The sequence below is a fragment of the Salmo salar genome, chromosome 15, assembly GCF_965601325.2.
Source record: "Salmo salar chromosome 15, fSalSal1, whole genome shotgun sequence".
NCBI lineage: Eukaryota > Metazoa > Chordata > Actinopteri > Salmoniformes > Salmonidae > Salmo > Salmo salar.
Window position 1 is genome coordinate 67445664 of NC_138305.1, and position 72089 is coordinate 67517752.

At 43.3% G+C, this 72089-nt stretch overlaps 1 protein-coding gene and 1 long non-coding RNA gene across 5 annotated transcripts; both read right to left on the minus strand.

The window, feature by feature from the left end:
* Positions 1–8388: 8388 nt before the first annotated feature.
* LOC106571843 (protein TASOR) lies at positions 8389–36746 on the minus strand. Of its 4 annotated transcripts, none has more exons than XM_082961990.1 (20): positions 36327–36746; positions 29080–29225; positions 28739–28831; positions 28456–28528; positions 27606–27697; positions 26034–26328; positions 25392–25497; positions 25155–25258; positions 24568–24677; positions 23996–24068; positions 23806–23880; positions 23113–23655; positions 22192–22505; positions 20747–22075; positions 19915–20037; positions 19353–19512; positions 18019–18127; positions 10755–10933; positions 10456–10590; positions 8389–10265 (listed from the first exon to the last, which is right to left on the minus strand). In XM_082961990.1, exons 1-20 carry the CDS (start codon positions 36634–36636, stop codon positions 8854–8856), a joined length of 5781 nt encoding a protein of 1926 aa, XP_082818116.1. In that variant the 5' UTR covers positions 36637–36746; the 3' UTR covers positions 8389–8853. The 4 variants fall into 4 exon arrangements, with proteins under 4 accessions (XP_082818116.1, XP_014000790.3, XP_014000791.3 ...); XM_014145315.3 differs by having other exon boundaries at positions 22192–22502; positions 22891–23655; XM_014145316.3 differs by having other exon boundaries at positions 8389–10262; positions 22891–23655.
* A 2814-nt stretch (positions 36747–39560) lies between these two features.
* On the minus strand, positions 39561–55802 carry LOC106571841 (uncharacterized). The gene is made up of 3 exons (XR_014380658.1): positions 53966–55802; positions 44156–44287; positions 39561–44066 (listed from the first exon to the last, which is right to left on the minus strand). It is a non-coding gene; the product is annotated as an uncharacterized LOC106571841 (long non-coding RNA).
* Positions 55803–72089: the final 16287 nt, after the last annotated feature.

Consider the following 72089-nt stretch of genomic DNA (forward strand, 5'->3'; position numbering starts at 1 on the left):
GCTGTTTAAAGATAAGGGCCATATGTTTCGAAAGCCGTATCGCAAACTATGATTATTGACATTTCTAAACGTTAATTCGTAAGGATTGGCGTCCCTTCAACGGGACAGTTGTAAATCATGCAGCGCCTTGTGTCACGATCGTAGATTTTAGAGAAACAACAAATGTCGGTACATATAAGTGTCTTATATCAGCTGAAAGCTTAAATTCTTGTTAATATAACTGCACTGACAAATTTACAGTAGCTATTACTGCGAAAAAATGTCATGCTGTTGTTTGAGGAGAGCTCCTAACAACAAAACACTTTTTTCACCGCGATAGGTTTGATAAATTCACCTCTGAAGGTGAAATGTGTACTTACATTCTGAAATCTTGCTCTGATTTATCATCCAAAGGGTCCCAGAGATAACATGAAGTGTCGTTTTCATATCCTGAAAAAGGTCCATATAGCATGCAAGATTGATTTTGTATTTCCACTCGTTCAATTTGCAAAGAAAGGAATCTGTGAAAATCTAACCCTAAACGTTGTTTCAACCAGTAAAATCACATTTGTATATATTCCTCAGAGATCCTAGAACGTAACCAGACTTCACTATATCATTAGGGGTGGAGTATATCCTATAGGACACCAAATTTGTTCAGAGAGCGACGCCTTCATGGCACGCCAATGATGCGAGTGGTCTTCACTTGATCGACTCTAACTTTGTCAAATAAGCACCAATCGGGGTCAAACAAAGCTACCTAGATAGCCAATGAGGTGGGCTTTACGGGCCTGAGCTAAAGGCAGTTAGATTTGGGTATGTCATTTTAGGCAACAATTGATAAAAAGGGGGCTAGGATTGTAGTTCACATGAGGCAGTCGTGGGCAAAGATAATGGCTGAGAACTGTAGAGAGAAGCCACCTAGAGTTTGAGAGCTAGGGTAGCAGTTACCCTTATGCACAGATCTAGGATAAGTTTACCCTTTACTTTATGGGAGAAGATTGACATTTGACCTGAGAAACATGGGCAACTTCATCCTAAGCTCGCAAAAAATGCCTGCTGATCCATTGCGATCTTACCTCTCTGATGTAAATCAAAGTTTAAATAAAATAAATCATTTTTTTCCATTTCATCTGAATGGCAAGAGACAGGTAATTGAATAACAACTTGGATGCTGTATCAAAATCTTACCTGGCTGAACATCAGCAACCTGTAGATGTGTTGGTATGTCACAGCTCCATATTATCGATATTTGTGACCAAAATAATTATATGTACAACAAGGTAAATACAAAAGGCCCAAACAAAAGCATACACAAACAAACGCTGCCGAGCCTCAAGGCCGAGAGGCTACTATAGCCTGCAGTCACTAAGAGAGCAATGAGAGCAATCACTTTCTTATCAGGTTTGGCAGAGAACAGCACCTGGCCTGGTTGCTGCTTCCACCTAGGAATGGAGTGTGGAAGTGGAGAATTGACAGTATAACAATGGACCATATATCCTAACAACAAGATAAATCCAAAAATATGTCATATGTGACCAATTAGAGGATCTGAGTTGTTTCACGCTAGTTCCTAATTCACAGTAACACTTTTCTTAAGGAATTTATAAACTTGTGTGTTCACCATTTATTAATCATTACTCCCACATTTACAAAACATTTACTAATCATTAGAAAAGTATTTTTGCAGTCCCAAATCTAAAGTGAGAGGTATTTATACTTTAGAAATACTTAATAGATGTTCTGAGAGACCAGAGTAAATCTGAAGAAATAGGCATGCCAATGGCAGACATTCCTGCAGTACCTGGTAAAACCCTAATCACACAACACAGGATGTTTAAGGAAATATATATGTACACACTAACGGTCAAAAGTTTTAGAACACCCACTCATTCAAGGGTTTTTCTTTATTTTCACTATTTTCTACATTGTAGAATAATAGTGAATACATCAAAACTATGAAATAACACATATTTGTATTTGTATTTATTATGGATCCCCATTAGCTGCTGCGAAGGCAGAAGCTACTCTTCCTGGGGTCCAACAAAATGAAAGCAGTTTATACAATTTTAAAAACATTACAATACATTCACAGACTGTGTGCCCTCAGGCCGCTACTAGATATATGCAGTACAAAATCTATGTGTACGTGTGTGTATAGTGTGTCATGACGTTGCCCTCTTTGAGTACAGGGAGGACAATTGACCCCCTCCCCCTTGCACCATCCCCCAACCTACCTCCCCCCACCCAGGCCCTGTGTGAAGGGGTGGTAAAATTCTAGAGGAGAATCTCCTACCACATGGCCCAGTTGAGACACAGAGGGGTTTCATAGAGAGACACAGGAAATTCTTCCAACTCACAGAATTGGGGAACCGAACGACATTTATGTTCTGGAGAAGATATAAAAGATTGGTGAAGAATCCAGCTACGAACTGGTCCGCGTGGTACAATTTTGTGATGCTCAGAAGAGACAATATAGCCATATTACCATAATACTGTTTATATAATAGCCTCAGATATGGGACTTGCATCTAAATGGTTGTATAAAATGTATTAATAAGGATAAAGCTATTTGGAATATGTTGAGATGCTATGTACTGATGTTAATGTGATAGAATTGTATTTCTGTACCAAGCTTAACTCAGTCATCGGCACGCCCCCCCCCCAGGGACATGGACAGGACAAGGCGTCATGTGACAAGCCTGTTCTATGTTCACGTATAAAACCCCCACCTAGAAGTTATTTCTTCAGACCAGCTTACCTCAGAAGAGATAGCCAAGGTTTGACCACCCAATTCCTCTACTGAAAGTTACCTATACCACATACCCTAGAGAGGTTAACAAGACACCAGCCATGCCTGTTTAGCCCACTAGGGCACATTACTGTGACGATAATTACTGTTTGTATGCTTTCTGTGAATTACTTAGTTTAGTAAATAAATGATTTTAAGACAATTGATGTATGGATGACTTTAGTAAAGGCTGGATTCGTGCAGATACAACAATTTACGATGTTTGGAATGAGACTGGACGTGAGGTAAAATACACCATTTAAACCAGAAGATAATCGGCCTATACTATACTATAATATAATATATAATGTTATAATATAGGAAAGTTATATTAGGAAAATTATAACTTTGTAATCTGAATATTTTCCTTGGTGCCCCGATCTCCTAGTTAATTACAATGAAACGATTAAACAGTTTAATCGCGTGATAATAATTACAGGGAGTTAATTGATAAACATGTCTTCAGTTTAATGGTGCCCCAAAGACACGACAAGTGCGTATGCTATCGTGTGTGTGTGTGTGTATGCATGTGTCTGTGCCTGTTTGTGTTGCTTCAAAGTCCCCGCTGTTTCATAAGGTGTTTTTTCAATCAAATTGTACTGCTTGCATGAGTTACTTGATGTGGAATAGAGTTCCATGTAGTCATGGCTCTATTTAGTACTGTGCGCCTTCCATAGTCTGTTCTGGACTTGGGGACTGTGAAGAGACCTCTTGTGGCATGTCTTGTGGGGTATGCATAGGTGTCCGAGCTGTGCGGCAGTAGTTCAAACAGACAGCTCGGTGCATTCAACATGTCAATACCTCTCATAAATACAAGCAGTGATGAAGTCAATCTCTCCTCCACTTTGAGCCAGGAGAGTGACATGCATATTATTATTATTATCTCTCTGTGTACATCCAAGGGACAGCAGTGCTGCCCTGTTCTGAACCAATTGCAATTTTGGCACCCGACCACACGACTGAACAGTAGTCCAGGTGCGACAAAACTAGGGCCTGTAGGACCTGCCTTGTTGACAGTGCTGTCAAGAAGGCAGAGCAGCGCCTTATCATGGACTTACTTCTCCCCATCTTAGCTACTGTTGTATCAACATGTTTTAACCATGACAGTTTACAATCCAGGGTAACTCCAAGCAGTTTAGTCACCTCAACTTGCTCAATTTCCACATTATTTATTACAAGAATTGAATTGAGGTTTAGGGTTTAGTGAATGATTTGACCCAAATACAATGCTTTTAGTTGTATAAATATTTAGGACTAATCTATTCCTTGCCACTCACTCTGAAACTAACTGCAACTCTTTGTTGAGTGTTGCAGTCATTTCAGTCGCTGAAGTAGTTGAGATGTATAGTGTTGAGCCATCCGCATTCATAGACACTCTGGCTTTCCTCAAAGCCAGTGGCAATCAATTAGTAAAGATTGAAAAAGTAATGGGCCTAGACAGCTGCCTTGGGGAGTTTCTGATTCTACCTGGATTATGTTGGAGAGGCTACCATTAAAGAACACCCTCTGTGTTCTGTTAGACAGGTAACTCTTTATCCACAATACAGCAGGGGATGTAAAGCCATAACATATACGTTTTGGCAGCAGCAGACTATGATCGATAATGTCAAAAGCCGCACTGAAGTCTAACAAAACCCACAATATTTTTATCACCAATTTCTCTCAGCCAATCATCAGTCATTTGTCTAAGTGTTATGCTTGTTGAATGTCATTCTCTATAAGCATGCTGAAAGATTGTTGTCAGTTTGTTTACTGTAAAATAGCATTGTATCTGGTCAAACATTTTTTTTCAAAAGTTGACTATGGGTTGGTAAAAGGCTGATGCTGCATAGAAGGCTGCCTAGAAGGCCAGCATCCCGGAGTTGTCTCTTCACTGTTGACGTTAAGACTGGTGTTTTGCGGGTACTACTTTATGAAGATGCCAGTTGAGGACTTGTGAGGCGTCTGTTTCTCAAACTAGACACTCTAATGTACTTGTCCTCTTGCTCAGTTGTGCACCAGGGGCCTCCCACTCCTCTTTCTATTCTGGTTAGAGACAGTTTGCGCTGTTCTGTGAAGGGAGTAGTACACAGCATTGTACGAGATTTTCAGTTTCTTGACAATTTCTTGCATGGAATGGCCTTAATTTCTCAGAACAAGAATAGACTGACGAGTTTCAGAAGAAAGTGCTTTGTTTCTAGCCATTTTGAGACTGTAATCGAACCCACAAATGCTGATGCTCCAGATACTTAACTAGTCTAGCCAGTTTTATTGCTTCTTTAATCAGAACAACAGTTTCCAGCTGTGCTAACATAATTGCAAAAGGGTTTTTTAATGATCAATTAGCCTTTTAAAATGATAAACTTGGATTAGCTAACACAACGTGCCATTGGAACACAGTGATGATTGCTGATAAAGGACCTCTGTACACCTATGTAGATATTCCATAAAAAATCTGCCGTTTTCAGCTCCAATAGTCATTTACAACATTAGCAATGTCTATACTTGTATTTCTGATCAAATTGATATCTTAATGGACAAAAAAATTTGCTTTTCTTTCAAAAACAAGGACATTTCTAAGTGACCACAAAATTTCGAACGTAGTATATATTGAAGAAAGCATAGAGAATAATTTATATATATAAATTATTCTCTATGATTGACCCAGGTTTATACGCTAAAAGAAAAGAACATTTTGGCTATATGGGGACACACCTGCAAACCGATATTTAATTTAAATATTTAAGGTTAGATTTAGGGTTTAAGTGCGACTGCAATTCCTGAAGAAGACCCTTGCTCTTCTTCTATGGTATAATTGCGGTCCGCAACCAAACGTGTAAGGTACTACTGTGCTGGAGTGTGTGATCAATTTTAGTTTGCCTAATTTTGTACTGCTAAGAAAAAGAGAAAAAAAAAATCCCTACTAACTTTTACCAAATCCTCCCCAAAATCTCGAAACCCATCAAATCTCTTCCCTCTATCATGCTGAGACAATCCATCTTTAGGATTATTCAGCATTTCAAAAATCATGTCGATAGTAACATCTGTTACCCCTAATAACTCTGTTTGTCGTATCCACAATAATCTTCAACCTGCCATTTCTGCATTCGTCAATCCAAGTCGTGTTGATAACCTTTCCAATGAAAGCTACAGTGCATTCGGAAATTATTCAGACCTCTTGACTCTTTCCATATTTTGTTATTTAACAGGATTATTCTAAAATTGATTAAATAGTTTATTCCCTTCATCAATCTATACACAACACCCCACAATGACAAAGCAAAAGGTTTTTTCTAAATGTTTCCTAATAAATAACTGAAATATCACATTTACATAAGTATTCAGACCCTTTACTCAGTAGTTTGTTTAAGCACCTTTGCCAGCGATTACAGCCTCGAGTCTTCTTGGGATTGACACTAAAAGCTTAGCACACCTGTATTTAGGGTGTTTCTTCTCTGCAGATCCTCTCAAGCTCTGTTAGGTTGGATAGGGAGCAATGCTACACAGCTATTTTCAGGTCTCTCCAGAGATGTTAGATCAGGTTCAAGTCCTGGCTCTGGCTGGGCAACTCAAGGACATTCAGAGACTTGTCCCAAAGCCTCTCCTGCGGTGTCTTGGCTGTGTGCGTAGGGCCGTTGTCCTGTTGGAAGGTGAACCTTCACCCCCAGTCTGAGGTCCTAGCGCTCTGGAGCAGGTTTTCATCAAGGATCTCTTTGTACTTTGCTCCGTTCATCTTTGCCTCGATACTGACTCGTCTCCCAGTCCCTGCATCTGAAAAACATCCCCACAGCATGATTCTGTCACCACCATGCTTCACCGTAGGGATGGTGCCAGGTTTCCTCCAGACGTGACGCTTGGCATTCAGGCCAAAGAGTTCAATCTTGATTTCATCAGACCAGAGAATCTTGTTTCTCATAGTCAGAGTCCTTTAGGTGCCTTTCGGCAAACTCCAAGTGGGCTGTCATGTGACTTTTACAGATGAGTGGCTTCCGTCTGGCCACTCTACCTTAAAGGCCTGATTGGTGGAGTGCTGCAGAGATGGTTGTCCTTCTGGAAGGTTCTCCCATCTCCACAGAGGAACTCTAGAGCTCTATCAGAGTGACCATCGGGTTCTTGGTCACCTACCTGACTAAGGCCCTTCTCCCCTGATTACTCAGTTTGGCCAGCTCTAGGAAGAGTCTTGGTGGTTCCAAACTTCTTGATGGAGACCACTGTGTTCTTGGGGACCTTCAATGATCAATGGAAACAGCTCAATTTCGAGTCTCATAGTGAAGGGCAAATAAGGTATCTGTTTATGTTTAATAAAAATCAAATTTCTAAAAACCTGTTTTCGCATTGTCATTATGGGGTATTGTGTGTAGAATGCTGAGATTTTATTTTATCCATTTTAGAATAAGACTAATGTATAAAAAAAAAATCGGAAAAAGTCAAGGGGTCTGAATACTTTCAGAAGGCACTGTATGAAGCCAATTTTATTTACAATAAAAGTGTCCTTTGACAAAGTACATTTATGGGAGCAGGATTTATGAACAGGCCTCGAAACCATGTCAGGACTAGTAGAAGCACCAGTTCTGACAGTAGGTCCACTTACTAAGGAAGCAGTCATAGTAGCGCCATAAATCCGGATTGCAGTTCCACCAATGTCTTTGGGTCTCTCTAGCCTCTTTCTGCACCTGGAAGACACTCATTCTACAAAACCTTGCAACAAAAATAGCGTGCAACTTAGTTTCAACACGTCATGTACAGTGCCTTCAGAAGGTATTCATACCCCTTGACTTATCCACATGTGTTATAACCTGAATTCAACATTTATTTAAAAATTCTCATCTACACACAAAAAAATCATGTTAATCAATACTATTGCACACAGAGTCCATGCAACTTATTATGGTGACTTGCTAAGCAAATCTTTACTCCTGAACTTATTTAGGCTTGCCATAGAAAAGAGATTGAATATTGTTTTATCGACACAAGACAGTTCAATGGAAACGCACCGTAGAAGGCAATTGTCACATCTTTTTTCTATGCAAACTTTCTAAATGTCGACAACAAGAAACAGGTTATTTCAGTTCCTCTGATATCGTCTAAAAAAATGAACCCTAGTGCCGACCTAAGCTATGTTGTTTGCAGGATGTTGGTCAAGCCCAGCACTTACACAATTTACACAATATCACGGTATTGATGAATTTGGTGTGTTAGTCCTGAACTGGAGCAAAAACTCAATTGTTTTTGGACCATGTTCTATTTTATTCTCTCCTATGACATGGCTCTCAACCTTATCAAAGTTCAATTTATTTTGATGGGCCTACTATTGCTATACTTCTGAACCCGGTGGTTGCTAGACTCCATTAGACCAATAAGAGATGTCATTCAGATTATTGGAGGTTCTTAGCACTACATACCAAATTGTTAGTATAGATATGTAGCTCCCATCGATTGGCTTATAACACCTCCATGACAGACTAACCCTCATATGTCCAAAAAGCTGCCAGGACAATTAGCTCATCATGAACCTTAAGGTTTGATCTCCAGGTGTGCAGAAACAAAAAGAGAACTCAATAACAGGTGGTGACAGCTGTGGTGCATGCTTTTAGATTGCTAGTCATCATGATTATGCTAATAGTTATCAAAGCGACATATTATTTGAAACATGTTTATTTTAATAGATATTTTTCTTTGAACAACCAAGGATGTAAAAAAGAAAACCAACAGTGAAAAGTGAGTGCCTTTCACTTACGTTTTTTTTCGTAAAAAAAAAATAGCCTGTCTCTTCCCCCTTGTTCAGAAACCGTTCTAAAACCAAAAAGAACAAAAAATAAAACAAAACCGAAAAGCGTGGAAGGCCATTACATTTCTTGGCAATTATAAATATAGTGGTTGGAACAGGGGTCTGAAAAGGCTCACATGTAAAGAGCGTACGTTTATACATGACAGTAACGACACTCGGCACTGCCTGTATCAAGTTTATTTGTAAAAAAAAACAGGATCCTTCTGTCCAGTATCAATTCAATGTGTTTATGACAAGTAAATATGTACATTCAACTGTACCAGTGTGGTGTGCCCATTACCCCCCCCCCCCCCCCTCTTTAATTATGATCGTCTGTTCAGGGGGAGTAGTTGTGTGAGTATGTGTAATCTGAGTAGTAATCTTGTCCACCTGGCCTGGGCCAGGGGCGTCCCGGTGGGGCTCCTCTACCTCGGCACTCCCCTAACGATCCGGGACCCATTCCCCTGGGAACTATGCTCCCGCGTTCCATACCCCCATCCATCTGTCCAGGCATGGCACCTATACAGCTGAAGCCACCATCGCTGAGTGGAAGTACACTGGCCACGCCGCCACGACTACCTCCAGTACCTTCAAGGATTGGCAGCATTGGCCTAGCTATTGAGCACCCCCTGGTGGCTACAGAGGCAATAGCCATGCCCGCTCCAAGGCTTTCTACACTGTTCACTGGAGTCCGGCCCCCCTGACTTCCAGGGGTACTGCCACCAGGAGTGCCTGTCCTCTCCCTCTCCCCGCTTTGGGTGAGACCGCTGTGTGAAACAGAGCCAGGCGTGGCCCCTCCTTGGCTGTTAGGGGTTCCACCTCCTACCCCCCATAGGCTCTCCCCGGGCCCACTGAGTGTCCTGTCCCCCTGCTGGGTGGTGGTCCCATTAGTGCTGGAGCCTACCCCTTCCGGGTAGCCGAGCTGGGCCATTTCGTTCTGAGAATAGCCCAGGCCTAAGGAGGCAACAGCAGGGTCTGAGTATGTAACTGCAGTGGATGGAGAAAAGGAAGAGACCTCTATGGTTGTGCTTGACAGAATGCTAGTACTGCTGGCTATAGAGAAGGATGCTCCAACACCAACCCCTGCTGCTCCAGTATCAGAGCCAGGCAGCCTAAATGACTGAGACAGAGCCCCACCCAACATGAGATGTGGTGGAAGGGGAGGCTGGGGGATGTCTGATAGGGTGAGGGGGGCCTGGCTGGTCAGAGGCCCTGTGGTGAGAGTGGAGCCTGGGGCTGTAGTAGGTGCTGTGGCTGGGTGTCTGTAGTCCTGTTCTTGGTTGCTGCTGCAGGGTGAGGCGGGGTAGGCCGGGGAGGCCGTGTAGCCGGAGGAGCCAGAGTAGGATGCCCACTGGGTGGAGGGACACAGGAAGCTCTGGTGGGGGTTGACAGCAAACGCTCCTGGCGAAGTGCTGCCTACGTCCGCCAAGCCTGCCCTCCCAACCTGGTTAGAGGCTTTGAACTGGGAGATGGCTGATTTGAGAGCAGCGAAGTCGGACAGGTTGGCGGTGCCGCTGGAGTAAGAGAGGGAGGAGGGTGTGTGTCGGCCGGGGGTGTTGAGCTGGTCGGGAAGAGGGGGGCGGAAATCGTCTGACTCAGGTAAGGGGGGCTGCTGGGTTGCGTCCCCCATGCCCCCTCCTGTTCCCCCCTCCTGGCTTTGGGCAGGGGGCTTGGCGATAACCTGGTTTTGGGTGTCGTCATCAGAGTCCAGCGACATATCTTCCTCTTCTACACACTCGTCATGCACTACTGAGAGAGGAGTAGAGGGGGAGAAAAAGTGAGAGTGGAGACGAGGGGAAGAGAAAGAAAAGGTTATAGATACATTCAAGTAAAATATTTCACATTTGGCCACACGTTTTTGAACATTTTGTTCACAAATATCTTGCCATCACAAAGAATTATGCATTTGAATTGTGAATTCATTGTTCATGATACCCACCAGTAGAGGGCGGTGTGGGCAGCTCGTTCAGATCGCTGCAGCCAATTAGGCTGTGAAAACTTGTCATGATGTCATCGATGTTCGCGATCACTATGCCGTTCCTGGAGTACTGCAGGAACATCTCAAACCGCCTCTCTTTAGGGGCAAACAACAAAAGAGGGGTGCTCAACTGAAAAAGTAAATATTCTGATTTACAAACAAAAACTGAAAAATGCCTTACAGAGAGATATTCTCAAAGCAGTGAGTGAGGAAGAGGATGATAAATGATAATGTTGTGAAAATGATGATGGTGGTGATACCTGTGAGGAAGATGATGTGGCGGTGCTGGGTGTGGTTAGCCTGGAGCTTGACCAGGCAGTCTAGATCAGGGGCCTGACGTGATTGGGCGTCACACTCGTGGTAAGGCAGGAACTCCACCAGGTGCTTCTTCTGATAGGCTGTCAGCAGGTTCAGAAGATCCATGGCATCACTGTTCAACCTATGAGAGGAGAGAGGGGGTGGGGATGTCTGTCTGTCGTAATCGCTCCTCTTTCACCCCAGCTGCCAAACTAACCCTGATTCAGATGACCATCCTACCCATGCTAGATTATGGAGACGTAATTTATAGATCGGCAGGTAAGGGTGCTCTCGAGCAGCTAGATGATGTTTACCATTCGGCCATCAGATTTGCCACCAATGCTCCTTATAGGACACATCACTGCACTCTATACTCCTCTGTAAACTGGTCATCTCTATATTTCCCTATCGCAAGACCCACTGGTAGATGCTTATTTATAAAACCCTCTTAGGCCTCACTCCCCTCATCTGAGATATCTACTGCAGCCCTCATTTTTTTTATTTCACCTTTATTTAACCAGATAGGCCAGTTGAGAACAAGTTCTCATTTACAACTGCGACCTGGCCAAGATAAAGCAAAGCAGTGCGACAAAATCAAACAACACAGAGTTACACATAAACAAACGTACAGTCAATAACACAATAGAAAAAAATCTATGTACAGTGTGTGCAAATGTAAAAGAGTAGAGAGGTAGGCAATAAATAGGCCAGAGGAGAAATAATTACAATTTAGCATTAACACTGGAGTGATGATGTGAGAGTAGAGATACTTGGGTGCAAAAGAGCAAGAGAGTAAGTAATAATATGGGGATGAGGTAGTTGGGTGTGCTATTTACAGATTGGCTGTGTACAGGTACAGTGATCGTTAAGCTGCTCTGACAGCTGATGCTTAAAGTTAGAGACTCCAGCTTCAGTGATTTTTGCAGTTCGTTCCAGTCATTGGCAGCAGAGAACTGGAAGGAAAGGCGGCCAAAGGAAGTGTTGGCTTTGGGGATGACCAGTGAAATATACCTGCTGGAGCACGTGCTACGGGTGGGTGTTGCTATGGTGACCAGTGAGCTGAGATATGGCGGGGGCAATACCTAGCATAGACTTATAGATGACCTGGAGCCAGTGGGTTTGGCGACCGATATGTAGCGAGGGCCAGCCAACGAGAGCGTACAGATCGGAGTTGTGGGTAGTATATGGGGCTTTAGTAACAAAACCGATGGCACTGTGATAGACTACATCCAGTTTGCTAAGTGGAGTGTTGGAGGCTATGTTGTAAATGACATCGCCAAAGTCAAGGATCGGTAGGATAGTCAGTTTTACAAGGGTATGTTTGGCAGCATGAGTGAAGGAGGCGTTGTTGCGAAATAGGAAGCCGATTCTAGATTTCATTTTGGATTGGAGATGCTTAATGTGAGTCTGGAAGGACAGTTTACAGTCTAACCAGACACCTAGGTATGTGTAGTTGTCCACATATTCTAAGTCAGAACCGTCCAGAGTAGTGATGCTAGTCGGGCTGGACGGTGCGGGCAGCAATCGGTTGAAGAGCATGCACTTAGTTTTACTTGCATTTAAAAGCAGTTGGAGGCCTCGGAAGGAGTGTTGTATGGCATTGAAGCTCGTTTGGAGGTTTGTTAGCACAGTATCAAAAGAAGGGCCAGATGTATACAGAATGGTGTCGTCTGCGTAGAGGTGGATCAGAGAATCACCAGCAGCAAGAGCGACATCATTGATATATACAGAGAAAAGAGTCGGCCCGAGAATTGAACCCTGTGGCACCCCCATAGAGACTGCCAGAGGTCCGGATAACTGGCCCTCCGATTTGACACACTGAAATCTATCTGAGCCAGTCATTTGAGAAGCCAAGGCTATTGAGTCTGCCGATAAGAGTGCGGTGATTGACAGAGTCGAAAGTCTTGGCCAGGTCGATGAAGACGGCTGCACAGTACTGTCTTTAATCGATGGCGGTTATGATATCGTTTAGGATCTTGAGCGTGGCTGAGGTGCACCCATGATCAGATCGGAAACCACATTGCATAGTGGAAAAGGTACGATGGGATTCGAAATGGTCGGTGATCTGTTTGTTAACCTGTTAGGGCTAGGGGGCAGCATTTGCACGTCTGGATAAAAAAAATGTACCCGATTTAATCTGGTTACTAATCCTACCCAGTAACTAGAATATGCATATACTTATTATATATGGATAGAAAACACTCTAAAGTTTCTAAAACTGTTTGAATGGTGTCTGTGAGTATAACAGAACTCATTTGGCAGGCAAAACCCTGAGACATTTTCTGACAGGAAGTGGATACCTGATGTGTTGTATTACCTTTAAACCTATCCCATTGAAAAACACAGGGGCTGAGGAATATTTTGGCACTTCCTATTGCTTCCACTAGATGTCACCAGCCTTTACAAAGTGTTTTGAGTCTTCTGGAGGGAGATCTGACCGAACAAGAGCCATGGAACGATGATGTCCCATTAGACACCTGGCGCGCGAGTTCATGTTGGGTACCCTCGTTCCAATACGTTATAAAAGAGTATGCATTCGTCCACCTTGAATATTATTCATGTTCTGGTTAAAAAAGGCCCTAATGATTTATGCTATACAACGTTTGACATGTTTGAACGAACGTAAATATATTTTTTCCCCTCGTTCATGACGAGAAGTCCGGCTGGCTTAGATCATGTGCTAACAAGACGGAGATTTTTGGACATAAATGATGAGCTTTTTTGAACAAAACTACATTCGTTATGGACCTGTGATACCTGGAAGTGACATCTGATGAAGAGAATCAAAGGTAATGGATTATTTACATAGTATTTTCGATTTTAGATCTCCCCAACATGACGTCTAGTCTGTATCGCAACGCGTATTTTTCTGGGCGCAGTGCTCAGATTATTGCAAAGTGTGATTTCCCAGTAAGGTTATTTTTAAATCTGGCAAGTTGATTGCGTTCAAGAGATGTAAATCTATAATTCTTTAAATGACAATATAATATTTTACCAATGTTTTCTAATTTTAATTATTTAATTTGTGATGCTGACTTGACTGCCGGTTATTGGAGGGAAACGATTTCCTCAACATCAATGCCATAGTAAAACGCTGTTTTTGGATATAAATATGAACTTGATAGAACTAAAAATGCATGCATTGTCTAACATAATGTCCTAGGAGTGTCATCTGATGGAGATTGTAAAAGGTTAGTGCATCATTTTAGCTGGTTTTATGGTTTTGGTGACCCTGTCTTTGACTTGACAAAACATTACACACAACTCTTGTAAATGTACTGTCCTAACATACTCTAAATTTATGCTTTCGCCGTAAAACCTTTTTGAAATCGTAAAACGTGGTTAGATTAAGGAGATGTTTATCTTTCAAAGGGTGTAAAATAGTTGTATGTTTGAAAAATTTGAATTTTGACATTTATTTGGATTCAAATTTGCCGCTCTTGAAATGCACCTGCTGTTGATGGAGTGCACCACGGGTGGCACGCTAGCGTCCCACCTAGCCCATAGAGGTTAACTTGACTTTCGAAGATTTTAGAAAGGCAGGGCAGGATGGATATAGGTCTATAACAGCTTGGGTCTAGAGTGTCTCCCCCTTTTAAGAGGGGGATGACCACAGCTGCTTTCCAATCTTTGTGAATCTCAGACGATACGAAAGAGAGATTGAACAGGCTAGTAATAGGGGTTGCAACAATTTCGAGAAACAAGAAAACAATAAAAATAAACATGAAACATAGGACATGATATCCTGCTCTCATCAATAACTTTTTCATTTTTTTTGTCTTATGTATTTCGATTTTTTTAGTATTTATTTAATCTTTTTTTAATCTAGACAAGTCAGTTAAGAACAAATTCTTATTTACAATGACGGCCTACACCGGCTAAACCCGGACAACGCTGTGTCAATTGTGCGCCACTCTATGGGCATTGCCAATCACGGCTGGGTGGGATACAGCCTGGAATTGAACCAGGGTGTCTGTAGTGACGCCTCAAGCACTGAGATGCAGTGGCTTAGACCGTTGCGCCACTCGGGAGCCCCTGTTAAAGGTCCCCAAAGCACACATCCCTGGGTCGCTTGTATTTTCAGTTCGCTGCAGCTGCAGCACACACTCAAACTGGAAAGTTTTATCTCAAGCACTTCATTCAAAGACTCATTCATGGACACTCTTACTGACAGTTGTGGCTGTATTGCGTGATGTATTGTTGTCTCTACCTTCTTGCCCTTTGTGCTGTTGTCTGTGCCCAATAATGTTTGTACCATGTTTCGTACTGCTGCCATGTTGTGTTGCTAACATTTTTTGTCATGTGTTGCTGCCTTGCTGTTATCTTAGGTCTCTCTTTATGTAGTGTTTTCTCTCTTGTCGTGGTGACTTTTGTCCTATATAAAAAAAATATATAATTATTTTTTAAATCCCAGCACCCGTCCCCGCAGGAGGCCTTTTGATAGGCCGTCATTGTAAATAAGAATTTGTTCTTAACCTGTTATGGCTAGGGGGCAGTATTTTCACGGCTGGATAAAAAACGTACCCGATTTAATCTGATTATTACTCCTGCCCAGAAACTAGAATATGCATATAATTATTAGCTTTGGATAGAAAACACTCCAAAGTTTCTAAAACTGTTTGAATGGTGTCTGTGAGTATAACAGAACTCATTTGGCAGGCCAAAACCTGAGAAGATTCTGTACAGGAAGTACCCTGTCTGACCATTTCTTGGCCTTCTTTGTCATCTCTATCCATTACAAAGGATCTCTGCTGTTACGTGACACTTCCTACGGCTTCCATGGGCGCTCAGAGCCCGGGAAAAAGCTGAATGACGTAATTCAAAGCCCTGGCTGAAACACACGAGCGCTTTTGCTAAGTGGTCTATCAGAGGACAAAGGGCTTAGGCGCGTGCACTGGCTGCCCCCGTCTTTCTTTTTTTCCCTCTATTTACCGAAAAGCAGATTCCCGGTCGGAATATTATCGCTTTTTTACGAGATAAATTGCATAAAAATTGATTTTAAACAGCGGTTGACATGCTTCGAAGTACGGTAATGGAATATTTAGAATTTTTTTGTCACGAAATGCGCCATGCGCACGACCCTGATTTACCATTTCGGATAGTGTCTAGAACGCACGAACAAAACGCCGCTATTTGGATATAACGATGGATTATTTGGGACCAAACCAACATTTGTTATTGAAGTAGAAGTCCTGGGAGTGCATTCTGACGAAGAACAGGAAAGGTAATAATTTTTTTTTTATAGTAAATCTGATTTTGGTGAAGGCTAAACTTGCCGGGTGTCTAAATAGCTAGCCCGTGATGGCTGGGCTATGTACTTAGAATATTGCAAAATGTGCTTTCACCAAAAAGCTATTTTAAAATCGGACATATCGAGTGCATAGAGGAGTTCTGTATCTATAATTCTTAAAATAATTGTTATGCTTTTTGTGAACGTTTATTGTGAGTAATTTAGTAAATTGTTAGTAAATTCCCCGGAAGTTTGCGGGGGGTATGCTAGTTCTGAATGTCACATGCTAATGTAAAAAGCTGTTTTTTGATATAAATATGAACTTGATTGAACAAAACATGCATGTATTGTATAACATAATGTCCTAGGTGTGTCATCTGATGAAGATCATCAAAGGTTAGTGCTGCATTTAGCTGTCTTCTGGGTTTTTGTGACATTATATGCTAGCTTGAAAAATGGGTGTCTGATTATTTCTGGCTGGGTACTCTGCTGACATAATCTAATGTTTTGCTTTCGCTGTAAAGCCTTTTTGAAATCGGACAGTGTGGTTAGATTAACGAGAGTCTTGTCTTTAAAATGCTGTAAAATAGTCATATGTTTGAAAAATGGAAGTTTTCGGATTTCAGAGGAATTTGTATTTCGCGCCACGCCCTTCATTGGATATTGGAGCAGGTGTTCCGCTAGCGGAACGTCTAGATGTAAGAGGTTAACTGACTTGTCTAGTTAACCTGTTAGGGCTAGGGGGCAGTATTGACACGGCTGGATAAAAAACGTACCCGATTTAATCTGGTTACTACTCCTGCCCAGTAACTAGAATATGCATATAATTATTGGCTTTGGATAGAAAACACCCTAAAGTTTCTAAAACTGTTTGAATGGTGTCTGTGAGTATAACAGAACTCATATGGCAGGCAAAAACCTGAGAAGATTTCATGCAGGAAGTGGCCTGTCTGACAAGGTGTCGTTCTTCTTGTCTCTGTTTATTGAAGAGTGAGGATCTTAGCTGTCCCGTGACACTTCCTACGGCTGCCATAGGCTCTCAGAAGGCGGTAAAATGCTGAATCGTGGCTTTGCAGGCTCTGGCTGAAAAAAAGTAGCGCGTTTGGGTAGTGGCTGGTTACAGTACTGTGAGACTCAGGCTCGTGCCAGCGTCGACCGACATTCCCGGTCGGAATATTATCGCTTTTTCACGAGAAAAATGGCATAAAAATGGATTTTAAACAGCGGTTGACATGCTTCGAAGTACGGTAATGGAATATTTAGATTTTTTTTGTCATGAATTGCGCCATGCGCACGACCCTTATTTACCATTTAGGATAGTGTCTGGGACGCACGAACAAAACGCCGCTATTCGGATATAACGATGGATTATTTTGGACCAAACCAACATTTGTTATTGAAGTAGCAGTCCTGGGATTGCATTCTGACGAAGACAACAAAAGGTAATCAAACTTTTGTAATAGTAAATCTGATATTGGTGAGTGATAAACTTGCCGGGTGTCTAAATAGCTAGCCCGTGATGGCGGACAGTGTGGTTAGATTAACGAGAGTCTTGTCTTTAAATAGCTGTAAAATAGTCATATGTTTGAGAAATTGAAGTAATAGGATTTTTAAGGTATTTGAAAATCGCGCCACTGGATTAGACTGGCTGTTGCGTAGGTGGGACGAATTCGTCCCGCCTCGCCCAGAGAGGCTAAAAAAAGGTTAACTAAATAAAATAAATACTAAAAAAATCTAAATACATAAGACAAAAAAAAAGAAAAATGATTGATGAGAGCATGATATCATGTCCTATGTTTTATAATGTTTTTTTTATTGTTTCTCAGCCTTATAAACGTCACCACTATTACTACTTTGAACCTCCCAGAGACGTTCCTTATTGGTTGATAGACTTTCTTACCAGTCTTTGTATGAGCTGGACGATGTTACTGAATGGCTTGTCATAGGTCTATGTAGACGGCCATGCTGAATGGTAATAGTGGAGGGTAATTACTGACCTGCCCAGCTCTTTGAGTTTCTTCTGGGACTTACAGTGGATCTTCCACTGCCAGGGGTTCTCTGGAGAGCTCTGTTCCTCTAGGAACCCCAGGAATGCCTGCAACCGGTCTGCACAGGAAACACAATAATACACAACGTATTACTGATCTGCACAGGAAACACAATAACACATTACAGATCTGCACGGGGAACACATTAACACACAACACTTTATACTCGTACTGACCCCCCCCCCCCCCACATAAATGACCTGTCATGAGAGTTCAGTCTTTCCCCTCCAAAAAAAACACATGGCTTATGCCCTTCTGCTATGTAGACAATCTATGAACACTTTACTAACCAGAATGTAATGACAGCTGCATGGTACATAAAGCAACAATGGAATTATAACGGGAAAAAAAATGACCAAATACTGTTTCTAATGAGTAAACTCAGCAACAACAAAAAAGAAACGTCCTCTCACTGTCAACTGAGACAAAACCGCGACTCGTCAGTGAAGAGCACTTTTTGCCAGTCCTGTCTGGTCCAGCAACGGTGGGTTTGTGCCCATAGGTGACGTTGTTGCCGGTGATGTCTGGTGAGGACCTGCCTTACAACAGGCCTACAAGCCCTCAGTCCAGCCTCTCTCAGCCTATTGCTGACAGTCTGAGCACTGATGGAGGGATTGTGCGTTCCTGGTGTAACTTGGACAGTTGTTGTTGCCACCCTGTACCTGTCCCGCAGGTGTGATGTTCGGATGTACCGATCCTGTGCAGGTGTTGTTACACGTGGTCTGCCATTGCGAGGATGATCAGCTGTCCATCCTGTCTCCCTGTAGCTCTGTCTTAGGCGTCTCACAGTACGGACATTGCAACTTATTGCCCTGGCCACATCTGCAGTCCTCATGCCTCCTTGCAGCATGCCTAAGGCACTTTCACGCAGATGAGCAGAGACCCTTGGCATCTTTCTTTTGGTGTTTTTCAGAGTCAGTAGAAAGGCCTCTTTAGTGTCCTAAGTTTTCATAACTGTGACCTTAATTGCCTACCGTCTGTAAGCTGTAAGTGTCTTAAGGACCGTTCCACAGGTGCAGGTTCATTTACAATGAAGATCTGTGAAGTAATTTGGATTTTTACAAATTATCTTTGAAAGACAGGGTCCTGAAAAAGAGACGTTTATTTTTTTGCTGAGTTTATATAGTATAGCTGCATGTTATTTCAAAATCATCTGTAACGATGGCATTTATCCAACTTCATGGAAAGGACCGGTGACCGAAAACTCAAGATATTCACACGTGGATCCCACACATCACAATGACTGTTGAGGAGATTTGCGGAGACCAATTTAGGCGGCTCACCGTGCGTTATGAAGTCTGGGTTGAGGACAAACTCGTCAGATACGATGAATCCTCCAGAGACAAAGAGCTCGTTGTAGGTGTGGTTCTTCACATCGTCTAGACTGTCCACTCCAGCAAAGCTCACCATGGACAGCTTCTTCAACGACACCAGGGCTGGGATCTGACAGGGGGAATGGTTCAGAATAAATCATTAATTAAGACACACATACATACAGCTTTAAATTCATCCTCAACACTTAACATTGAAATGTACATTTGTGTGAAACAGAGGTAATGACCATGGTCAGACTAGTTGCCGAGAGGAGTATGTCTTCCATCTCTGTCTACATATTCAATTAATGACACTATGTTTATCTCTGTGCTGCATCCATGTTTTTTGTTGGATTTAAAAATCTATTCCACAGGTCCAATTAGAATTTCATTATTTCAGATCTTTTCTGGGGGGCTAATGAGAATTCTCTCTGGTGCCGTGGCGATGATGACTCATCCTAGCAGCCAGCCAGTCAATCAGTAAGTCAGTCCGCGGGTCAGGCAGTCAGCCAGCCGATAATGATGATGTTACCCTGTTAACGTGGGCAGAGATGTCCTCGTTCTGAATGATGATGAGCAGTTTATCCAGATTGCTGTTTTTCTCCAGGAATGTCTGGGGGTTACACTCTGTGTTACCCAGGCTCATCAAATACTCCTGTCACGGTGAGAGAGACAGAAAGAAGGGGTTTAGAACAGGATCAAAGACATCGACACACATCACAAAACCAAATTGACATGGTGAAGATAAGGGAATGAGGAGTCGTGCAATATTGTAAACAGTTTTTTTAATGGCAGTAGTGTTCTGCAGTTAAACAAGGAGAATACAATGAAGTGTGACTCTGCTCGTCTTCCAGAGGAGAAAGTTATTTTAATGATGTTTGTAGATCAACAACATGAGGGAACTGTGAAAAGTAAGCCACTGAGTGACCATTCACAATGCAGATAATGATGCAGGTTGACATTTATTGGGACGAGTCTTGTCCTGAAGGCAGAACTGAGCGATTTCCGCTCGATGGGCCATCTGCAGTCTAAATTGGCTATATTGTAAAAATTCACTTTTTGGTCTTAATTTAAGGTTAGGGTTAGGCATTAGGGTTAGCGGTGTAGTTAAGGTTAGGTTTAAAAGTTGATTTTATGACTAGCTGTGCCAGCAAGTAGCCACTCTGCAGAGCTGCCCCCAGAACAACATTCATGATGAAAAATGCTAATCTGCGATATTTACAGCGGACAATTCAGCGCCTGTGACAGAGAAACTTTGGATAAAGGTATTGGTGAAGCGTTAGCTCAATCATTGGTGAGAAGGAGTTAATCTGTGGGCAAACATTGACAACATGGGTGCTAATCATAAGTGAGGCCTACAGTACCTTGATCTCCACACAGATGTCACTCTCCTCCTCCTTATCTCCAGAGTGGATGTAGAACTTGACCGTGTTCTTCTGCACATCCTTGAAGATCTCCACCAGGCTGCTGAACACCTCAGGCTTCAGCTGGCCTATCAGTAGTCCAGCGGCTGAGGCCGGGGTCAGGGGAGAGGGGGCTGTGAGAGGGGCTTGTTTAGGCCGGGTGGGGGTGCATTCTGGGGAGCCCATGGTGGCCTGGGAAGGGGAGTAGATCTCACACTCTGAGGCAGATGGCTCAAACTTCCTCTTCGTGGAGGGCTTCTGTGCTGCGGAGAGGTTCTTGTGTGGCTGTTTGACCGTGCCAAGTTTCCGCCGGCTCTGAGAGGAAGAGGCGCTCTTATCCTGAGGGGGCTGTGCTATGGTTTTGGGGACATGCTTGGGGGTGGGGGACGTGATGGGTACAGGGTCAGGGAGGTGGACGAGGGCAGTTGGGGGTGGAAGGTGAGGGATGGGGGGAAGGGAAGTGAGGGAATGGGGTGGGGAAGGGAGAGTGAGAATAGGAGGGTTAGGGGTGAGGTGGATGTGATGAGGAGGTGGAGGGAGAGAGGGCATGGGAGGGGCAGGAGCGAGAGCATGTGGAGGGGGTGGCACAGTTGTGGGGGGAGCACAGAGGGTAGAACGAGCCCCATGTGCGTTAGCGGAGTCAGTGTGGCGGGGTTGGGGCACCAGTTGGCCCATCCTTTCACACAGGGTGTTGACGTGGCCCTGGACAGGGACAGACACGACATAGGGTGCCACAAAGTCTGAGAAAGAGCTGTTGGGCTGCCAGGCGAGGTGCTGGGGCAGCCGTGGGGACAGCTGGGAGTTGTAGTAGATCCTCTGGGTCTCCATGAGGCCCTGGATGGAGTTGGAGAGGCAGTGGAGCTCCTGGCTAATGATGGTGTCCAGAGTGCTGGATGGCCTGGCTGGCCTCTCCGCCCTGCTGTTCCTCTCTAGGGAGGTGCCCCTTGCTACCCTCTCACTTTCCAGAGAGGCTCCTCTAAGAACCTTGTCCCTTTCCAGAGAGGCTCCCCTCAGAGCCCTCTCCAAGGAAGCCCCCCTGGCTACCTTCTCTATAGAGGCTTCCCTCGTAACAGTCTCCCACTCAAGGGAGTCACCACTCTGACCTCTCTCACCCCCCTCCAGACCTCTCCTCTGCTCCAGGTGGCCGTCAGTCAGAGCATCAAGGAAGGGGAAAGGTTTGTCTGTGTGAGAGGCCAGCTCCATGGTGAGTGGTGGGTTTTCTGAGGTGTGGTGTTGTTCTCCTGGAGAGCTGGGGCTGAAGAGGCTCGCCAGACTGCACACCGTCTGCTCCTAAACAAACAACACCACCACCACGGTTAGTCACAATACTCCATCACAACACCAGAGGATTCAGTACATTCATATTGTCTGAGTCCGTACTTCATTTTTTCTCACAAACATCTCACCTCCAGGTAGTCCTGTTGGGCCTGCTCCACTCGCCCTGCGTACGGCGCTCCAGCCAGGGGCTTCTCCATGCTGGCCGTGCCCGTGGTGGGCTCCCCGTGGTCGGGCAGGTCGGTGGCGGCAGCACCCTGGGCCATGGCCTTGTTGAGGGTGGAGAGCAGGATCTTGAGCAGGCGCTGGGTCTCGTTGGCCGAGGAGGCCTGAGAGGAGTTGACCCTGTCCCTCAGGTCGGTGTTGTAGATCCCCATACTCTCCATTACTGCTGCCAGGTTGTAGTTCCCACCCTCCCCCTCCTGCTCCTCCTCCCCCTGGGCTACTGGGAGGATGGAGACAGTTTGGTTAGGATGGATGTAGCCTCACTTACCAGGCTTATAAGGTAGGCTTCTACAGTGCACACACGGAAAGGTTAGAAAGGATATTATTGACTATATAGGCCTAGACTTAAGTGTTAAAACAGACCCTGAAATCAATATTTTCTCTTTGGTTGGCATATAAATGTTAAAACACTATTATAACTTGCCCTACCAAACTTATGTCTCCCTCCCACACTTGTTCTTTCCCTTATTCTTCAGTCTTGCATACACCGACACCCACCTATCACTCTCTCCCACACCAACTCACTCATTCATTCTCTCATACAATATTTTGCAACCCTCCAACACCATCTCGCTCTCTCACACAAACACACGTCACAGGCTCACCTCTACTGGGCTCTCCGTTGCTGAAGTGGGCTCCCCGTAAATATTTATACATGGCTCCTGATTCGTCCTCCTCTAGTTTTCTCTTCAGGACATGGGGGCCCTCCCAGGACCCATCATCACCCCCCTCGGCCCTCTCCTTCCCCCCTGGCTCCGTCACAAGAGCCTTCTTATGCAGCTGGATCAGCTTCAGAAGCTGTTTCATCTTTTCCTTATCATACTCACTCTGGGCTAGCCTGGACCTCTGGGGAGGGGCCCCTGTCCCTGCTGCAGCCCCGTTAGAATGGGCCTGGGTCTGGGAAGGCCCCCCTCTCCTCCTACTGCTCTCTGGTCTCTCTGGTCTGTCCGACCCTCCTGAGCCCCCCCAGTCTGACACAGGGCTGTAGTCCGTGGTGGTGGGTGCCGGGGCAGACGGGGGCTGGTTGATCCTGTCCATCATGTCCCTGGCCTTGACCATGGGGAGGACGTAAGCCGAGGAGGGGCCATGCAGGTAGGAGCGTAGCAGACCCTCCATGTTGGATTTGGGACGGGGCGCGGGGTGCATGCTGCCCCTCTCGTCCAGGTTCTGTTGGTACTCTGGGACAAGGAAGGCCCTGACACTGTCCCTCCTGGTCAGGTAGTCTAGGGCCTGGCGCTCCACCCCGGTGCTGAGGTGCTTGATGTCGGGGGTGGAGCGCATCTTGAGCAGGGCGTAGTGCAGGGCTGGGATGAATGGTTCCATGGAGACCAAGAGGGGGGGCTGAGGCTCAGATGACAGGGGCTCCTGCTCTGGGGGAAGAATGACAGCAGGGACATGGTCAATGGAGGTAGTGGTTAAAAGTGCATAAGGTGCACATAAAAGGCTCTTACTAGAAATCACATATCAAGGAAAAATAAGCTGCAACTGTGGTTTGAAGAAGGATCTTTTAGAATACTTACTGTACTTAATGACTCCCCTGGACTCCTGAAAGATAAACAGTGCCTGCAGGCTCTTTTCAAACCGACCCTGTCGTTCTAGAATACACAAAACAACCTCCTCAGTAATAACCCACACAAACAACATGTCAGATAAGTTGAGAAATGAGAGGTGAGAACGAAAGAGACGTGATAAGAGATAGACAAGACGTACCCTTGGGATTGACCATCTGAGTAGATGACAAGAGGAAGAGAAAGCCTTTATCAAATAAAGGCTTCACTAGCACCTACACAGGGGAGGAAAGGAGACGTTAACATTCACTACATCTAAACAAACACTATTCTTGACTTAACATTACGGCATTGGAATGACCTGATTCTCATTAGCTCTATCAATTAAAAACATATGGGGAACAAATGACAGCGCCCCTTCTAGGGAATTTAACAATTTAGCTGCTCCACATTTCAAACGTCATGGGGGACCAAATGAAAGACTGTGAGGATGTACTGTATGACAATATGATCCACCCCGCATTCCCCTCCCCACTCCTTTTCTAGTCTTGATGTGTAACCATTAAACTGTGACGTGCTGTTTTTTAATCACTTGTAGTCCCCTGCACAGTCCCCAATCCTTATATGTGTTTGTCACATTGTTATTTTTATTTTTATGTCCTGGTAAGGATTTTTGCTGATGCAAGGTACATTTCAGAGAATTTTAAATATACAATTTTGTATTATCTATCTTGATTAAACATCCTCCAGCGGGACAGTCAGGGAGTGACTCACCATCCTTTCTCTCTCCAGTTTGTGTATTAGTCCTGATAAAGTGCTGGTGCTTGCTTTTCCCTTCCCATCCACCACCTCAAACAGGCTGCAGTACATTCCACACTTTAGCACTGAAACACACACACACTTTGGTAAAAAACAAAACAAAAAAACACCTACACAGTGATTTCAAGATTCCGGGTGACAGTTCCTACATTGCTGTTAGTCAGATTCAGTGTTGTTGTTGCCATTCTATAGCAGGGGTGTCAAACAATGACTCAAACCAAATCGAAACTGTGCAGATATGATAATGGTCCACCTTTTCTTGACTGTGTCCAGCTCGCTAATAATCACCGAAATGAAAGCTAGACATTCAGGGAGCATCAGAAATTCCAAAAACAATGGACAGAGGACATTTTGTTTATGTTGATGGCAAGTAAATGTATATTTTCAGTGTGGCCTCTCTGAACCTCGTTGAAGACCAAATGAGGCCCCAGGGGCAAAATTTGTTTGACACCCCTGTTCTATGCCTATGTACTGCTGTCTTCGTCAGAGAATAGATGAGCCAGACTAGGAGTAAGGCTATAGCGGTGGGGAGTGTTTCTGACCTTCTCGTGTTCTGCTGTAGGTGTCCCAGGAAAACAGAACAGAGGGAATCTTCCTCTTCACCTGGTCCAGCTGCATCCCCATACTCATCTCCAACTTCTCCGCTCTGCAAATGGAACACACACACCCGTTAATCTACTTATTATATAACTTCATGTTTATTAACTATGAATTACAACTGACAGCCATGTTTTAGTTATAGAAATAAATATGTGTATAGATAATAAAGGGGTACTCACAGTTTGAAAGGGAGGAAATGGCGTGTAGAGGAGCGCAGACACACCTGGCACAACTCCTGTCCCTTGTTCACCAGCGACCCACTCCACACAGTGTAGCTACTCCACCCTAACAGGCAAATCAAACTTTATTTAAAGTGCATTCAAAACACTTTACATTTGCAATAGAAACAATGGCCCCAGTCACAGGTTAAATATGGACATAGTCAGCCAACATACAAGCTAGCTATCAAACTACATGCTACAATACCTACTTCAACACAAACATTGGCACAGACACAGCTTTTAATTTTTTATTTAACTAGGCAAGTCAGTTAAGAACAAATTCCTATTTTCAATGATGGCCTAGGAACAGTGGGTTAACTGCCTTGTTCAGGGGCAGAACAACAGATTTTCACCTTGTCAGCTCAGGGATTCGATCTTGCAACCTTTCGGTTACTAGTCCAACGCTCAAACCACTAGGCTACCTGCCGCCCCACACATGCATACACACACACAATAACATACGCACTATACATACACATGGATTTAGTACTGTAGATATGTGGTAGTGGTACAATACTTTCACCTCTACAATTACTAAATCCTTCAGTACAAACACAATAAAGCAGAGAGATAATGTAAAAAAAGGAAATGGGAGCGTACTTCTGCTTCCTCCTTCACAGACAGTGCTGTTGAACCTGCGTGCAGCCATAGGTGCAGCAGCAGACTCCTTGCCTTTGTACTGGAAGGACACCACAGCGTATGGACACACATGCCTGGGCCGAGACTTGATCTCATCAAAAGCAAACTCATAGAAATACTGCTGCGTGAGCTCAAAGGCCCTGTATGACAGCAAGGAAGTGACCCGTGTGGCGTTCTTAGAGACATGACAGTCAAACTTGGGCGTGGGGTCCAGGACACTCTTAGGCATGTTCTCAAAGATGCTCTTCAGCCGGCCCTGAGGGACAAACACACTTACTGGGTTACAGATAATTTAAACTGGTGTGGTATACAGGCTGGTATATGTTGCAGGGATGCAAACTGGTGAGGGCCCAAAAAGGTGACACTTTCTTTTGCATTGAAACATGCAAAAAAATCCCTGCTAGGGGGAAATGCAGGTTTTAACTAATTAAACAAAGAATATGATCTACATCATCAGTCTCTGTGTGTAAAATAAAAAGTGGTTAATGTGAACCTAACTCACAGCAACAAAATGTAATGAAAGCAATCCAATGTTATTTGTTGTCTAGACTTTACTGCAAATGAGAGAGAACAATACACTAATATTGCAGTTAGCCATGACAGCCTTTATAATAAAATGCTTGTGACCACACACATCTAAATATTGCACTTCGGGGGAAAAAATCTTAAAGTAGAATAGAATGAAACAAACAGGCATTCTATTTTTGCTCTATTAGTGGCCACTATCGACATTGATCATGTGCACAAGGGTACATGTGTGAAAAAATAATGTTCACTGAGTAAAAACATGTAATAATCCACCCTCACTCACAAGTGTTACTGTCAAGTTCAACACAAAAGCAATATCTTTGGGCTACACATTATTACATTGTACACTTTCTGCCTGTGGACATCTGCTCTATAATGTGCCAGCAGAGCATGAAACCCTTTGTTGACATAATTGATCTCTTTCAGGCAGGGAGAACACCTGAAATACCCCTTTTATCCACTGTATTGAAAAAGAGGGAACGTGTGTGGTGTTCCTTTCACCTATTTGGTGGCATCCAGCTTAAGCCAGGCCCAGCTCCAGCTACACTTCATCCCTGAATCAACTTGTTTAACAAGCAACTCATCATTTTCACCTAATTCTCTCATTCTGAAAATGAACCACATTAGACGGAAAAAATCAGTTCACAGATAGTAGTTAGTTCGTTAGCTAGTTAACATTTCACACAGATTGCCAGGGTCCAGTAAGCAACTAACACTTTATAACTTGAGGAACGGCATGGAGTCACTATAGTATACCAGTTAATAGTGATCCAAAGCCCCCCCCCCCAAAAAAAACGTTTCCCATCGGATCTACACGAATCACATAGGTCACCTATTTTAGATTCAAAACGGCGAATTTCGCCAAAAGGTGACTAGTTTGCATCCCTAATGTTGGTTGCACTCAACGCTAGGCTGTAGCAATGTAAGCAACTATTTTCTAGGTATTCATAATATACATGTAGTTTCAGTTGTGTCCATAATGAGTTAGATAGGACATTTATTTACCCTCATGACTTTAAATACAACAATGTCTCCACAGGTGCCTGCTTCAAACGGGTTCATTTGAAGCAAATCAGAGAATTTGGACAGATAAACACCTGAAATGACAAAACAAAAGTAATGTCAAGCACAAACTAATGAGACAAAAACAATTCATAGACAACTTTAACCTTTGGCAAATCTAATTCTATGTGTGGGCTAATATTTTATGACTGAGGTTTGAGGCAACGTAGTTTATGTATTGTAATAAATATTTCCACAATACTCAGCTGTTGCTAGGTCATGTATTGGGTATCTTCTCATGTAGCTGTATCTGGTAGAAATGCTAAGCTGTCCATCAGTGGACAAAACTGCCCTTACTGTGCTGAGGCATACAGCTTTTCATCAATTAAAGAGAGTCATTAAACATTAAACTTGTTCAAAAGCAGATCAACTTCACGACGCCAGGACAGCGGAGTCAATCACCACCTTCCGGAGACACCTGAAACCCCACCTCTTTAAGGAATACCTGGGATAGGATTAAGTAATCCTTCTAACCCCCCCCCCAAAAAAAAATATATATAGATGTACTATTATAAAGTGGTTGTTCCACTGGATATCATAAGGTGAATGCACCAATTTGTAAGTCGCTCTGGATAAGAGCGTCTGCTAAATGACGTAAATGTAAATGTAAACTGACATACACCAGGCCCAAAAACATCTAACAGTTAGATAAACGCATTAGCGAGAAAAGCTATCCTTCCCGAGTCCAATCCTTAGAAGGTGAACAGCACAAATTTGACATTTGCAAACTCTCCCTAAAAACAACATAATGCATGACATTTGGTAGTAAGTACACAGGCACACACACACCCACCCATTGCTGGATTTCCAAGTGCAGTGATCCTGGAGTGTCCCACGGACAGACCCTTCTCACAAATCCACGGGAGCTGGAAAAAGTAATTCACAAATTATAAGTCAAAAAAGAAAGTAAAACGGTTTCAAAGGAAAACCAGGAGTAAAGCAGCAAAACTCAGATTGTAGACCTAATGCATAATCGAAAGATCCAGACTTCACTGTAGCAGCAACATCAGATCAGAGTAGTAAATCAATGAGCTGTACCACACCCCCTGGTGAGGCAGGCAAGCCCTCAGGCTCACCTTAGACTTGTCTGGGAACATGAAGCAGTAGGACTCCACCAGCTCTGGGTCTGTACGGCCCTCCTGCTTTAGCTCCCTCCTCTTCTCAATGAACTGGCACACAGGAAAACATGGCATCATGAGAAAAGATGTGTGGGTGGGTGAATGAGGTATGAAGTACGTATTTGTCATTGGTCGTGCTAAATTATCAATTAGTATTTTAGGCCAGTCTGGGGACAATATAAGCAGTGGGTAATGTGTTTTGTTTGAACATTAGGAAATGGAGCTGTTGCTAAACTTCAAATAACATCTTGACATTGAGAACAGCCAGAGGCTAACTGGGGGGGGATTGCTGATGCTACCTCTTTTTCCAGCAGCTCATTGTGAATGAGCCTGGCCTTGCTGTAGGAGAATGTCCCTCTGGACGATACATCCAGGTAGGAGGAGGAGAGAATCTTCACAAGGCCCTCAAACTCCCGGGAGTCAGGGGGCAGAAACTGGTACAGGCCTAGGAGGAGAGAAACAGTGGATTAGTATCTGGGATGTGATTGGCACAACATAGAACAGGATGACATTGTTCATTTGTATGCATTGTTACTTTTAAGCACTCAATAGGCTACTTTCTGGGTATCTGGTCAGTTTAAACTGTCAAAAGGGATTAGTAAGTGTGTTTAAGAGGGTGCAGACTTGGAAAAACACGTTTCACACTGTAATGACAGTTCTTTACAGAATCCCCTTTACTCTGTTTTGGGAATAGCATTGTCTAATTCTATAAAAACCGCTTGCCCCTACATCTAAGCACTTTATGGAGATTTCAAGAGATTAGACAGGTATTAGCATTATGCTTAAACCACCTTCCCTCCGCGTGACAAGGTGGATTTTTCTTCTCCATATTGCTTTTCCTTTTGAATCCTTTCATATCTACACAAGTGCCTAGAGGGTCGATCTGGGATTGGGCACATAAGGGTTGTGGAGGTGGTGTTGTGTGAGTAATGCTTGGAAGCACTGCAGCATATCAGGATGGTGCTGCAGCATAATCAGGATGAACTCCATTTCCTTACAATGACACCACACACACATAACATGCGCACACATGCATACTGACGCCACACGCACTTTCACACTCACCACATACACTGCTGCTACTGCTGCTCCACATACACTACTGCTACAGCTCAGTCCATCTATCCCGTTGCCTTGTTACTTCCTTCCTACCTACAGTGCCTTGCGAAAGTATTCGGCCCCCTTGAACTTTTCGACCCTTTGCCACATTTCAGGCTTCAAACATAAAGATATAAAACTGTAATTTTTTTGTGAAGAATCAACAACAAGTGGGACACAATTATGAAGTGGAACGAAATTTATTGGATATTTAAAACTTTTTTAACAAATAAAAAACTGAAAAATTGGCCGTGCAAAATTATTCAGCCCCTTTACTTTCAGTGCAGCAAACTCTCTCCAGAAGTTCAGTGAGGATCTCTGAATGATCCAATGTTGACCTAAATGACTAATGATGATAAATAGAATCCACCTGTGTGTAATCAATTCTCTGTATAAATGCACCTGCTCTGTGATAGTCTCAGAGGTCCGTTTAAAGCGCAGAGAGCATCATGAAGAACAAGGAACACACCAGGCAGGTCCGAGATACTGTTGTGGAGAAGTTTAAAGCCGGATTTGGATACAAAAAGATTTCCCAAGCTTTAAACATCCCAAGGAGCACTGTGCAAGCGATAATATTGACATGGAAGGAGTATCAGACCACTGCAAATCTACGAAGACCCGGCAGTCCCTCTAAACTTTCAGCTCATACAAGGAGAAGACTGATCAGAGATGCAGCCAAGAGGCCCATGATCACTCTGGATGAACTGCAGAGATCTACAGCTGAGGTGGGAGACTCTGTCCATAGGACAACAATCAGTCGTATACGGCACAAATCTGGCCTTTATGGAAGAGTGGCAAGAAGAAAGCCATTTCTTAAAGATATCCATAAAAAGTGTCGATTAAAGTTTGCCACTAGCCACCTGGGAGACACACCAAACATGTGGAAGAAGGTGCTCTGGTCAGATGAAACCAAAATCGAACTTTTTGGCAACAATGCAAAACGTTATGTTTGGCGTAAAAGCAACACAGCACATCACCCTGAACACACCATCCCCACTGTCAAACATGGTGGTGGCAGCATCATGGTTTGGGCCTGCTTTTCTTCAGCAGGGGCAGGGAAGATGGTTAAAATTGATGGGAAGATGGATGGAGCCAAATACAGGACCATTCTGGAAGAAAACCTGATGGAGTCTGCAAAAGACCTGAGACTGGGACGGAGATTTGTCTTCCAACAAGACAATGATCCAAAACATAAAGCAAAATCTACAATGGAATGGTTCACAAATAAACATATCCAGGTGTTAGAATGGCCAAGTCAAAGTCCAGACCTGAATCCAAACGAGAATCTGTGGAAAGAACTGAAAACTGCTGTTCACAAACGCTCTCCATCCAACCTCACTGAGCTCGAGCTGTTTTGCAAGGAGGAATGGGAAAAAATGTCAGTCTCTCGATGTGCAAAACTGATAGAGACATACCCCAAGCTACTTACAGCTGTAATCGCAGCAAAAGGTGGCGCTACAAAGTATTAACTCAAGGGGGCTGAATAATTTTGCACGCCCAATTTTTCAGTTTTTTATTTGTTAAAAAAGGTTGAAATATCCAATAAATTTCGTTCCACTTCATGATTGTGTCCCACTTGTTGTTGATTCTTCACAAAAAATTACAGTTTTATATCTTTATGTTTGAAGCCTGAAATGTGGCCAAAGGTCAAAGTTCAAGGGGGCCGAATACTTTCGCAAGGCACTGTATATGTACCTCAATAACCTCGTACTCCTCCATATCGACTCGGTACTGGTACTCCCAGTATATAGCCATGTTATTTTTGATTGTTGTTATTCGTTGTGTTTTTACAGTATTCCTTGTGTCACTATTTCTATTTCATCTTTAATTCTTTGTTGGTAAAAGACTCATATGTAGGCATTTCAGTGTCTACACCTGTTGTTTACGAAGCATGTGACAAATACAATTTGATGAGAGGTTTAATAAATTGCCAGGTATGGAAAATAGTATTGGGCAAATAATATATGAATTGGGGACATAAGAAATGGCATTTGGGATCCAGAGTTGGGGTCAATTCATTCCGTCCTATTCTAAAATGGAATGTCATTGCTATGAGGAATGTCCCATGTCCAATGGACATTGAATTGACCACAACTCAGATGTTCACAGAACATGAGGTCAGTATGATAGACAACATATCAAAACATCAACAGACATACCCCAACTATACAAGATGGTTAGTACACTAAAGAGCTTCACTTTCCCAAATGGTTGCCATTGTTAAGAGTGATAGGATGGGGCTGCACTGTAATGCAGACCACTACCAATAGCAATTCCCTATCTTCATCTAATGCTACTTCATCAGATCACCAAATGACCCTACCACCCTATATTCAATAGTTATGCAAAAATGGCCAAGTTCTCTCAATGTACTTTGTGCTCAATTATGATGATGATGAAATATTTTCAAACAAGTTTCATCCACCAGTCTATTTTCCAACAGAGCTGGCATCACACTAAGAAACTGGAACATCTAAAACTATCATATGCATTCTGAAAATTGGTTAACTGGCTATTTACAGTCACCTAATGCATGGGACATACCCATCAAGCAATAGGCTAGATTCTAGATCTAACATAAAATGAGATATCATGTAGCTATATGCCCATGAGAGCAACTTGTATGAACTTTGCAGGCTGTGCCATCATAATTCTGCATCTCCACAACTACAAAACCAAACACATACAACCTGTGAATATAGCGGGCACCATTGCATAGCTAGAATTCTTTCCGATGACAATCGAAGCAGTGGACCCATGACAAAACAGGCTTCCAATGCCCATGGTTGTGTCCATTGCATAGTAGTCGTCTAAAGACATCCGCATGCTCCCCAGGTCGAAACAGTTTGTGCATATATTATGACAACATTTTGTGACGTTTTTGTTATTTTTTTTAAAACTTTTTTTCTGGAGGCAAGCCGAAGTTTACGCCCCTTTGTCGGTGATTGGTCAACAGTAGGGATTCTTAAATAAAGTCTGTTGTCATTCAACGAGAGACGACTCGTTCTCATGCTCATTTTTTCATTGAGAAATACTGAACCAAACATCTTTGTTAGATATAAAATTGCGCGACTAAGATCTCCTCGGCAAACAGCTCAGAATTAATGAGATTTCTTGAGATATCTTAAACTAATTCTGACCATTTTGGCTAGGGCGTCTTTAAAATGGACAAACAGTACTATTGCATTTTTTCAAGCGAAGGTCTTTTAAAGGAGTGCGCAAGCACATTTGTTCGGTTCGGCTAAGCGCCAGCCGAACTGAAGCATGCTGACGCCCAAAAAAGTTTATGTAAAAGCCAATAACAGCACAGTAACCCATCTGAAGAATGATCTAGCCTAGATTGCTAGTCTGGCTACACTCCTGGATTACCAATGGGTTCACTATTTCGAGTGAGCACGGGAATAAAATTAAAGTCTGGACTTGTCTTCCATAATCTGTATCAAATCTGTGAAGATATGGGACGACGGCTGACTATCTTTGAAGCTTCACTGAAGGGCCATGGTAACCAGTCTAGATGGGTGTGGTGTTTGTGCAACCGAGTGGACTTCACCACTATAGTCATTTTCCACCAAAAAGCCTTCAAATTGGGTCCTCGGCTGAATACCATCATCAAAACTAATTTCACTCTCCACATCAGCCTCTGTGTAGACCCAAGGAATATGGAGGCTTGATGGGAAGTTGGCTGATTAATCAGACTGTGATACAGAATTAAATTGGTATATAGCCTGAAACACAGGAGTGCAAAATCATGGAAATGTTCCTTACAAGACAGAATGTTTACATGGTTTTGCATGTCCAGCTGAAGGACCAACCGCACAGACAACCAGTTTAATTTGATTAAACATTCTGGCTTGTAAGGAACATTTCCACGATTTTGCACTCCTGTTTCAGACTGTATACCAATTCAATAGCGGAAGTGCTCAAAGATGGCATTTACCACAAAGTCCTTGTTTTGCTAAGTTCTCAGTTACTCTTTTTTTTGTATGGTCATTAGCAGAGTATACGTGATTACAATTTTAGCTTCAAGACGCGGTCAATTTGAAAATCTAAAAAGTAGACTGTGCGGATTTATTGGCACATTGAACCACATCGCACGCCATAGTTTAAAAACTCAGTAGATAGTGCTAAAACAATGACATATTGGAATTCTGCCATCTTTATGCACGTTCTCCATTGTATCAGTCGTGAGAGGCTATACGGACACGCCTAGTGCCAAAATTGATGACGTATGCTGCACAGCTGAGAGTCACGTGGAGACAAATGGATTCGGTTCAATCGGTCGTCCTGATGAGCCCTTTCCAGCTATAGTTTATGCTGGCTAACTGGCAACCACAGCAGCATGGCGCTAGTTAAAACTTGTCAAAGAAAGTGAAGTTTATTTCGATGGGTGAGGGAGAAATAACTTGTAGTATTGGTCGCCATCTGGACGTCACCGTGACATGCCAATTAGCTAACGTTACAGAAAGCCGGTGTGAATATCGAGGTGCAATTCTCACTGTTGCTTCCCACTGGGCAGCTGTATCATTTCTTTTTATTTAACCTTTATTTAACTAGGCAAGTCAGTTAAGAACAAATTCTTATTTACAATGACGGCCAACCCCGGCCAAACCCTAACCCAGACGATGCTGGGCCAATTGTGTGCCGCCCTATGGGACTCCCAATCACGGCCGGTTGTGATACAGCTAGGGTCTGTAGTGACGCCTCTAGCACTGAGATGCAGTGCCTGCTGCATCACTTGTGGTAGCTAGTGGCCAATTTGTTCCATCCCACTTGATTTTATTTATAGTGGGATAGCAGCCTACATGAGAAATAACTTGTAATATTTATAGTAACCATCTGGATGTCACCGTCAAATGGGGAGAGTTTGCACCCGCTTGCCGGGCACTGCTGTCCTGCAGTAAGGAGTGGAAAGTAGCTAAATCAGAGATGGGGAACTCAGAATTGTTTTATTTATAAATTAGGAGTCGGGGTCTTATATTACTGTTGAGAGTTAAAATAGTAGAATACACAAGGTGCAATTTCAAAATTTGGTTGTGCATCAGCAGTTTCTCTTATGTCAATCAAATAGTCCAGGTCAGCAAAAATGTTTTTAGATTGGTAAGTTAGTCTAGCCAGCTATCTAAACGTGTAGTAATAATGGTCGAATTCTGACCGCAGGCCCCCATTGATTTTGTTAGTCACTCTCCCACCCTATGGCAAAATCTGTAGAATTGCCAGAAATGTGCTTTAAAACTGACAATCATTCTCTCCACCCCAACAAAAATTAGTAAAAAAAATGTTGTAGTGTAGAATTGCAGCAAACTTTCTTCAAAAGTACATTTTCTCCACACCCCATGTCAAAATGTGTAGAATTGCAATAAATTAACTCTAAAATGTAAAAAAAATAAATAAATCTCTGTAAATGTTTTGCTCGCATGGTAGGTGAAGGGGGGGGCCCAACAAAAGGCTAGGAACAGCTCTGATTGCATGTGTGGGTACAGACCCATGAGCCACTATGACCCCTCATGATGAATTTAGTAGCCCCTATCCCCCGGTAGCTTAGTGGTTAGAGCATTCGGCCAGTAACCCCAGGTTTCTGGATCAAATCCCAGAGCTGACAAGATAAAAAAATGTTGTTCTGCCCCTGAACAAGGCAGTTAAGCCACTGTTCCCTGGCAGGCAGTCATTGTAAATAAGAATTTGTTAAATAAATAAAAAACATTTAAAAAGTTGCCCATCCCTGAGTTAGATGGTGTAACCAGTATCAGGCCAGGGTAACACCTAAAGCACATTTATTTTAGTGATTTTCACCAAACTTCTAAAGTGGCACTTTGCTTCTTGAAAGTCAAATATCTTGAAAACCTGACTGCAGATATGCAAAACAAGTTGGGACTGTATCAACAATGGAGTAACGTAAAAAAATAAAAATAGTTTGGATTTTCCCTTTATAATCTGTTTTCTTGTATTTATTTCAAATACTCTGACAAAAACGGAATGATTCTGAACACTCGAAGTCCCACCTCTGGCAGATAAGTCTCAAATTCTCGCTGAAGTTTCTAGCCACAAGGGCTCATTAAGACCGACTGAACCGAATCCGTTCGTCCCCACTCAACTCTCGCTGCGCGACATACGTCATCCATTTTGGGCACCAGGAGTATCTGTATAGTCCCTCCCTTATCAGCCTGATTAATCAGGCAAGATGGGCTGAGTCTCTTCACGTCCTTCCCTCCTGGCGCCTGGGCCGAAACTTACCTGCAATCCTGACCGAGAGTACGGGAACCGATATTACGTTAACAAAGGCAATAACGAGGTTTGCGCGCAATAAACTAGCTACCCTCTGCAGATGGATCACATTTAACCATGTCAATCATCTAAATTCAGCCGGTAGGGAACGCGGGTTTGCAACACGCTGCACTTGAATTATGACACAAGGCAGCCTCTGTTGGAAATAGTACAGAAAGGGCACAACCTTTCCGTTCCTTAATCTTCCTCGGGATCTGAAAATTTCTCCTTGGCAACTGTTCAGCCGGTCTCTGGCCGGGTAGCGGTGAATTATTGGAGTTTCTTGTATCCGTATGCCCGCTCCTCCGCCGCTCAGATGCTTCTTGTTCCGGCATTATACGGTCTTCACATCCAGTCTGATCGCCATTTTGGTTGGATGTGGCCGAGATGGCGGCTGACCACGAATTTTTCTTGTTATCGCCACTCTCCACGTCGAGCTCGCCGGTCTTCAGACACTGTATGTCCGTTTTTCTCTCCACTCTGGAGTTCAGGGCCATTTTTCAGCCACCGTGAGCGTCTTTCGCGGGCAATGTAGTTGGTTACTGCGCCGCTTCACTAACACACTCTCCTCCTCACCCTGTCTCCGCCATTGTGAATGACGTATGCCTTCTTCTCCACCACTGCAAAGCGCTGTCGTCACTCTGTTTACGTTCAAGAAAAGCCGCGCCTCCTACAGGCCGTTAAGTCAAATAACTTTCTCTGAGACAGCTGCTGGCTGAACGTCTACCTTTGTGGACAATCGTAGGTCACCTGACTCTCATAACGGGACTCTGCGTATGAGTATGACCAGGGCGTCATGCACCCCACAAATCTGAGGGGGCGTAAAGTATGTGAGGATGCTGGAGGTGGGCAACAATGCCCCCCCCCCCCACACACACACACACACCTGTAAATTGGAGAATTGTGCATTTTTCAAACACCTAAAACAGGTTTTTCCTGGAATCTAGAGCCATAATCATTATGCATAATTCTAAGTAAAAAATGTCTTATTTTTCTGCATATCTAAGCATACCTCTTGAGCTGTCTGTATTCCTGATTGGTGTTTATTTTTGAAAAACTAAATATGCTTCTCTGCTAAAATCTGGATAAAAGATTGAAAGGAATGTGAGTCTTATTCAGTACATTGCCAGCAGGCATGCCAGCTACTCTAACTTGATTCATACCCTGAAATTGCTTGTAGGTAGGTATGTGGTTGGGAGATTGGGAAACTACTGTATCTGGGAATGCTAAAGACAACTTCATAAAATTGCTAAGTGGCTAGTAGTATTACAGGGGTGAAAAAGGGATTAAATATTTTTACCACTCAAAAGTTTGGACACCTACTCATTCAAGGGTTTTTCTTCATTTTCACTATTTTCTACATTGTAGAATATTAGTGAATACATCAAAATGATGAAATAACACATGAAATCATGTAGTAATAAAAAGTGTTAAACAAATCTAGATATATTTTAGTTTCTTCAAAGCAGTCACCCTTTGCCTTGACAGCTTTGCACACTCTTTGCATTCTCTCAACCAGCTTCACCTGGAATGCTTTTCCTTCACTCGGCGGTCCAACCCATCCCAAACCATCTCAATTGGGTTGAGGTCAGGTGGTTGTGGAGGCCAGGTCATCTGATGCAGCACTCCATCACTCCCCTTCTTGGTTAAATAGCCCTTACACAGCCTGGAGGTGTGTTGGGTCATTTGTCCTGTTGAAAAACAAATGATAGTGCCACTTAGCGCAAACCAGACGGGATGGTGTATCCTTGCAGAATGCTGTGGTAGCCATGCTGCTTAAGTGTGCCTTGAATTCTATATAAATCACTTAGTGTCACCAGCAAAGCACCCCCACACCATCACCTCCTCCTCTATGCTTCACGGTGGGAACCACACATGCAGAGATTATCCGTTCACCTACTCTGCGTCTCACATGTACACGGCGGTTGGAACCCAATATCTCAAATTTAGACTCATCAGACCAAAGGACAGATTTTCACCGGTCTAATGTCCATTGTTTCTTGGCCCACTTGTTTCTTGGCCCAAGCAAGTCTCTTCTTATTATTGGTGTCCTTTAGTAGCGATTTCTTTGCAGCAATTTGACCATGAAGGCCTGCTTCACAGTCTCCCCTGAACAGTTGATGTTGAGATGTGTCTGTTACTTGAACTCTGTGAAGCATTTATTTAGGCTGCAATTTCTCAGGCTGGTAACTAATGAACTTATCCTCCGCAGCAGAGGTAACTCTGGGTCTTCCTTTCCTGTGGCGGTCCTCATGAGAGCAAGTTTCATCAAAGCGCTTAATGGTTTTTCGCGACTGCACTTGAAGAAACTTTCAAAGTTCTTGAAATGTTACGTATTGGTTGGCCTTCATGTCTTAAAGTAATGATGGACTATTGTTTCTCTTTGCTTATTTGAGCCGTTCTTGCCATAATATGGACTTGGTATTTTACCAAATAGGGCTATCTTCTGTATACCACTCCTACCTTGTCACAACACAACTAATTGGCTCATATGCATTAATTAAGAAGGAAAGAAATTCCACAAATTATTTTTTAACAAGTCACACCTGTTAATTGAAATGCATTCCAGGTGAAGCTGGTTGAGAGAATGCTAAGACTGTGCAAAGCTGTCATCAAGGCAAAGGGTGGCTACTTTGAAGAACCTCAAATATAAAATACATTTTGATTTGTTTAACACTTTTTTGGTTACTACATGATTCCATATGTGTTATTTCCTAGTTTTGATGTCTTCACTATTATTCCATAATGTCGAAAATTGTAAAAATAAAGAAAACCCCTTGAATGAATAGGTGTGTCCAAACTTTTGACTGGTACTGTATATATAGGACAAATCTGAAGGGGCATGTGTCCCCTATCGGCATGATGCCTCTGAGTATGACTATCTTTATTTCTTCTTTACAGATAGTATGGTCCACTCAAAATAAATGTACACAAATTTTCACTAAAGGATTATTATAGAAATCTTTACAAAATCATATATTGTCAAATTAAGCTGTTCTTGTATCTAAAGTTATGCTTTTATACCATCTGTCACACGTGGTAACTTAGTGGCATAAAGAGGCATTTGTTTGAATCAGAGGAATATCCATAGATCGTATAAGCCTAATAACTCCCTGACCTATCCGCTTTCAGTCTGACATTGGATATACAAAGAGTGGTGATCAGAGTGGGAAAAGCTCATTTAGTTTTGTCTGGCCTATTTAATTGAGACCATGCATCCAAAATGACATCTGACAAAGCCTACTATAAGAACAAAAATGGACAGTCATATTTTCTCAGATTTAATACAATGGTTCACCACCAGAGAACAGCAAAGCATGCACATCTTGTTATTCATTGTCCAATGTCATATGATGTGTGCACAATGGGTGAAATGGATTTTAATGTTAGTAGATGAAAATAGAAATGTTACTCAACTCAGTTCTTAAAGTTCAGTTTAAATGTTTAATGACAAAATACAATTATTGTAGATTGCAAATAAAAATAGGACATACAATACACATTCAAATACACAAAATCCCTCAATTTGTCATTCCTTACAAATTCAATAAATACACATCATTTTAAGTTCCAAGTTCAAATACTTTTTCCCTAACCAGTTTAACCCCAGTTGGTACCAATTATGTGTTTAAATACCCAGATGACTGACAGGGTGCGCTGTTTTATAACCCCCACGCAGCCATTTAGGTACTCCTCCATTGTACTTTCTTTTTTTTTTACTTTTGGGAAGCTATAAAAAAATGCATTTATTAACATCTACATTTGTTTTTGCCAAGTATATTTTACTACAAACACCTTAATGTATACTTTTAAATGATATTAGGCTCCCGAGTGGCACAGCGGTCTAAGGCACTGCATCTCAGTGCTAGAGGCGTCACTACAGACCCTGGTTCAATCCTGGGCTGAGTCACAGCTGGCCATGACTGGGAGACCTTTGAGGCAGCACACAATTGGCCCAGTGTCATCCGGTGTAGGGGAGGGTTTGGCTGGCCAGGATGTCCTTGTCCCATAGCGCTCTAGCGACTCCTGTGATGGGCCGGGCGCATGCACGCTGTCTTCAGTCGCCAATGTAGAACACATTGGGGCGGCTGGCTTCTGAGTTAAGTGTGGCTTGGCAGGGCCATGTTTCATGGCTCTCAACCTATTTCTTTATTTTATTTGATCTTTATTTAACTAGCTAAGTCAGTTAAGAACAAATTCTTATTTACAATGACGGCCTACCCCGGGAAAACCCGGACGATGCTGGGCCAATTGTACGTCACCCTATGGGACTCTTAATCACAGCCAGATGTGATACAGCCTGGATTCAAACTAGGGACTGTAGTGACACCTCTTGCACTGAGATGCAGTGCCTTAGACTGCTGCACCACTCGGGAGCCCGAGCACGTACGGGAGTTGCAGCGATGGGACAAGACTGTAACTACCAAATGGATATCACAAATTGGGGAGAAAAAGGGGTAAAAAGCCCAAAAAAGAATAATAAAAAAATATACAGTACCAGTCAAAAGTTTGGACACACCTACTCATTCCAGGGTTTTTCTTTATTTTTACTATTTTCTACATTGTAGCTCAAGTGCATCCTGTTTCCATTGATCATCATTGAGATGTTTCTACAACTTGATTGGAGTCCACTTGTGGTAAATTCAATTGATTGGACATGATTTGGAAAGGCACACACCTTTCCTATATAAAGGTCCCACAGTTGACAGTGCAAAAACCAAGCCATGAGGTCAAAGGAATTGTCCGTAGAGCTCCGAGACAGGTTTGTGTCAAGGCACAGATCTGAGGAAGGGTACCAAAAAATGTCTGCAGCATTGAAGGTCCACAAGAACAGTGTGGCTTCCATCATTCTTAAATGATGGACAGACAAAAGCCACTCTTAGTAAAAGGCACATGACAGCCCGCTTGGAGTTTGCCAAAAGGCACCTAAAGGTTCTCAGACCATGAGAAACAAGATTCTCTGGTCCGATGAAAACAAAGATTAAACTCTTTGGCCTGAATGCCAAGTGTCACGTCTGGAGGAAACCTGGCACCATCCCTACGGTGAAGCATGGTGCTGGCAGCATCATGCCGTGGGGATGTTTTTCAGCGGTGGGGACTGGGAGACTAGTCAGGATTGAGGGAAAGATGAACGGAGAGATCCTTGATGAAAACCTGCTCCAGAGCGCTCAGGACCTCAGACTGGGGCGAAGGTTCACCTTTCAACAGGACAACGACCCTAAGCACACAGTCAAGACACGCAGGAGTGGCTTTGGGACAAATCTCTGAATGTCCTTAAAACTTCTTTGGGATAGGGGGCAATATTTTCACAGCCGGATAAAAAACATACCCGATTTAATCTGGTTACTACTACTGCCCAGAAACTAGAATATGCATATAATTAGTAGATTTGGATAGAAAACACCCTAAAGTTTCTAAAACTGTTTGAATGGTGTCTGAGTATAACAGAACTCATATGGCAGGCCAAAACCTGAGAAGATTCCATACAGGAAGTGCCCTGTCTGACAATTTGTTGTCCTTCTGTTGCATCTCTATCGACATTACAGCATCTGTGCTGTAACGTGACACTTTCTAAGGCTTCCATTGGCTCTCTAAAGCCGCCAGAAAGTGGAATGGGGTGTCTGCTGTCTCTGGGCAAAGTACAGCAGCTCTGTTTGTGAGTGGTCAGCCTGGGGACAGTGAAACTGGAGATGCGTGTTCACGAGACTTCTCAATTTTTTTCTTTCAGCCTTTGAATGAATACAACGTCGCCCGGTTGGAATATTATCGCTATTTTACGAGAAAAATAGCATAAAAATTGATTTTAAACAGCGTTTGACATGCTTCTAAGTACGGTAATGGAATATTTTGCATTTTTTTTGTCACAAAATGCACCCGTGCGTCACCCTTCGGATAGTGACCTGAACGCACGAACAAAACGGAGGTATTTGGATATAACTATGGATTATTTGGAACCAAAACAACATTTGTTGTTGAAGTAGAAGTCCTGGGAGTGCATTCTGACGAAGAACAGCAAAGTTAATCCAATTTTTCTAATAGTAATTCTGAGTTTAGTAAGCCCCAAACTTGGTGGGTGTCAAATTAGCTAGCATGTGATGGCCGAGCTATGTACTCAAAATATTGCAAAATGTGCTTTCGCCGAAAAGGACAGTGATTGCATAAAGGAGTTCTGTATCTATAATTCTTAAAATAATTGTTATGTATTTTGTGAACGTTTATCATGAGTAATTTAGTAAATTCACCGGAAGTTTTCGGTGGGTATGCTAGTTCTGAACATCACATGCTAATGTAAAAAGCTGGTTTTTGATATAAATATGAACTTGATTGAACAAAACATGCATGTATTGTATAACATAATGTCCTAGGAGTGTCATCTGATGAAGATCATCAAAGGTTAGTGCTGCATTTAGCTGTGGTTTGGGTTTATGTGACATATATGCTTGCTTGGAAAATGGCTGTGTGATTATTTGTGTCTATGTACTCTCCTAACATAATCTAATGTTTTGCTTTCGCTGTAAAGCCTTTTTGAAATCGGACAATGTGGTTAGATTAACGAGAGTCTTATCTTTAAAATGGTGTAAAACAGTTGATTGTTTGAGAAAATTGAATTGTGTTATTTTAGTTGGTTTTGTATTTCGCGCCGTGCGATGCCATTGGCTGTTGGCTAGGGGTTCCGCAGGCGGAACGTCTGTTCTCAACAGGTTAAGTGGCCCAGCCAGAGCCCAGGCTTGAACCCAATTGAACATCTATGGAGACCTGAAAATAGCTGTGCAGCGATGAACCCATCCAACCTGACAGAGCTTGAGAGGATCTGCAGAGAAGAATGGGAGAAACTCCCTAAATACAAGTGTGCTAAGCTTGTAGCATCATACCCAAGAAGACGTCAGGCTGTATTGGCTGCCAAAGGTGCTTTAACAAAGTAATGAGTAAAGGGTTTGAATCCTTATGTGATATCACCTTTTTTTATATTTAAATTTGCAATAATTTAAAAAAAACAGGTTTGCTTTGTCATTATGGGCTATTGTGTATAAATTGATAAGGGGAAAAAAATATTTCATCCATTTTAGAATAAAGCAAAATAAGGAAAAAGTTAAGGGGTCTGAATACTTTCCGAATAGGCTGTATGTTACTGTAAAGTGCATTGAGACTTTGAAATGCACTTTATTGAATAAAGTTTGATTTGACTTGAGTTTGATTCCTACCTCAGCAGAGTGTTTATAAGATCCTAGTTTCCCAGCCACAGTGCCACCTGTAGACAGTTGACAAGGTCCTGGTTGACCATGACCTCAGCAGACGGGTGGACTGGACATCATTGTTTGACACAGCGAAGTAGTGACCTGCATTCAACATCATATTTACTGCACCCCCCCCTGGGTGGAGCATGATGTTAGGGTTGTAGCCTGTGTTGAGAAGGACCTCCAGGCACTGGGTGCATAGCCCGCGGCTATACATCTCAGCAGCCCCTTCAGGTGCCCCGTCTCTGCAGCCAGTGCCAGGGGTCAGAGAGTCGACATCACATGCGTTTGGGTCGGCTCCAGACTACAGGAGCAGGTAAACATAATTGTTCAGATCCAGGAGGGAGGCCTCATGGAGGCCAGTCCACTCCAGATCTCCTTTTTGGTCTACCTTGGCATTGCAGCAAAGCAGGAGCGAGGCACTGTCATTTTGGTAATTTACTAAAGCTGTAAGAAATAGATGACAGAGCAGGAAGAATGGCCAAAGGTTAAAGTTGTGCTCCTTAAATTAACAAAAATCTAAATCTACGAAAATCTAAAATATGTTTTGTATACCTGCCACGAGCGGAGATTCCTCATCATCGTTCTGGAGGTCAGGACAGCATCCGTTCTGTAGCAGGAATGTAGCATTCTCCCGGAAGAGAGGCATTTCTCCCTTCAGAGTCCGGCACTGCCCTGCACCCTGGGGGAGGCTGGACACATGGACCTGCATATTACTTATATTATCTAGATTTTACCAAGAAAGTCCCTTGAGATACACTGTATGTCTCTATACCAGTACCTGAGAAAACGATCACCAGAATACTTTTCTTCTCCTGTACTGCGGCCTCATGTAGTGGGATCCATCCTCTGTCGTCTACTCTGGACATGCCTACTGGTTGCTCAGCCAGACTTGTCAGGGCCTCCTCATTACCTAGCAGAACAGGAGGACAGGTAGGGGATAAGTCTCAATAGTCTAACATGGCGTCCTGTCCTTTTCATTAAACCCGCTTTGGGCTGGGGGCAGTATTTTCACGTCCAGATGAAAAGCGAACCCAGAGTAAACTGCCTGCTACTCAGGCCCAGACGCTAGGATATGCATATTATTAGTAGATTTGGGTAGAAAACACTCTGAAGTTTCTACAACTGTTTGAATGATGTCTGTGAGTATAACCTCTCTGGGCTAGGCGGGACGAATTCGTCCCACCTACGTAACAGCCAGTTGAAGCCTGTGGCGCGATTTTCAAAACCTTAAAAATCCTATTACTTCAATTTCTCAAACATATGACTATTTTACAGCTATTTAAAGACAAGACTCTCGTTAATCTAACCACACTGTCCGATTTCAAAAAGGCTTTACAACGAAAGCAAAACATTAGATTATGTCAGCAGAGTACCAAGCCAGAAATAATCAGACACCCATTTTTCAAGCTAGCATATAATGTCACAAAAACCCAGAAGACAGCTAAATGCAGCACTAACCTTTGATGATCTTCATCAGATGACAACCCTAGGACATTATGTTATACAATACATGCATGTTTTGTTCAATCAAGTTCATATTTATATCAAAAACCAGCTTTTTACATTAGCATGTGACGTTCAGAACTAGCATACCCCCCGCAAACTTCCGGGGAATTCGCTAACATTTTACTAAATTACTCACAATAAACGTTCACAAAAGGCATAACAATCATTTTAAGTATTATAGATACAGACCTCCGCGATGCACTCGATATGTCCGATTTTAAAATAGCTTTTTGGTGAAAGCACATTTTGCAATATTCTAAGTACATAGCCCAGGCATCACAGGCTAGCCATTTAGACACCCGGCAAGTTTAGCACTCACCATAATCATATTTACTATTATAAAAGTTTGATTACCTTTTGTTGTCTTCGTCAGAATGCACTCCCAGGACTGCTACTTCAATAACAAATGTTGGTTTGGTCCAAAATAATCCATCGTTATATCCGAATAGCGGCGTTTTGTTCGTGCGTCCCAGACACTATCTGAAATGGTAAATCAGGGTCGCGCGCATGGCGCAATTCGTGACAAAAAAAATCTAAATATTCCATTACCGTACTTTGAAGCATGTCAACCGCTGTTTAAAATCCATTTTTATGCCATTTTTCTCGTAAAAAAGCGATAATATTCCGACCGGGAATGTCCATTTAGCTAAACAGAGGAAAGTAAACAAAGCTTTCGGTCGACGCGGGCACGAGCCTGAGTCTCACAGTACTGTAACCAGCCACTACCCAAACGCGCTACTTTTTTTCAGCCAGAGCCTGCAAAGCCACGATTCAGCTTTTTACCGCCTTCTGAGACCCTATGGCAGCCGTAGGAAGTGTCACGGGACAGCTAAGATCCTCACTCTTCAATAAACAGAGACAAGAAGAACGACACCTTGTCAGACAGGCCACTTCCTGAATGAAACCTTCTCACATTTTTGCCTGCCAAATGAGTTCTGTTATACTCACAGACACCATTCAAACAGTTTTAGAAACTTTAGGGTGTTTTCTATCCATATGTAATAAGTATATGCATATTCTAGTTACTGGGTAGGAGTGGTAACCAGATTAAATCGGCTACGTTTTTTATCCGGCGGTGTAAATACTGCCCCCTAGCCCTAACAGGATAACAGAACTCATATGGCAGGCGAAAACCTGAGAAAAATCCAACCATGAAGTGGGAAATCTGAGGCTTGTAGTTTTTCAAGTGATTGCCTATCCAATATACAGTGTAAATGGGGTCATATTGCACTTCCTAGGGCTTCCACTAGATGCCAACAGTCTTTAGAACGTTGTTTCAGGCAGCTACTGTGAATGGGGAGAGAATAAGAGCTGTTGGATTCAGGTGTCTGGAAAAAAGGCATGAACTCAGTCACGCGTGCAGCCTTGGGGGCGAGCTGAGTTCCTCTTCATTCCTAAAGACAAAGGAATTGTCGGTTGGAATTTTATTGAAGATTTATGATAAAAAACATCCTAAAGATTGATTCTATACATCGTTTGACATGTATCTACAAACTGTAGTATAACTTTTTTGACTTTTCATCTGGACTTAGTGCACACGCACCTTGTGCATTTGGAATAGTGAACCTAACGAGCGAACAAAATGGAGGTATTTTAAATAAACTAACATTTATTGTGGAACTGGGATTCCTGGGAGTGCATTCCGATGAAGATCAAAGGTAAGTGTATATTTATAACGCGATTTCTGACTTCTGTTGACTCCACAACATGGCGGGTATCTGTATGGCTTGTTTTGGTGTCTGAGCGCTGTACTCAGATTATTGCAAGGTGTGCTTTTTTGAAATCTGACACAGCAGTTGCATTAAGGAGAAGTATATCTTTAATTCTGTGCATAACACTTGTATATTTTATCAAAGTTTATGATAAGTATTTCTGTAAATTAATGTGGCTCTCTGCAAAATCACCGGAGGTTTTGGAGGCAAAACATTACTGAACATTACACGCCAATGTAAACTGAGATTTTTGGATATAAATATGAACTTTATCGAACAAAACATACATGTATTGTGTAACATGAAGTCCTATGAGTGCCATCTGATGAAGATCATCAAAGGTTAGTGATTAATTTTATCTCTATGTCTGCTTTTTGTGACTCCTCTCTTTGGCTGGAAAATGGCTATATGTTTTTTTGTGACTAGGTGCTGACCTAACATAAACGTTTGGTGTGCTTTCGCTGTACAGCCTTTTGAAATCAGACACTGTGGTTGGATTAACGAGAATCTTATCTTTAAAATGGTGTATAATACTTGTATGTTTGAGGAATTGTAATTATGAGATTTCTGTTGTTTGAATTTGGCGCCCTGCACTTTCACTGGCTGTTGTCAAATCGATCCTGCTAAAGGGATTTGATCCGTAAGAAGTTAAATTTATATGTGAGAAGTGAAAGATATTTCCTGCTAAACTACAATATTGTTTTTACTTTCCTGAATGAGACAAGACAAGGAGAGGAGTTATATTTAGACTATTGAGGCGCATCTGAAGATCAGGATAGCTATTCATCGCTCGGCCCTCCAGTATCCTGCACTGGAACAGCACAAAAGTCAATAGACTTGGCTGTAGCTTGTATGGCACTACTGTCCCTATCCCTCTATCTTATATCCACCTCTGACCCAAGTCCACACACAGGAAATAGGGGCCATACAATCTAATAGACTGGAGAGGTCATTACATTCAAGGCCTGCAGGACCATTGTGGGAAATATGTATAAACACTGAATCACTTGGCCATTCCTCAGCTAATCCATGTGGAATGCACAGAATAAAGTAATAATAATACATGGGACTTATATGTCACTTTACAATTATAGAAATGAAAAACATCAGACTAAACAAAACATGAATAAAGATAGGGGTGGGCTCACTGTGACGTGTCAGTGTTATGGGGAGGGTAGGGTTGGGATTTGGTTATGAACCTGGTTTAGGATACGAATCCGGTTTAGGGCAAGGGGTAGGGTAAGGGTTTAGCTTAGGTGCTGCTCAGTATGGTGAAGAGAGGAGTGTCATTGGGGGAGGCTTAAGGGTAGAGGTGTCAAAGAGGAGGGGCTTTAGGAGGGCATGAAAGATGGTGATGGACTCCGAGTCACGGATGGCTGGGGGGAGTTCCAGAGCCTAGGAGCATCCCTGGAGAAGGCCCTGTCCCCGAAGCTCTGGAGCTTCGACCTGGGGGTGGCAAGGTGGCCTGCTGTAGTGGAATGGACCGCGCGTGTGGGTTGGTGAGGGAGAAGAAGGCCTGAGAGGTAAGGGGTGGCAAGGTAGCAGCAGGTAGCCTAGTGGTTAGAGTGTTGGACTAGTAACCGAAAGGTTGCAAGATCGAATCCCTGAGCTGACAAGGTATAAATCTGTTGTTCTGCCCCTGAACAAGGCAATTAACCCACTGTTCCTAGGCTGTCATTGAAAATAAGAATTTGTTCTTAACTGACTTGCCTAGTTAAATAAAAAGGTGGTGAAGGGCTTTGTAGGTCAGAAGGAGGATCTTGTAATCAATGTGCTGTGAGACAGGGAGCCAGTGGAGGACAGGAGTGATGTGCTGCCAGGTCTTAATATGGGTGAGGAGTCAGCTAAAGAGTTTTGAACCATTTGGAGCTAATCGAGGGAGCTTGAGTTGATGGTAGAGAGTAGGGAGTTGCCGTAGTCAAGACGGGAGGAGATGAATGCATGTATGAGGGTTTCAGAAGCAGGATGTCTTATGTTGTAGTCAAATGAGAGGGTGGAGTCACAGGCAAAGCGCCAGGGCTAAGATTGAATCGTACTACACCGGCTCCGACGCTCATCTTATGTGGCAGAGCTTGCAAACTATTACAGACTACAAAGGGAAGCACAGCCGCGAGCTGCCCAGTGACACGAGCCTACCAGATGAGCTAAATCACCTCTATGCTCGCTTCGAGGAAAGCAACACTGAGTCATGCATGAGAGCATCAGCTGTTCCGGACGACTGTGTGATCACGCTCTCCTAGACACACTCCAATTTGCATACCACCCGAACAGACCCACAGATGATGCAATCTCTATTGCACTCCACACTGCCCTTTCCCACCTGGACATAAGGAACACCAACGTGAGAATGCTATTCATTGACTACAGCTCAGCGTTCAACACCATAGTACCCTCAAAGCTCATCACTAAGCTAAGGATCCTGGGACTAAACACCTCCCTCTGCAACGGGATCCTGGACTTCCTGACGGGTCGCCCCCAGGTGGTGAGGGTAGGTAACACATCCGCCACGCTGATCCTCAACGCTGGAGCCCCTCCTGTACTCCCTGTTCACTCACGACTGCGTGGCCAGGCACTACTCCAACACCATCATTAAGTTTGCAGATGGCACAACAGTGGTAGGCCTGATCACCGACAACGACGAGACAGCCAATATGGAGGAGGTCAGAGACCTGGCCGGGTGGTGCCAGAATAACAACCTATCCCTCAACGTAATCAAGACAAAGGAGATGATTGTGGACTACAGGAAAAGGAGGACCAAGCACGCCCCCATTCTTATCGACGGGGCTGTAGTGGAGCAGGTTGAGAGCTTCAAGTTCCTTGGTGTCCACATCACCAAGGTCCAAATGGTCCAAACACACCAAGACATTAGTGAAGAGGGCACGAGAAAGCCTATTCCCCCTCAGGAAACTAAAAAGATTTGGCATGGGTCCTCAGATCCTCAAAAGGTTCTACAGCTGCAACATGGAGAGCATCCTGACTGGTTGCATCACTGCCTGGTATGGCAACTGCACGGCCTCCGACCGCAAGGCACTACAGAGGGTACTGCGTACAGCCCAGTACATCACTGGGGCTAAGCTGCCTGTCATCCAGGACCTCTACACCAGAGGAAGGCTCTAAAAATTGTCACAGACCCCAGCCACCCCAGTCATAGACTGTTCTCTCAACTACTGCACGGCAAGCGGTACTGGAGCGCCAAGTCTAGGACCAAGAGGCTTCTCAACAGCTTTTACCCCCAAGCCATAAGACTCCTGAAGAGGTAATCAAATGGCTACTCGGACTATTTGCATTGTCCCGTCTCCCCAACCCCTCTTTTACACTGCTGCTACTCTCTGTTTATCATATATGCATAGTCACTTTAACTATACATTCATGTACATACTACCTCAATTAGCCCGACTAACCGGTGCCCCCGCACATTGGCTACCCGGACTATCTGCATTGTGTCCCGCCACCCACCACCCGCCAACCCCTCTTTTACGCTACTGCTACTCTCTGTTTATCATATATGCATAGTCACTTTAACCATACCTACATGTACATACTACCTCAATTATAGCCTCGCTACTGTTATTTTTCACTGTCTTTTTACTGTTGTTTTTATTTCTTTACTTATCTATTGTTCACCTAATAGCTATTCTTTACTTAAAAATTGCACTGTTGGTTAGTACAGGTAAGTAAGCATTTCACTACACCTGTTGCATTCAGCGCACGTGACAAATAAACTTTGATTTTATTTGATTGAATGATGCCAAGGTTGCGTGCATGGGGGGAGGGAGGGAGGGAGGGAGTGACAGTGGCTTCGTCAATGGTGAGGGTGGATTTGGTGCCTGTTGAGCTTAAGGAAGTTTTGTTGCATTCATCATTTTAATGCAGAAAGGCAGGATTCAATGTGGGTCAGAGGTGGGTTGAGGAGGAATTTAGAGGTAGATTGGCATAGCAGTGGAAATCAAGGTTGAAGTGACGGAGGATTTGACCAAGAGGGAGGATGTAGATAATGAAGAGTAAGGGACCCATGTGGTGGCTAATTTCTGCATTACCAAATGAGGAGAGTTACAAACACACCAGTCCGAGTTAACTACATCTTTAATAATTAAGATACTTTTGCAAAAGCACTTGACCTTCAATGATGCCATTGAAAAAGGGAGGTCCCAACACAATGGCTAGTGAGATATTTTATAGCAAGATCCACCCCCTTTTGACATGACAAACCACAGACTGTTTACTTTAGAGAGGAGTATCTACAGCCAGATAGCATTCGCTATAAATTATCGTTCAGTTTGTTCCCTAATGACGAGATTCTAATCTCGTCCCTGGTACGTCATAGAACAAAAACACAATTTCATCCAATGGCATATATCAATTGTCAACTCTAGATACTCCCATCTCAAGCAAACCCCCTCTTGACCCCACTCCTGGACAAGCTCACTGAGGGGAGTGACCCTCTAGGCCATATACTATCACAGGATAAGTGTGAGATCTAAGAGAGGACATACAATGGTCCCAGACACTGCCATAAACCTCCCCACAATAAAGAAAAGGAGGGAGTGACTTGCTCACAGACATTGTGGAGACAAGTCATTGGTTCCCCATGAATCACGCCATCCCTTCACATGGTTTAAGAATAGGTAAAGAGACATTCACATATGAAGACAATATTTCATTCTGCCCTCCTCTCTTGCTGATATTCTGCATAGCAACAGAGACATGTAAAAAACAAGTCTGACCTCTCCCCTCTCTGGGCCCCAAGTGACTGAGCCCCAGCTAAACGTGCAACTGAAACATACCAGAGTCCAAAGGACACCTTCTAATGACAAGCATCTCACATAAGCATATTATACTAATAAAACATCTTAATCATCTATGTTACCCAACTAATTCTGATTCGTCCACCACACCCAGCACAGAGCCCTGGGGGACACACTGCATAACTGCAGCAGAGTCTGAGGTGTGGCCATTGAGGGAGATGTAATGGGTCTGGTTTGTGAGGTATGATTGTAGCCAGGAGAGTGCAGTTCCCTCAACGCCCAAGCTCTCCAGACTGGTGAGGAGGACCTGATGGCTCATTGTGTCAAAAGCGGCACTCAGGTCAAGGAGAATCAGGATGTTGAGGGTACCAGCATCAGCAGAGGTGAGGAGGTCATTGATAACTTTGAGGAGTGCAGTTTCAGTACCGTGGAGGGGACGGAAATTGATTAGCAAGTGGGTTTGTAATTGAGGCAACAGTATGTTCCAGAGTCTTGGCAAGGAAGGGGAGGTTGGAAATGGGGCGGAAGTTATTGAGGATGGGGGTGTCCAGTCCTGTCTTTTTTGAGATGGGGTGAACTGTTTTGTAGTTGGAGGGGACAGTTCCGTGGGCAAGGGAGAGGTTTGACGATGTTTGTGATATATGGAAAGAGAGCAGGCAGGCAGACTTTGATGAGAACAGTGGAGAGAGGATCCAGGGAGCAAGTTGTAGTCTTGGATGACATGATGAGTTTTGAGATGTAGGGAGAGTCAATGGGGGAAAATTCAGAGAGCCAAGTTTCTGATGTGATGGTTGGGAGGTTGAAAGGGGGATGGGCAGCTGAGGGAGATTGATCAGTCGGTGATGTTGATGATGTTGGAGAAGTAGGTGGACCTTGCAGCACTGAGGGCATCTCTGTAGATAATTGGAGTTCATAGGCCTCTTGTGGTCAGACAGTGGGAACAGGAAGGATGAGGCCAACAGAACAGACAAGTTCTAGTATGTGTCCATTGATGTGAGTGGGAAAATTGACATGTTGGGTAATATTGAAAACAGTCCAGAACAGCAATGAAATCAGAGGCAAGTTTTGAGTTTGATGAGTCCACATAAATATTCATATATTCATATCTCGAAGCAACAGTAAGCGGGGAGAGAGTGGGACCGAAATGATGAGTAGTTCAGATAGGAATGATTCATTAGCTTTAGGAGGATGGTACATAAGGATAGTGGTCATGGAGCAAGATCATTTGTAAGCAATGTATTCAAATGAGGAGACAGTAGGGAAAGACAGTTCAGTTATTTTGGAGTATACCGATGTCGATGGAGCGGGGGTGACACAGGTAGCCATAACCAGCGGGAGTAGCTTGCTTAAGAGAGAATAAATCACCAGGTTTTTGCCAAGTTTCAGTTAGGAGAAGTAAGTCTAGCTTGTTGTCAGATATTAGTTAATGGAGCAAGGGGGCTTTGTTGCTCATTGACCAAGTGTTGAGGAGAGCAAAGTTAGTATTGTGAGACAGAGGTGAGTTTATCGATAGTGGTAGGCTGAAGGCAGTCATGGTTTACAGTACGAGATGATGGATTGGGAGCAGGGTGGAGTGAGACCAAAGAGAGTTAATGTTGATACCAGTAGTATAGTTGAAAGACCAGTTGCAACGTGAGCCACGATGCAGGTAGCGGCGTCTACGTAGGATGTATGATGAGCGGGCAAGGATAAGTACATCAGAGGAGAGCCGATAGTTATATTTCAGGTGGCGAAGATCAAAGGGGGAATAGTATCTGGTCTTGAAAAAACAGGGAGGGGGAAACCATAGTAACCAGAGCGCAGCACTAACAGGAGGCACAGAGAGGAGCCAGTGAGCAGGTGCATGACAGTGATTTAGATCCAAGAAAACATCAGATAAATCCACACAGAAACCACCACAGTTGGCAAAGCAGCAAGCAACTAACCTACTTTATCCAGCTAGCACTAGAACCCACAGTCAAAACACATCTGAAACACAACCTTTGCCAGCAGAGCAAAAGCAAAGAGAGAACGGAAACGTCCTCAATGAGATTGACGCCTGGAGCCCACGCGAAGGCAAAAGGAGTGGAGGCTGGGTTACCATAGCAAAAGCCAGGGAGAGAAGCGCTTCAGGGGAGAGGCTGTAGAGCTAGCCGGCGAATAAGCAGGGAGGAGGCGGGAGGTACATCGGGCCACAGGAAAGCCAAAGAGGGTAATCCGACAGGTATTCCAGAGGGAGGTATATGGCGAGGGAAATCCAAAATAGATAAATTCCCAAAGCAATAATCCATAGGTGGGTCAGAGAACCATGATTACAGCAATCAGAGGAAGACTGCAAGCTGGCATGTGGTCACAGCAGAGCCGTCCAGACTCAGAGGTAGGCTAACTACAAAGCTAGCTTGCACTAATATTCAAGGTTGTAAGAGTCACAAAACTCCAGTAGGCCTAAAAGTGGACAAAAACAACAGGCCGGAAAATAGATAAAACAAGCGCTTAACGAAAAACAGACAAGTAAACACTGTTACTAAACAGGTACCAGGGAGAAGCGGCAGTCAAGCACGACAGTAGCAGATACTCTCGCCCAGAAATGACCTCACAGTGACACATTAGAAAGTAGCAGGTATTATACCATTTGGAAGGTCTTACTTGGGGCATGAGCCATTGTGCTTGTTGCATTTCAGAAGGCTCTATCCAGTCATGTACTATGTGGCCTCGTCTTCATCCTAGTTCTTCTGATTGGTCAAACTCATATCATGCCTCTGTCTCGGTGTTCACCTGTCACTCCAGGTAGGGTTAACAAACCAGAGGGGTATAATACAAAGCAGCTTCAATTAGTTAGCCAGCTAACTTGGATAAATGTTCAGGAATAACCTTTTATTTGTTTTGAAAGATATGTGTTTTTGATTGAGTCATTTCAAGCTTATCTGTTTAGATTCTTAATGAACCAGAAAGTCAATAGTTATTTCTGGATGCTCATCAAACTTAGCTGGCTAACTCATTGATTCTGCTTTGTAGTATACCCCTGTGGAAAGTACTAACTTGAGCTGGGGGAGATTATGTTTAACAACCTTCCTTCTCTGTTCATCTACTTGTATTTGACCGGGGCCACCGATTTAGGTAACACTTTACAATAACGTTCCATTTGTAAAGGGTTTATGAAGGGTTTGTAATTACAATTACAACGGTTATTTAATCAATTGTCAATGCATTATAAACCATTAAAAAATGGGTTATAACAAATTTCTCAAATTACTGTGATAGCCAGTCAGTGCTTGCCACATAGTGAGCCACTATTTACCTCCAGCTAATAACCATTTATAAATGCATAATGTGCGCATAATATTGAACCCTTATGTATCATCATGGAACCTTACTTTCAATTGTTATTTTCTAACTTTTGTGTGTTTGCATTGTTGCTCTGTCCCAGGAACAGAAATGGTTGGTTTTCAGACCAATGGTCAACTCCCATGATGTGTCTTGCCCCATGTTTGAAACCCTGATGATGCATTGGTACACTTACTTATTACAGAAATTAACGCTCAAGGTTTCAATACATATTATTGGTGTGATTCATAGGTTTCTGAAAAATTGTGAAACGTGCTTGAAATAAAGACGACCTGGAACGTGCCCAGAATGTTGAATTGACACTTACATCATGTGACAGTGCATCGTAAATAATCAGGATGAACGTGGCTATGAGAAGTGTTCAAAGTCCAGACAAGAGATTGCGTGACAAAAACGTTGTTCAAAGGATACAGGGTAGAGAGGGTGAATTCGCTATGCAATTTGTTTCACCTTTGAATACAGAAGTTCTGCTGGATTTAGCACCGCTGCTCAACTAGCACCTCTGTCCTACCTATAGTAGCTGGCTAGGAAACGTTAGCTAGCTAGCATTAGGTCAATTTTAAAACGTATTTTTCAATATAGACGTTCTGCTAGACGTTTTAACACGAGATAATCCTTGGCATGATATAGCTAAATAGATCACATTTGCTAGCTAGTTAGCGAACATCGACATGATATTCCATGCAATTTGTTTAGAATGTTTTTTGGGATTAGCGTGGTAGCTAGCTAGCTATCTAACCTTTGAACTCATGTTCAGTCTCTAGTTAGGTAGCTGGTAAATTAGCTAACTATCATCCTTTGTCAGCACACTAAAATTAGTGGTTCCAATTTTAAGACGAACTTACTAGTTTATTATAAAAATGTCATCTGTGGTAGCTAGCTATTAGTGTTAGCAAGTTATTAGCTAGCAGTGGATAACATAACTAGCTAAACCTAAATGGTAGACATGGTGAGAGTAGAGTACTGTAGCTATTGTCTATGCTAAATTGTCATAAATTCCTCTTCTCTCCCACACATTCCCATAAGGTCTGACTCAAGAATGGGGAAATGCTTAACAAGAAAGAAACGGATGAAAACCGAACAGAAGGTGTTTGAATGTTAAATGACGAGACAGAGGCGTTGATGCGAGTAACCAGTCTTGTTCCGTATATTGCAATACATCCGGGTATTTCAAGCACACCGGTAAAAAACACTGGAGTTGCAGTAATTAACATTTACCAACAGATGGCATCACTGTGCCATCTTACACCCATAACAGAAGGGGCCATGGGGCGCTGTGTTGTATTTTAAATAGTTAAATCTATTATCAATTTCTATTGTGACTTGTAATGTTAAAAAAAGGTAGAGAAAAATAACTCCTGTTTATCTGAATTAGTTAGGCTCACATTGATAGGCTACACAGATTTGAGTCACTGCAATTAAATTGTTTTCCCAATGTATCCTTCAATTCAATAGTTTTCACTATGTATTGCATGTTTGAGATTATATACTATTAAACATGTTTGTAACTTAATATTAATAAATGGCCAGGAGGTTTCCAGTTTTAAGCTATATTTTTTAAAGTTATAAATATTGGTAGGCTTAACTCAATAAATGGTCAGTAGGTTTTGACTTTCTTTAAAGGTTATAGATCTGTCATTGAAAGCAAGTGTAAGAAGTGGTAGATATGTTCTATCTGCACAATTTTTTTTATTGAACCTTTATTTAACTACAAATTCTTATTTACAATGACTACCTAGGAACAGTGGGTTAACTGCCTTCTTCAGGGGCAGAACGACAGATTTTTACCTTGTCAGCTCGGTGATTCGACTTGCAACCTTTCGGTTACAGGCCCAACACTCTAACCACTAGGCTACCTGCCGCCCATACTTCTATGCTTCCCATTCTTAAGTTTAGTTTTTACAGTATTACGTTTGGTTTTGTACACCAGCTTCAAACAGTTGAAAATACAATATTTTTGGTTATGGGAAGCATATTTCACAGTGATTTAGATGGTACAATGATTCTCTAAACAATGACTGATTGTTTTGCCACATCAACTGAAATTAGGCAAACTATTATAATTTTTGCAATCAGGTAATGGCAATGATTTGTGTATATTGCACCTTTGAAGGTTTAATTTTAGCAGTTATAGATGTTGATAACTCAGTTATGTTTATAGGTCTCACTTTAAAATAAGATATACTTTTAGCAGTTATACATGTGGGGAAATAATTTCGAGATGATTTGAGAGTTCTCTCAGAGATTAGACATTGGGTACTCATCACTACATACATGAGAGAAGATTCAACACTTTGTTAAACATGTTTTGTCAATGAATGGTGGGTATGAAGATCAAAACATTCAATGTTGTGAGAGGATATCTCCACTGTTTCACCAACCAAAGGTATTAGGGTTACCATTTTACACTGTGTTCACCATACTTAGGCTATCACAGAGAAGTGGTAAGTATGTGTTGATATAATCTGGTAAGCGGTAATGATGATGATTGAATGTAAATTTGGCCTGGGCATCAGGGCAAAGGTTGGTCAAGACACATGAAAACCAACCTCTTCAGTTCCTGGGACATAAAAATGTAGGAAAAAAAGGTGAGAAAATAACTATTGTTCCACTGTACAACTATAGAAAATGAGGATGCATAAGGGTTCATATTATAAGCATTTGTAAGTGCATTTATAAATGGTTAATAAGTGGAGGTAAATATTGGCTGACTATTTGGCAAACATTGACCAGTGACGGCACTCTAGACCAATGCGATATAACCGTTAATGTAATTATAACCCTTTTACAAATGGAACCTTATTGTAAAGTGTTACCCAGATGGGTTAACGTCCAGGAACCATACACATTTTGACATTGCATTTTAGTCATTTAGCAGATGTTCTTATTGAGAGCGACTTAGTGCATTCATCTTAAAGTTGCTAAGAAAGACAACTGCATATATCACAGTCATTCTGACATACACGTGATCCACCATCAGCTTCAAATACCAAAAGGGCCTCAGAAGACATTCAATGGACAACAGTAAAACTGGAGAGCAGTGCAGTTATGTTGCAGTATTTTATGTGAGTGTGTATGGACTCATCACATACACAAAAAACTGGAGAATGCATTGAAAATATATAGCTGTACAGTATATTCACATGCTCAATGGTTGTGTTCTGCATGAAATAGCTGCTCCAGGTCTCTGCATTGGTGTTAGGCAGTTACCTGGGACTTAGAATATTACAGTAGATAGATGCATCATAAAGACTAAATAAGGCATGGGTTTGGTATATTATGTGTGGCTTTGTGTTGGGTATTGGACATTGAAAACTACATCAGCTGTGAAGCGTGGATAACATTTTCAGGATAAAAAAAGCTGAAATTCAACAGTTATCAAGCCTCTTACTGTAAGTTTAGCATGCAATGGCCTTTCAAAGTTCAATAGTTAAAGGTATAATGGATGACAGCATTGCAGATTAACTCATGGCAACATTCTATCTTCAAGACCTACTGGAGGATTGTTTCTTATCAAAACTCAGATTTGTTTAATGTTTACCTTCACTCAACAGTCTGTGTTTCTCGCTATCTTGAGTGGGTCACACACACTCAGCTCCCAAAACACACCTATTTATATCTCCCCAGCTGTTTATATGTGATCCCAGGCCCTTCCCACCCTGCACCCACTGAGCACACTGGCAACTCTACCCTAGGCTAATCTATCCCCTAATTAAAAAAATATGAACTCAGCAAAAAAAGAAACGTCCTCTCACTGTCAACTGTGTTTATTTTCAGCACACTTAACATGTGTAAATATTTGTATTAACATAAGATTCAACAACTGAGACAAACTGAACAAGTTCCACAGACATGTGACTAACAGAAATGGGGGGGTCAAAATCAAAAGTAAGTCAGTATCTGGTGTAGCCACCAGCTGCATTAAGTACTGCAGTGCATCTCCTCCTCATGGACTGCACCAGATTTGCCAGTTCTTGCTGTGAGATGTTACCCCACTCTTCCACCAAGGCACCTGCAAGTTCCCGGACATTTCTGGGGGGAATGGCCCTAGAGATCCGGGCTCTTTGCTGGCCATGGCAGAACACTGACATTCCTGTCTTGCAGGAAATCACGCACAGAAAGAGCAGTATGGCTGGTGGCATTGTCATGCTGGAGGGTCATGTCAGGATGAGCCTGCAGGAAGGGTACCGCATGAGGGAGGAGGATGTCTTCCCTGTAACGCACAGCTTTGAGATTGCCTGCAATGACAACAAGCTCAGTCCGATAATGCTGTGAAACACCGCCCCAGACCATGACGGACCATACACCTCCAAATCGATCCTACTCCAGAGTACAGGCCTCGGTGTAACGCTCATTCCTTCGACGATAAACGCAAATCCGACCAACCCCCCTGGTGAGACAAAATCATGACTCGTCAGAGAAGAGCACTTTTTACCAGTCCTGTCTGGTCCAGCGACGGTGGATTTGTGCCCATAGGCGATGTTGTTGCCGGTGATGTCTGGTGAGGACCTGCCTTACAACAGGCCAAGCTCTCAGTCCAGCCTCTCTCAGCCTATTGTGGACAGTCTTGAGCACTGATGGAGGGATTGTACATTCCTGGTGTAACTCGGGCAGTTGTTGCCATCCTGTACCTGTCCCGCAGGTGTGATGTTCGGATGTATCGATCCTGTGCAGGTGTTGTTACACATGGTCTGTCACTGCAAGGACGATCAGCTGTCCGTCCTGTCTCCCTGTAGCTCTGTCAACTTATTGCCCTGGCCACATCTGCAGTCTTCATGCCTCCTTGCAGCATGCCTAAGGCACGTTCACGCAGATGAACAGGGCATCTTTCTTTTGGTGTTTTTCCAGAGTCAGTAGAAAGGCCTCTTTAGTGTCCTAAGTTTTCATAACTGTGACCTTAATTGCCTACCATCTGTAAGCTGTTAGTGTCTTAACGACCGTTCCATAGGTGCATGTTCATTAATTGTTAATAATCTGTGTGAAATGCCAGTGGAATGGATTCTAAAAGGCAACAAGTTAAAATTGGCACTGCCAAACACTCCTTGGTTAATCTTGTGAGACATTTTGTCTTATTCTGAAATAGCTTTATAGAATTGACAAAAGGGAGGAGGGGTCATGAGAAATTAGAGTGTAGTTAATATTGTGAGTAATTGTTTGTAGAGTTTCGTAGAGTTTTGAAAAAGCAATTCTGTCAAGCGACAGCAGTGGAGTTACCAAAAATAAAATGGCCTTTTGTAGTGCGGTGGTAATGCAAAATCATGGGGAGTCAATTGTTAGACTCAGTGGCGAGAGAAATGACACATGTCTAATGACGCATGTCTAAGGGTCTAACAATTTACTCCCCATGATTTTGCATTACCACCGCACTAGAAAAGGCCATTTTATTTTTGGTAACTCCACTGCTGTCGCTTGACAGAATTGCTTTTTCAAAACTCTACAGGCTACATAAATGGTAAGTAAATGTTGGGATGGATTAAAACACAAATGATTAATGAGTGGAGGGAGGACAGTGGACTCCCGGTGAACAGAAGTTATGTTTTGTTTTGTCTATAATTAAAACTTGTGTTACTGATTTAAGATTTAGCATAGTGAATACTAACGAAATGTACACTTTCTCTTCCAGGAGAGGATGGGGTGTCTCCATCTCCATCTTTGAAATGTTTCCCAAGGCTGTTGTCTTGGGAGAACAGTTAGTGAAATTTTTGTTGGTTTTATAATGTATAAAAGGTTCCCTGGATCCAGCCGTAAAGGGATCTCCCAATTAAGTAAGGCAAGGCCATTTGTTTGTTTTTGCCCTACGTTTTACCGCACACACTAGCACACGTACACACAACCCACCAGTTATTAATATTTGTTGGTGGTGTTAATACCGTGTATGATTTAATTGTGTGGGGTATTTTAATAGGTTCTTTATGGGTTAGAGAGGATACACCTTAAAGGGCACACAAATGACATTTTCTGAACTATCTATTGTTCGAATGTTGGTTGCACCCATGTAAATTCTCCTGATAAGAAAAATCTAATGTAAACCTTGTACGCAGAATGATGGAAATGTTTAAAATGTTTTTAAATAAGTAGTCTGAAGTGCGGGGAAAGGGATTACCTGTAACAACTGTTGTCATGGAGAGAAGACCAAGGCGCAGCAAGTATGTGAATACTCATATTTAATTTAAAAAAAGGAGTAAAGCATCCACTTGACAAAACAATAAAGGTGGCAACAGTTCTGCAGGCTATTAAACGCAGTGCAAAAACAACCACCCACAACCCCAAAGAAAAACACACACACCTATATAGGACTTCCAATCAAAGGCAACTCAACACACCTGCCTTCAATTGGAAGTCCCAATCAACAACACAATCATTCACATACACAAAAATTGCCACGTCCTGACCCCAAAACTAATACAATAGCTCCATCTGCTGGTCAGGACGTGACATTACCTTTGTTCTGAGTTGCTGGTGAGGCCTGATCACCCTCACTAGAAAGGCTAGAGATAATGGGTGAGATTTAAGTTTAATATGAAGTATAATATGGTTGTTTTGTTTTTGTCTTTGGGTCTTATGTATGATCAGTGAGTATAAGCTAATTTGCAAAATGGTTTCAACAGTGGGTTGCTATTCTCTTTGACATTCGTCTTAGAAATGTTGTATTAAGTTAATTGGGAATGTAATATATTTGTCATATGGTGAATAGGTTGTCTGTATTTCCTGACTCAGAAATGCCCTAAACTGTTTTTCTGCTCTGTCCTCTCTCGAAGTTATGACGAAAGTGGTAGGAGTCCTGAGACCGTCCAAACTCCTCTCATGCTGCTGATGCACTGGTGGGAAAATGGACAAGACATTATGAACTGTACGGGATGGTGGTGGAGGCTCAGGTGAGAGATCCGTTTGCTTGGGAAAATCAGATTATGCCCCAGATATTGAAAAATTGGGACATTATCAAAGGCCATCAAAGGCATGAGTTACATATGTGCCACTGGGAAGATGAACTGTAACGCCATCTGAAGATGAAAATACGCACAGGGGTGGTCAACTGTGCCCGTAAAGTATTTAGGGTTGCCCTAAACTGTATTATTTGGGGTATCAGGTTGAGTGTGGAGATCTGCACACTGGGAAATTTATTGTAATTTAGATGTAAAACAGGGATGGGGGGGGGGGGGGGGGCGGTGATGACAAGTTAATGCTGGTAATATAAGTAGTACATACTGAATATATATTTTCCCGTCTCTACATTCTGACAATGTTGGCGTGTGTTAGTCTTGAATTCGAGTGATAGACTCAACGTGAAGCGCTAAGGATTGTCATTCTAAATTTGGGTTGGATAATTTATCTATCTTTTCATGTCCTCCGAGAGGGAGGTTATTAGACAACCCATTAGATGGTAGCTTGGGCTAACCACGATGGGGACATTGATAGTAGGGGTTTCATTTTACCATGTCACCAGAATCCTAATGTTACCACATCAATACATATGGCTTTCTGGATGATACAGTACAATTAATAATGACAAGGCTCGTAGTCTGCGTCTTGCTTTGACACCCGAGGATGAAGGAGACTGGCGTGGAGACTAGCATCCCATTGGCATAGAACTCAACGGATGGACGGTCCTTGCCCCAATCTCATCAAGGGTGGTGTGAAATTAAACATGTATTCTCTCTTCCCTGTTTAAGTCAATATGTTTTCTAGGTGGCGTGGAACATGAGTGATCATTGTTCCAGATGAGGGATAATTGGAAACTGACTGGAGCATGTTTTAGTATGTTTATATCTATATAAGTGAACTAGCAGTAGTGACTAACGTGTTATGGGTTAGATAAATCCTTCTATGTATACATTTATTTGACATGAGAATGCATTGGGGTAGAGTCAGTACCCGAACTGACTCTACCCCAGACAGGTCACTAATCACAAAGGTATGGTGATTTGGGTGGAGCCACTTGATAACAGGAGTAGTACATTGGACGTAGGCTGTTCAGAACAAGGTGTAGTTTTATTACAGACAGGAGTGTGGAAGGAACGTAATGACACAGAGTCTAAAGAACAAAACTAGATTTTGCTCTGACGGTCAGTTGATAACTTTCAGACTAGTGCTACCAGAACTAAAAACATTTCAGGAGGTTGAAAACTTTGACACAACCGTTGTTGACAATATCAGTGCATTCTATGGAGTCCCAAAAACCAAGGCAAGGAATTGGGAAAGAAGAATTTAATGACTGTGGTGGAGATGTGCGTGGGTAATAGAGTCTCTGGGGAACGATTACCACTCCTCTGTGTATAGTAACACAGGTCATAGCTCGTAGTAGAGAAAGGACAGCTAACTGTGCACAATATCGAGACTACTAAGAAGACAAGTTGAATGTCACACATACCTAGATCATGGTGAGAGTAGCAGAGATAGTTTTGTCATTTCAGACACAATTGTCAACTTTTAGTGAGGGGTTCATCGAAAAAGGTACAACGCTTGAAAGAATAGCCACTGATCCCTGTATACAGGTGGCCATCTCACCAGAAGGGAAGTTTGCTGTAATAATAGCATCACATCTTCTGCAGAATGTCATGACTGTTCCCGTGAGGATCAGAATGGGTCAGATCAGCTTGGTGGTGGATGGCAGTAACCAGACCTTTTCTCACTCACAGAAGAGGGGAGGAGGGAACTGGGCCAGTTTGACAGTTCACACCCTGTTGTAAATTACAGGAGAAGAGGACTCTTCTCTTTGGTTCATCCCCTCCAGTATGAACCAAAGGAATGTCTTTGTTAACAGGCTTTTCCCGCCGAAACTCTAACACGTTCAAAAAGTGAATACTGGAACAATATTTCTAACATAACAATGTGAGGAATGGTCAGAGATGATCTGTAGAAAATGAATGTCATATTGGTTTTTATTTTGTGATGTCATTAAAAAGGTTAGCAATGAAATACTGTAACTTGGAAAGTATATCTCTTTATCGGTCAAGTTTCCATCCTTAATGTTGTATATTAAATATGAACAATATGAAAGTATTTTTGTTAAGATAGGAGTGTGATTTTAGGAGCCAAAAGAGAATCTCTCCTATAAACTGTGCATAGTAATAGCCATGCCCCGAGTGAGGTCAGACTGAGGGAACCACCATTTCGAGAGAGTGCATAAAAGGATATTGGTAACAGAAATTAACATTAGACCAGAAAACATGGTTCGAAATGGTTGGAACTTTGAACCTCAACACGAGGTGAAGAAAATAAACTATTCTCCCAGACCAGAGAGGCATGTAGAGCTGCAGCTCACATCCAGAGAGCTTTTGAACTTTGAATATCAACACAAGAGGCGAGAAGCTCACCTCTCAGACAATCACTGGTATGGCTGATTCGCTGTATAAAATCAAATATCTAGAAAAGCTAATTTAAGTGGGAACATCCTACTACTAATAAAATCACTGTATCCTACTATGCTCATCACCAATGGGATCCGTTGACACGGCTGGCTAGCCTTTCCAAGGAGCATCTTCCATTAGTGAACAACAGTAGAAGACAGTCACGACCTCCACCGAAGTAGGTTCCTCTCCTTGTTCGGGCGACGTCTGTCGGGACTTGGCCTGCAGGGACACCACCCTCGCCTTCGACCAGCTGGTGGACCTGTCCATTCGGCTGGATAATCTGCTGGCTACCCGCGGACGTCCAGAGCGGGGTCTGTCGGTTCCATCCCCCAGCACCACCGCTCCGATGCCCATGGAGCTGGGAGGTGCTGTGCTCAGGGAGACCGGAGGGGGTTCCTTCACATGCACCATCTGTGGCCGCAGAGGTCACACTGCTGGTCAGTGCCGGGTTGGTTCCTCTGGGGGTCGAGGCAGCAGGCAGGGCACTCTGGCGTCACCCCAGGTGAGCCGGCACCATTCTCACCCAGAGCCCTCTGTTGCACACATGTTTTTGTATGTTACTTTTCCTGAGTTTTCCCCGCATTCCCAGCATAAGGTGCTCGTCGATTCAGGCGCACCTGGAAATTTCATAGACCGATCATTCGCCCATAGTTTAGGGATCCCCATTGTTCCAGTGGCTATGCACTTCCCAGTTCATGCCTTAGACAGTCGACCATTAGGGTCAGGGTTGATTAGGGAGGCCACCACTCCCCTGGGCATGGTGATGCAAGGGGGTCACAAGGAGAGAATCAGCCTCTTCCTCATTGACTCTCCTGCGTTTCCCGTGGTGCTAGGCCTACCCTGGTTAGCCTGTCTCACGGGGTGGTTGCGAGAGTGCTCGGGGAGGTGTTTAGGGGTTTCCATTCATGCTACTACGGTGGAAAGTCCAGACCAGGTCTCCACCGTGCGCATTCCCCCCTGAATATTCCGATTTGGCTCTCGCCTTCTCCAAAAAGAAGGCGACTCAATTACCACCCATCGTCGGGGGGATTGTGCGATAAATCTCCTGGTAGACGCCGCACTTCCCAGGAGTCACGTGTATCCCCTGTCACAGGCAGAGACGGCGGCTATGGAAACATATGTCTCCGAATCCCTGCATCAGGGGTACATTTGGTCCTCTACTTCACCCGCCTCCTCGAGTTTATTTTTTGTGAAGAAGGAGGAGGGAGGTCTGCGCCCATGTATTGACTATCGAGCTCTTAATCAGATCACTGTGAAGTACAGTTACCCGCTACCTCTCATAGCCACAGCGATTGAGTCAATGCACGGGGCGCGCTTCTTCACGAAACTAGATCTCAGGAGCGCTTACAACCTGGTGCGTATCCTGTAGGGAGACGAGTGGAAGACGGCGTTCAGTACTACCTCAGGGCATTATGAGTACCTCGTCATGCCGTACGGGTTGATGAATGCCCCATCAGTCTTCCAAGCCTTTGTGGACTAGATTTTCAAGGACCTGCACGGGCAGGGTGTAGTGGTGTATATTGATGACATTCTGATATACTCCGCTGCACGCGCCGAGCATGTGTCCTTGGTGCGCAGTGTGCTTGGTCAATTGTTGGAGCATGACCTGTACGTCAAGGCTGAGAAATGCCTGTTCTTTCAGCAGTCCGTCTCCTTCCTAGGATACCGCATTTCCACCTCAGGGGTGGAGATGGAGAGTGACCGCATTTCAGCTGTGCGTAATTGGCCGACTCCCACCATGGTAAAGGAGGTGCACCGTTTTCTAGGGTTTGCCAATTACTACCAGAGGTTTATCCGGGGTTTTGGTCAGGTAGCGGCTCCCATTACCTCACTGCTGAAGGGGGGTCTGGTGCGTTTCCAGTGGTCGGCTGAGGCGGACAGGGCTTTTGGTCACCTAAGGGGTCTGTTTACCTCGGCTCCCATGCTGGCCCATCCGGATCCCTCTTTGGCGTTCACAGTGGAGGTGGACGCGTCCGAGGCTGGGATAGGAGCCGTGCTCTCTCAGCGCTCGGGTATGCCACCGAAGCTCCGCCCCTGTGCTTTCTTCTCGAGGAAGCTCAACCCGGCGGAGCGAAACTATGATGTGGGGGACTGGGACTTGTTGGCTGTCATCAAGGCTTTGAAGGCGTGGAGACATTGGCTTGAGGGGGCTAAACACCCTTTTCTCATCTGGACTGACCACCACAATCTGGAGTACATCCGGGCAGCGAGGAGACTGAATCCTCGCCAGGCAAGGTGGGCCATGTTTTTTTTTCACCCTTTCGTACAGACCAGGTTCCCAGAATGTCAAGGCAGACACACTGTCCCGGCAGTATAACACATTGGAGCGACCCATGGACCCCAGCCCTATACTCCCAGCCTCCTGCCTGGTGGCGCCGGTAGTATGGGAGCTGGACGTGGACATTGAGCAGGCGTTACGTGCAGAGCCCGCTCCCCTCCAGTGTCCCGCTGGGCATCTGTACGTTCCGTCTGCTGTCCGTGACCGGCTAATCTATTGGGCTCACACATCACCCTCCTCTGGTCATCCAGGTATCGTTCGGACAGTGCGCTGTTTGAGCGGGAAGTACTGGTGGTCCACCTTGGCCAAGGACGTGAGGGTTTATGTTTCCTCCTGCTTGGTGTGCGCCCAATGTAAGGCTCCTAGGCACCTTACCCATGGTCTCGGCCATGGTCTCACCTGTCGATAGATTTTCTCACAGATCTCCCCCCTCACAGGGGAACACCACGATCCTGGTCGTTGTGGACTGTTTCTCCAAGTCCTGCCATCTCCTTCTTCTGCCCGGTCTCCCTACGGCCCTACAGACGGAGGCCTTGTTCACTCACGTCTTTCGGCACTACGGGTGTCTGTGTCTGACCGAGCTCCACAGTTCACGTCGAGTGTCTGGAGAGCATTCATGGAGCATCTGGGGGTCTCGATCAGCCTTACCTCAGGTTTTCACCCTGAGAGTAATGGGCAGGTGGAGAGAGTTAACCAGGATGTGGGTAGCTTTCTGCAGTCTTATTGCCAGGACCGGCCGGGGGAGTGGGTGGCGTTCGTGCCCTGGGCAGAGATGGCCCAGAACTCGCTCTGCCACTCCTACACTAACCTCTCCCCCTTCCAGTGTGTACTGGGGTATCAGCCGGTTCTGGCTCCTTGGCATCAGAGTCAGACCGAGGCTCCTGCGGTGAACGACTGGTTCCGGCGCGCGGAGACGACATGGGATGCCGCCCATGTTCACCTTCAGCGCGCTGTGCTGCGGCAGAAAGCCGGCGTAGACCGTCACCGCAGTGAGGCCCCGGTACCGGGTCTGGCTCTCGACCGGAAACCTGCCCCTCCGCCTGCCCTGCCGGAAGCTGGGTCCGCGGTTTGTGGGGCCGTTTAAAGTCCTGAGGAGACTGAACAAGGTTTTTCCACCTTTCATTTTCCATTTGTTTTGTCTCGTTTTCCCGCACACCTGGTTTAATTTCCCTCATTATGTGACGTGTATATAACCCTCTGTTCCCCCATGTCTGTGTGTGGAATTGTTTGTTGTAAAGTGTATGTGCACTTCAGACTGCTTTGCGACGGGTTATTTCAACCCATATTTTGTTGTTCTGGGTGCCGTTGGTTTTGCCTCATTAAACTGCTCCAGTTATTACCCAGTTCTGCTCTCCTGCGCCTGACTTCCCTGCAGCCAGTTACGCACCTCTTACAAAGATGGGAAAGGGGAGACCCCTCTCGGACAATCAGAGCCATACAAGCGTGCCGCTGAAAGGCCAACAACCTTCTTAAGGAGGGCTAGTTCCGACAGAGAAATGGCGAATGAAGGCATTCACACGTAACGTAATTACATTCATGATTTCCCAAACGGGCGTTGGTTCGTGTGCAAAGTATATGATTACAGTGAGAATAGTTTCAAAAATGAATCAACGATAAGTGTCTTTTCCTCTCTCTTCCCCCCTTCATTTTCTGTGTAACAAGCCACCATTTGTTGTGTTAGTCCGCTAGGGACCTTCTCTCATGTATTAAGTGTGTATGTTTATTCTGTGAGGTTGATTAAAGATTAATTCCCAGATAGCCTATACCGATATGATTAATCATTAACATTTCTTAATAAATTAATTCTGCTTTTGCAAATTCATTCATGTCCAACTCCCACATTACTGATCCAGTATTGATGATTCATTAACATCTTTAAATAGATTAAAATCGTTTTTGCAGTTTCCAACGGCTCAAAACGCAAAATTTGGGGAAAAAAAAATATTTGAAATATTTAGTTAGATAGTAAATAAATAATTAAACCAATTTGTGAAGTACTGAATCATAAATAAGGCTGGGGGTTTTGCAGATCCAAGAAGGTTACAACTGTTCAGAATGATGATATGATAAGAGGTTATCATTAATATATTGATTGTTTATGGATGTGATAGGTAAAGACCTTTTTAGAGTTTAATTCTGGAGATGGTAGCTCTTTAAAAAAACGCTCTCATGGTGCCCCAAATTCCTATTGAGTTAATTGTTACATTATTAATTTAGTCGGGTAACAAATTAAACATAGGTGATTCGATAAATAACAGTCATCAGATTAATGAAAGTAAAGTCACGACAAGAGTGTGATTAAGAAACATGTGACTCAGAGTTGTGAGGTTGGATATGCTTCCAACACCACTAATCTCTCCTCCATTCCTAACACCCAGCAGACACTTGACATATCTCCCAGAAGATTGGGACAGAGTGACGGTAAACAGAAAGTGTCAGAAGGTGGCTGCCTATCAACCTGTTGGGACGAAAAGTTTACACTTTTAACAAGGGTGTTCACAAAGGGGCAGGGTGTAGATCGGCCTTGGGATGAGGAATGTGTACCTAACCTGAGCACAGGGAAGTATTATCCACAGTTACCGACTGTAGCAGAACATAGGATGTCATTGGAGATATTGGTGGCTAGAAAACCGGGTATGAGTTGGGAGACAGGTAGGAAGTATCTGATAGATTCAGTCCTAGATCTATCCGTGAACCACAAGGGCAATGGAGATCAGGAGCAGGAGACAGATTAAATGCAATAACTATTCTCACGACAGTCGCTGTAGGGACAGTAACTGAAGGAGCAGTAGAAGTGGTGAAGGATGCTATAGTAACAGCATGGAACTGGACTACTGCACAAATTAGGAGTATCTTGAAGTATGCATCATGGGCAGTGTTAGTGGTAAAAAGGGTTACCTTGTTACCATTGCTGGGATATCACCTTCTGAAGGCATTGATGTTGAAACGTGTATACAGTGCTGATTTAACTCAAGATGAGGTCGAGTTGATTAAGGCCATGCACATGTATTTCGGATGGCCATGGAGGAAGGAGATGGGGAGCGAAGTGAAAATTAGAATAATTTATTTGTTACCTGTAACTAATGGGGGAAGACTGGGTGAAAGCATGAGGAGCTTTTTTAGGGCCTTCATTTTTGTGGAACCCAGCAGAACAGTATCCCGAAGGTATAGAATTGGAATCATCATGTTATCAATCTTAGGTTTTTCTTTGCATAAATAATTATGCATAGCTTAACGCATTATTAAATACTTATGTTTTGTGTTTCTTTTTGCTTTTCAAGTCTTGTGTTATCACTCTCTTAGGAACCCGAAGGAGGAAATGGAGAAAGTCAAAAGCTCCAGCTGAATATCAGGCAGCAGGTAGTCTAGTGGTTAGAGTGTTGGACTAGTAACTGGAAGGTTGCAAGATCAAATCCCAGAGCTGACAATGAAAAATCTGTCTTTCTGCTCCTGAACAACACTGTTCCTAGGCTGTCATTGAAAATAAGATTTTGTTCTTAACTGAATTGCCTAGTTAAATTAAGGTAAAATAAATATAAAAAATATTGTATGAGGAGGGGGGAATAAGAGTGTACATAGTGTGCTTATAGATAAGAAACCGTAAGTCTCACAGGTGTGAACATATAAATCAACTGAGAATGTTAATCATGTTTTATTTTCTGTTCATTTACAAGTATTTCAAAGTTGATGTCATGTTGAACAGTATGGAGGTACTCTTCTAAAAGGGGGGACTGTTGGATTCTAGCTTGAAATACTTGCTATACTAGAAGTTAATGATTACATGTATGAGGGTCTGGATAGTTACGAAGTGAGGGAAAAGGCAATCTCTTGGTTGCGGTCGCTGATTAGGTTGGATATCCGTGGATTGTGGATTACTGAGGAATGTGAGCCGAAGTCGGGTCGGATGAAGTGAGAAGGAACAGTTTTATTACACACATCACTTAACTTCCTGACTAGCAACAAATTGGCTGTCTAGATGTGCAAGGAGGAGACTCCGCCTAATAGGAGAGTATAAATGCATGTCTGTCTTTTCAGCTGTTTGACTTGAATAAACTTGGTTTGTCACTATGTTTGTCAGAACCTAGCAACATATTTGTTCACGGAACAAATTATTCTGTTCAATAAAAATATTTGGGACAAAAAAGGAATACTTGTTTTAAAATGAAAATAAATTCTAAGTAATTCACCACAATATGTTGGGCCTGTAATCTGAAATAACATAAAAATCAACAGTTGCTCTAAAACATCAGTAAAGCAATATCATCCCTCTCTCTGTGCAGGTATACTGACCTCAGCCTCTTCATCGTTGACATCCTGAGGGACCGGAGCATCAGCCTCCCAGTCTTCAAGACCATCATGCCACAGCCGGATGTTGTGGAACACAAAATGCTGCTGTGGTGACCACAGGGACCTTTCAATGTCCACCATGGGCAGGTACTTGAGGCGTCTCCACTTGACCTTGAGGTGTCCAAATGCCATTTCAATGTCAACTCTCGTGGAGCTGTGAGATGGAGTTGAATTTCTTCTGCATTGGAGAGAAATGCCCATTGTTCCTGTAAGGCATAATGAGGTAAGGGACAAGGAGGTAGGCTGAGTCGCCGAGAAGGTGGAAATCATCCATGTTGGCCTGCTCAAGGTGCTGGAAAAGGTTAATATTTCGAAGTACCCTGGCATCATGAACAGATTCAGGCCATCCGGTGTACACATCCAGAAATGACAACTGGAATCACTCCTGGAAATCCACTTTCTTTGAAGGCCCTTGCCATGCTTGGGAATTATTCAGCTCGAGGCCACGAGATGTAGTGGGACCTTATGTCACATAGAACCTGTGTGACCTCTGACACGCTGTCGGTGACCCCCCCCCCCCCTGTAGCTTTCTTGGTTCAAATCACAGACAGAACCTTCTTTGGGATGTCATGGACCTTGTCCTTTAAGGCGGAAGCAATTTCCTCACAGGACTTAGGTGAAATGACTTACAATATAAAATGTCTGTATTCTCTAAAACTGTAAAACATAGTGTAGTATGTTAGAACTCACAAGTACAGAATACTGTAAAACATTAGTATAGTTTGTCTAACCCTAGATTAAGTAATTCCTGGAATAGTTTCTTTCACTCATTCAAATAATAAATGTGCAAATCATTATTCAATCAAGAAAGATGTTTTTTTTTTTTATAGCCCTAGTCAAATGAGCTACAATATGAGTGTTTTGGTTTTGGGGTTTTCTAAATGTTATTCACAATATGTGACCGACCGGCTCGATTCGGTCTTATGTAGCAAAATTTGAAATTGTGTTTTTTACATTTGATAAAAGTAGAGACTCAGAGCCACAAAATGGTATATCATACACTATAGTTGAGGAACAATGGGAAAGTAATTCTGCTTTGAAAGTTGATAAACTTGTAACCTCACTTTTGAGAAAATTGCCCTTGAATGTTTTGGTATCTACTGGAGAGCTCTTCTTTGTCTATACCCATTCATCATCATTCACACCCTTTTAATCTTTAGCCCCACCCATCTCTTTAAGGATTCACATGTGAGGCTATGTACTAAACAACCAAAGATTTCACGACTAAAGGCTGGTTTATACTATGGTTTATACTCGGAGGCCGAGACTTCTCTGGTCTCTACTCCTCCCGTTGTGGGGTCTGAGACGCCGACGGCTCCCACCATTAGCTCTGACAAATTGAAAACCCTAGTCATTGGCGACTCCATTACCCGCAGTATTAGACTTAAAACTAATCATCCAGCGATCATACACTGTTTACCAGGGGGCAGGGCTACCGACGTTAAGGCTA

Bases quoted from the DNA above. Each gene is read 5' to 3' on its own strand.
- LOC106571843 (XM_014145314.3), bottom strand. From the start codon at position 36,636: ATGGCCCTGAACTCCAGAGTGGAGAGAAAAACGGACATACAGTGTCTG. The intron at 24,069-24,567 runs GTGAGTCACTCC...TCCCCTGTGTAG, and splicing joins AACTGGAGAGAGAAAGGATG to GTGCTAGTGAAGCCTTTATT. The intron at 22,506-22,890 runs GTGAGCCTGTGA...CCATCCTCCCAG, and splicing joins CAACGGAGAGCCCAGTAGAG to TAGCCCAGGGGGAGGAGGAG.